General features: G+C 45.3%; 1 protein-coding gene across 1 annotated transcript; it reads right to left on the bottom strand.

Annotated features, from left to right (window-relative positions):
- Positions 1–45,881: 45,881 nt before the first annotated feature.
- On the bottom strand, positions 45,882–70,120 carry LOC144675584 (interferon-inducible GTPase 5-like). Its single transcript, XM_078536244.1, has 2 exons — positions 69,792–70,120; positions 45,882–47,094 (listed from the first exon to the last, which is right to left on the bottom strand). Exons 1-2 carry the CDS (start codon positions 69,899–69,901, stop codon positions 45,882–45,884), a joined length of 1,323 nt encoding a protein of 440 aa, XP_078392370.1. The 5' UTR covers positions 69,902–70,120.
- Positions 70,121–72,089: the final 1,969 nt, after the last annotated feature.

Genomic DNA, 72,089 nt, shown 5'->3' with positions numbered 1-72,089 from the left:
CCTCAGACTGCAGCAGAGTGACGCTATAATGAGGCTCATGCTGCAGCTCGCAACTTGGGGGAGCAGACCATCAGGATGCTGAAGATGGGGTTCCGGTACCTGGACTGGTCTGGTGGAGCCCTGCAATACAGTCCGCAGAGGGTGTCACGCATCGTCGTCGTCTGCTGCGCCCTTTACAACCTGGCGCTGCAACGGGGAGAGGAGCTGGCTGAGGGGGAGATGGAGGAGCTGCACATCTCCTCCGATGAGTAAGATGCCGATGGGGATGAGGCTGAGGAGGTACTTGAGAGGCGACGATGATGGGGATGAGGCTCTTGCACTGGCTAGATAAGGCAGGCATGCTGGGGAGGCCCTCATAGCTGCCAGATTTGTGGAGGATGATGACGACATGCAGTGAGGTGACCCCAAAGTTCCTCACATCGCATTTGTGAACGTTTGACTCCAGTCTGGCTTATCTCAGTGCCAGTCCCCTCTGTGAGAATGCTCCTGTCACGGAGATGCAGTGGAGGCCCTAATAGTCACTAATCGCAAGAGGATGAGGACTACATGCGATGAGGACCAAGGTCTCCATGGCGGCCGGCATCCTACCAATGTTGCCCTTGGTGCGTTGGCATGCTGGCGCTATCACCTCAGCCTGAAGGTGAGCAGACTCCTCCATCGTGCCTTCCAATCTGAGGAGTGCAGCGGACATCCCTTCCTGATGATCCCGAGCTTGCCTTTGCAGCTCCAGCAACTGTGACATGACCGAGTCAAGAGGCTCGTCATCTGACTCGGACTCAGTGAATTTGTGGCCTCCAGCAGTCCTCTGAGTGCCAGACACCTGGGGAGTCCCTGCCTCCGCCTGCTGTGGATCACACAGTGCGATGTGCTCACCAGATTGTGATCCTGACCTACAGCTAGGTCTCATCCTCTTGTAGAACTGCTTTGTGTCCTCTTCTGAAGGGCATTGGCACTGACCGCCTCCCAAGCCAGGTTGGTCACATTGCCGCCCATCCTGCGGCCAGAGTGGGGGTACAGGACAGCCGGATGGGCCTCCACAGCATCTAGCAGTTGCTTGAGGGACCCGTCATTAAACTGCGGGGCTGCAGCCTTCTTGACTTTGAGGGCCATGTCTCCCGGGCAGCAGTGGTGAGCTGGAAGCAATGAGCTCTGTGCTTGCAACTGGCCTTTAAACATGGCGTCCAGCGCGATGCAACAGTGGGGTGATGGTGGACGGGCTAATGAGGAGCCACCCGCCATGGAAATGGTGTGTTTCCCGGGAATGCATAAATAATGAGGCAGGTTTGGGACAATACAACGTGAAACCCACTATCGCCATTGGCGGGCAGCCCTCCATTTTACCCACCTGTTACTGCACTTAGTGCAAATTTGGGAAAGTTCCTCCCTTAGTGTGGAACTTTCCGTTCTGGACTAAGTCTGGTGAAGGGCTGCAAAGTGGGCGTGATTCCTGCTGGGCAGCTGGAGCAGATGGTTCCACCCTTAGATTCCCAACCAGCAGAAAGAATGTGCTTTGGAGTACAAATATCACTCTCGTAAACCTAGGCTGCAGTCCCTCTGAGGATAACATACCCTTTATGAGTTGTGAAAGCCAGAACTGAGCACAGTTCTTCAACTGCTGACTAACTAGGGCTTCCATTGACTTCACCCTTTGTATGTTAGTCCCTGGGATATAAAGGCCAGCGTTCCAAAATAAAGAAATGCCTTCCAATTCAAGAGAACTTTTGGAAGATTATATTTCGGGGATTGGTGATGTTTTCATGTACTTCCTTTCAAACCTTCGGATGAAAACCATCTGATCCTGGGGATTTTTCACATTTTAATGTCATTACTTCCTTTAATGTTCTTAATTTGTGCACAGTAATTATAGTGAGTCCCTGTCCCTGATCCAATATTAGTTTTCTTGAGATGGTTGACATGCTGTCCTTGTCCTCCACTGTAAATCCTGAAGCAAAATAATGATTCAACATGCCCACCATTTCTTTACTTTCATTAACAATATCACCGCTATCAGTTTCTAAGGGGCCCACATTATCTTTTTCTTAACAAGCTTTTCGTAAAAGCTTTTTGTGTTGATTTTGATGTTGCTTTCAAGTTTCTTTTCATGATTCCTTTTTTGTATCTGTTTTGTCATCCTTTGCTGTTCTTCACCAGGACCTGTGCCATTTTTTCTTTGCATTTTTGCATGCGTTTTCCCTTTCCTTCATGTTGTCTCTTATATTGTTACCACCACTTTCTCACAGGCAATAAGCAATAGGCAATAAATGCTGGCCTTACCAGTAACACCCACATCCCATGAATTAATACAATCATTGTAATATAATCTAATATTATATAACCAAGTTGAACTAACTCAAGTCTGTGTGACTAGAATTTTGAGTATCTATTTCTTGCTATGTTTTCAATGATTATTTCGACCGTTAGAATTTGCTTGAATGGGAGAAAGAATGTAATGAAGTATTATTTATCATCACATTGAATTGTGTCCAGTTCATGATGTCTGTCATGCTGCTCAGTGTTAAATGACAGTCTTTCAAGTGTTGTACTGACTCCTGCTGTCCAGGTTGTGCTTGTGCAGGTTAAGATAAATTCAAGGCATAAGTGCCTTGAGAAACACATTAAACTTCATAAGATCACCCACGTGTAAATCCAGATTCCGTTCAAATTCTGTCTTTTCTAATAAATCCTTTTTTTTTCACAATGGTCTCAGTCTCATTGTCAGGGCTGATTTCACAGAATCACAGAATCACACAGTGCAGAAGAGGCCCTTCAGCCCATCGAGTCTGCACCGACACGTGAGAAACACCTGACCTACCTACCTAATCCCATTTACCAGCACTGGGCCCATAGCCTTGAATGTTATGACATGCCAAGTGCTCATCCACTTTTTAATCATCATCACTTTTTAAAGGATGTGAGGCAACCCGCCTCCACCACCCTCCCAGGCAGTGCATTCCAGACCGTCACCACCCTCTGGGTAAAAAGGTTTTTCCTCATATCCCCCCTGAACCTCCTGCCCCTCACCTTGAACTTATGTCCCCTCGTGACTGACCCTTCAACTAAGGGGAACAGCTGCTACCTATCCACAATCTTCATGCCCCTCATAATCTTGTACACCTCGATCAGGTCGTCCCTCAGACTTCTCTGCTCCAACGAAAACAATCCAAGTCTATCCAACCTCTCTTCATAACTTAAATGTTTCATCCCAGGCAACATCCTGGTGAATCTCCTTTGCAACCCCTCCAGTGCAATCACATCCTTCCTATAATGTGGCGACCAGAACTGCACAGAGTACTCCAGCTGTGGCCTCACCAAGGTTCTTTACAACTCCAACATGGCCTCTCTACTTTTGTAATCTATGCCTTGATTGATAAAGGCAAGTGTCCCACATGCCTTTTTCACCAGCACACTAACATGCCCCTTGGCCTTCAGAGTTCTATGGGCACACATGCCAAGGTCCCTTTCTTCCTCAGAACTTCCTAGTGTCATGCCGTTCATTGAATACTTCCTTGTCAAATTACTCCTTCCAAAGTGTATCACCTCTCACTTTTCAGGGTTAAATACCATCTGCCACTTATCTGCCCATTTGACCATCCCGTCTATATCTTCCTGTAGCCCAAGACACTCAACCTCACTGTTAACCAACCGGCCAATCTTTGTGTCATCCGCAAACTTACTAATCCTACCCCCTACATAGCCATCTATGTCGTTTATATAAATGACAAATAATAGGGGACCGAGCACTTGTGTTATGCCACTGGAGACTGGCTTCCAGTCACTAAAGCATCCTTCTGTCATCACCCTCTGTCTCCTACAACTAAGCCAATTTTGAATCCACCTTATCAAATTACCCTGTATCCCATGTGCATTAGCCTTCTTTATAAGTCTCTCATGTCAGATCTTGTCAAAGCCTTTGCTGAAATCCATATGAACTACATCAACTGCCCTACCCTCATCTACACCTCCTCAAAAAATTCAATCAAATTTGTTAGGCATGACCTCCCTCTGACAAAGCCATGTTGACTATCCCTGATCAAACCTTGCCTCTCCAAGTGGAGATAGATTCTCTCCTTCAGAATTTTCTCCAATAGTTTCCCTACCACTGACGTAAGACTCACTGGCCTATAGTTCCCTGGCTTATCTCTACAACCCTTCTTAAATAGCAAAACCACATTAGCTGTTCTCCAGTCCTCTGGCACCACCGCCGTGGCCAGAGAGGAATTAAAAATATGGGTCAGAGCCCCTGCGATCTCCTCCCTTGCCTCTCTCAGTAGTCTGGGACACAATTTCATTCTGTATTAAGTCTCTGTGAGGGGTTGTTAACTCTGGAATAGGATGTGACCAGTTGGAGGAGTTCAGTTCTCACTGGGACCTCTGGAGTTAGTCTCAGTTTATTCAGGATGATGAGGTCCCAGCTAACTAGGGCCGGACACTGGGTGACCACCAGAGGGAGAAATGTCACTTGTCAGAGCCTGCATGACAATGAATGGTGGGAAATTAAAAAGGAATGCAGCAACTTAAAGAGAAGTGGGTTGTGATTGGGAAATAACGTTTCTTACTCTGAAAAAGCAAGGAGCCACAGCATAACATTCCAGGGTCTGAAGAGCACAACAGGCCAGGGTCCAAAGGGCACAACAGGCCAGGGTCACAAGGTCACAACAGGCCGGTGTCACAAGGTCACAACAGGCCGGGGTCACAAGGTCACAACATGCAGGGCTAACAAGGGCACAAAACGCAGGGCTAACAAGGGCACAACAGGCCGGGGTCACAAGGGCACAACAGGCCGGGGTCACAAGGTCACAACATGCAGGGCTAACAAGGGCACAACAGGCCGGGGTCACAAGGGCACAGGAGGACAGGGTCCCCAGGGGAGTGTTTGTACAGATAAGGAGCAGATCAGGGTGTACCAGAGGAAACAGTCCCTTCAGAGTGTTGAAAGGGGAGGGGAGGAGGAGTTGTGATTGGTGATGACATCTGACTGGAGATGGCATAAATGAGGAGGGTGATCCCAGAGTGTGATGGGGTGAAAGAGATGCCATACACTCCAGCCAGAAACACGTCCAGCTCTGCTTGAAGGAAATCAGCAAATCAGTGTCCACCAGGTGTTGGCAGCAGGTTCCAGGGGTCAACCAATCAGAAAATAAACACATACTGACATCGAAGCAGGATATGACCTTACACAACTTAAAATGTGATCACTGATCCTCTGTTACATAGGAACAGAAGTGGGCCATTTATCCCCTTGACTCTATGCACCATCCAGTGAGAACCTGATTGATCTGTGACCAAACTCAATGCACACATTTGCCCCGTAACCCTTAATATATTTGGATAACAGAAATCGATCAATCTCAGATTTAAAATTGCCGATTTATCAACTGCCATTTGCAGAAGAGAATTCCAAACTTTTTCCACCCTTTGTGTGAAGAAGTGTTTTCTAATTTCACCCTGAAAATTCTGGCTCAAGTTTATTCAACTACAACCCCAAGAAACTGTTATCTGCTCCCTTTAATATCTTAAACACATTAGGCAAATTACCCATTCATCTTCTATTTTCCAGGGAATTAACCCTACTTTGTGTAATCTCTCTTTGCCATTTAACCCTTGGTGTCTAAGTTGTCATTGACTGTCCCCCAGTTCAGGGTCATGAGTTTCTGCCATGGGTCTTCGTGTGATTGAACTCTCGACCCGCGGCTCTCTGGGCTCATGGGGCATGAGGTAGTGGGATCCGGGGTGCAAGATTTGCTTCCTTTTCTTCTCTGTCACCACTCTGCTTCACCATTAAGATGTTTGGACTCAAAGCATAATGTAGCTTGATGGTCAAGTTGTCTCCATTTTGAACAATTGGTAACCATCTCCTCCCAGTCATTAAAATCAATGTTGCCACGCTTCAGTCATACGAACATACGAATTAGGAGCAGGAGTAGGCCACTCGGCCCCTCGAGCCTGCTCTGCATGGCTGATCTCATTGTAACCTCAACCCCACATTCTCCCTACCTCCGCTAACCTTTCACCCCCTTTTTTATGAAGAATCTACCTAGCCATGCCTTAAAAATATTCAAAGACTCTGCTTCGACCGCCTTCAGAGGAAGAGAGTCCCAAAGACTCATGACTCTCTGAGAGAAAAAAATCTACTCGTCTCTGCCCTAAATACGTGGACCCTTATTTTTAAACAGTGACCCCTAGTTCTAAATTCTCCCACAAGAGGAAACATCCTCTCTGCATCCAACCTGTCAAGACCCCTCAGGATCTTATATGTTTCAATCAAGTCACCTCTTACTCTTCTAAACTCCAGTTCAGGAGATTCAGGAGAGATTTAAGGAGAGTTTCAGAGTGTCTCTGAAGCATTTCCTTTATCCAGCCCTGGAACATTTGTTCCTTTGAATGTTGGGAAAACTGGGCCTGGCAGGGGAGATGGTTTTCAGCCATCCAGACACAGTGTCCAGTCCATCAAAGTTGATTTTGTCGGAGTTTTGCCTGAATACTTGTGGAGTTGGCTTCAAAAATACACCAGAGTGTTTTGGCACTCTTCCCATGGAATCCAGAGGATGTGGTGGAGGCAATGCTGGTGGGATTCTCTAGTTCTTTTATGTGTCGCTGATACACAGTCAGGTCTCGCTGCAGTACAGGAGTGTGGTGATGACAACTGCTCTGTACACTGGAACTTCTGTTGACCTGCAGAGATCTTTGTTGTCAAACATTCGCTGCTGTAGTTTGGCAAAGGCTGAGCTGGTGCAGCTGATCCGGTGTTGGATTTCTTCATCAATGGTGAGAGAAGTGGCTGCCAAGGTATGGGAAGTGCTCAACATATTCCAGAGTCTCTCCTTCAACATATATGGGAAGTGGGCCAGTGAGTGGGTATCAGTTTTGTTTTGACAACATTCAAGGACAGGCTGAGTTTCTTGTGTGCCAGGTAAATTGGCACAGCCAATTTATCACACATCCTTGGTTGACATCGATCTAGATTTTGAGACCATCTGTTTCAGATCTCCCACTCAAGGCATATCATGAAGCACTCGCAGGATTGAGGTGAATTTTCTTGGACAGCAGGTCTGGCAGCATCTGTGGAGAAACAGAATTAATGGACCAGATCTTCCAATCTTCAGATAGTTCCAAGATATGTGTCAGGATCCCTCGGAAGTCCTAATGCACTGACTATGCGGGAATTATCCAGGAAATTAAAATCTCCAAAGGGCAATTACCTTGCATCCAGAACCCTCCAAAAAAGTTTCCAACTCTGAGTTAGAGTCAGAGACTTTGGAGGGTTCTGACTCAATGGCTTGGATAATTACCCAGGAAATTTTAGACAGATTAAAACCAGCTCTAACTGCTGCGTAACAATACAACTGACATCCCCTTCTCCCCCGACTCCCCACCCAACCCCAGCCAGATGGTGGGCATCTCTGACCTCTCAATTCCCCCTGGACCATATCTGACCTGACCTCACCACCCTACACACCCTGCCATCCTGCCTCCTTACCCAATTGCAACTCTGCCACCTACCACCCTGCCACTCTACCCAACTGCCACCCTTCCCCGCTGCCACCCTACCACTCTGTCACCCACCCATTCACCCACCTTTCAATCCTACCACCCTGCTACCCTACTCAGCGAGCACCATATCCAGCAGGCACTCTAACCCCTTTCATCCTTACCTCACCCACCCTACCCACTTAAACACACAACTACACATTCACTCACACGTTGAGGCTAAAACAACGAGAAATTCTGAGACATTTAAACAATACTTACCAGAATACGGCAACCAGTGCCATAAAAATGTGGGCATGGCTTGGCCTCTCCTGCACTGCATTAAGGCCTGCCCTGGTTTTCCAGAGAGTGCCCAGCATTGGAAGTCTGGCCTGAAAAGTCACTGTCAGGTAAGTGCGTATTTTTTCCTGTGATTAGCATCGGTTGGAACTTTTCCGACACTAATCGGAAGATTTGAGCCATTGTTTCATGAGCTGAAATGTTCATTCTGTTGCTCTCTCCACAGATACTGTTAGACTCGTTATGGTGCCACTGGTGTTGTTTTCAATATTTTTCTCACATTTGTTTGGCAACAAAGACCATGTCGGAGGTTCCTCTGGAAGACCTAAAGCTACATTGTGTCTCTGGGAAGATTTCCTCAGCTTCAGGAGGTAGGTGATTCAGGAGAATGTGTGTCAGGATTTTCTTTGCTGTGAACAATAGGGGAATACCTCGATAGTTTCCTCAGCATGATTTATCTCCCTTCTTAAAAATAGTTACAATTGTCACATTCCTGAAGTGGGGGGGGAAGGGTTCTTCCTCATCCTAATTCTACAGGATGAGTGCATTGAGTTTTCATGTCAGCTAGCTTTGAAAACCTCAGTTAGAATTCCACCAGGGCCATAGGCTTTGTTGTTTTTCATCTGTTTAATTGTTTGTTGCAGCTCTCCCATCGATGGTTGTTCACCCCTAGATTTTACAATGGGGTACTGGGGGATAGACAGTCTGGAGATTAGCAGCTGACACTGTGGATTCACGGCTGAAGAGATTTCCAAAACCTTCTTCCCAGCATTGACGGATGGCGTTGTTGATGTGTGGTGCCCAGAACAGGTCACATTATTCCAGGCGTGGTGTAACGTGGGATTTGTAAAGCTGAAGCACGACTTCTACCCCCTTGTATTCCAGTTTTCTGGATATAAAGACCAGCTTTCCCTTCACCTTTACTGATGAAATTTTGTACCTGTTCATGACATTTTAATCATCTGTTATGATCCCAGCTGATGTTACAACTGGAGAAGCCTGAGCCCAGGTTGGAACCCGGCTTGATAGATCCTGACTTTTATTTTTTGTTTAGATACGTGGAGAGGGACGACTGAATAGAGCCACCAGAGTCAGCTAATGAACTTTTGAACTCTTAACAAAATAAGAAAACATTTTTTAAACACGAAAAGATGAACTATATTACTATACTCCTTCACCCACAATTATAACTTTACAGATATATACAGATTTCTAAGGATAACACAAGTTACAAAAGTTATCTTATCCTCTAATGTTCACAGTAAGTACACAGTCCATGTAAACCAATAGGTACCCTGTGGCCAGACACACCACACTCTGAAACCAGGTGACAGATGCCACCTCAACCAGATGCTCTGGATCTCTCATCAACTCCCCACAGATGCTTGTACAACTGTGAGCCAGCTGGACTCTCTGAACTCTGTCTTCCACACAAGGGTTTCTAATTTCCACCCTCCCAGAATCTTCTCCCAAACCGATGCTTTCTCTCAGGCTCCTTCCACAAGGGTTCACCTCCAGGGTTTCAAACTCTCCTTCTGATGTTCCTCTGCACTGGATCACCACATGCATTCAAGCTTTCTTCCACACACCCTGTCTCTCTGACGCAGCCGTCAACAATACACCACTGCTTCACATGCCCAAAGCAAAGTGTTACAGACCTTCAGTTGTCTCTTTGGATCTTCTGCCTCTCACAAGCCATTTTTTTCTTTATATATTTTCATCCTTTAAGCTTGAAGCTTGGAGCCTTCCTCTGCTCCTCACTCTTAACTTCACTTAACAGGATCTTTTCCAGTTTCTTTTCCATTGACTAGAAAGCCTTTCTCCATTGACTAGAAGGGCTTTCTCTAGTTTCTGTCTCACTCCTTGGCTTTGGGACCTTTCTGTTCTTATGGGAAATCTGCTCTCATTCTGCAGCTCCCTCTCCCAGTGTCCAGTTCTCTCGAGTCCTGGCTTCAACGTCAGTTTGAGACTTGCTATCTGACCCTCTGCTCCAATCTCTCCTTGGCAGCTGTTTTCAACTGAACTCAAACTGCTTTCAACTGCTTTGCCTGTGTGTGTGTTTGGGTGGGGACTGCCTCTCCGGACCCCTGTTGCTAGGCAACAGCACAGTTTTTTTCCACACTTGTCTTTGCTGAAACTTCTGTTAGAGTCATAAAACTCATTAGAAATGCAGGTATACAAAAAGCTTTAGACCTGCTATCTCCCTCAAAAATGAAACTAGACCCAGGTTTCACCCTTTAAAGTGAAACTAATACTCTACTTGACCTTTTCGTACCACATAACTACAGACATACAAATCAAAGTTAAACTTTAAAGCTAAAACTCATTCCTAACACCCACAAACACAAATATAATTTACTTAAACTATCACTATTACCCATCTATGTACTTGGACTTAAGGGGCGGGATTTTCCGTGCCTGTTGGCATTGGGCGTGTTTGGCGGTGTGAGCGGACAATATGGCAAGAAGATTTACAACCTTGTGCAATCAGTTTGCGATCACCTGCTCTGCCTGTCAATGGCGGGCTACGTTTCCCACTGTTGGACTTTGGGAACCTCGTTGTAATATATCTGCATATCATTATAAGCCCAGCCCAACGGAATCATTCCCTCCATGCTGGGTTATCCAAGCACATGTTTCACATCAGCGTATATAAGTCGTGCACTTGGCAGGCTACACTTCGCTCGGGACTGTAAGGTTGTTTGCCTACCTTGCTTCAGGCAGCTCTCGCAGTCATCAGCGCCAGGTTTCACAGGCAGCACCACATCTCTTCTAGGGGGGCTCATGGGCAGGTCTCTACCTCCCAGACCAACCATAAGGTGGGGGTGGCTTTTCAATGGCTGCAGGGCATGGTCTTACTTGGGGAAGGGGGAGAAGTGGCCTCAGGCAAGGGAAGAGGCTGCAGGGTGAGGGCTGTACTGGGAAAGGGGGGTATCCCAGGGTGTCTGTGGGGGCACATGTTGATCTGTGCAAGTGGCCTCAAGATGGTGAGGGCTGAGGAGGCAGTCGCCAGAGGAGATGAGGCCAGATGAAGATGTGAGGGTATGTGTGGGAGAAAGGGTGGTGATGTCCCTTGAGCTGGCAGTGAATGAGATACCAGTGAATATGTGATGGGCTTGTGAGTGTGTGCTTAGAGTGATGAGATGGCTGCCTTACCCTGGCGGCACAGATGAGATCACTCACCCACATCTGCATTGGGTGGCCAGCCTCCTCTGCCCAACATTGGCATTGACCACCACTGCCATCGCCTACCAAGACGGAGTGGTGAGATTGCTGGGCCTCCTGGAGCCAGAGTGTGGGTAGCGGACATCATGGTGGCCTCCATGGCATCCAATAGGCTTTTGAGAGATGGGTCACTAAAGCTGGGGGCTGCAGTCTTTTTGCATTTCAGGGCCACATCTTCTTAGCAGCAGTCCTGGGCCGTAAGCGCGGAGAGGAGTGTGCACAGCTGCACTTCAAATGTCACACCTGGCGTGATGAAGTGGCAAGGTGACAGAGTGGCTGGCAAATAAAAGCCCACCCCCCAACAAAAAGGCATGTTTCCCAGGGATGCATGACTAATGAGGCAGGATTGGGATGATATGGCGTGAAAAGCCACCATTGCAGCCCACAGGTAAAACCTCTTTTTTAGTGCAAATCTGGGACGATTCCGCCCAAAGTCTCTTTGGACCTTCACAGTTTCCAGTTTTTCACCATTTAGAAAGTTCCTTGTTTTACCCTGTTTAGGAGAGTGGGTAGAAAACTGGAGTTGAAGTCAAAGATCATTCATGATCATATTGAATGGTGGCATAGGCTCGATAGACTGTATGGTCGGCTCATCCTTATATTTCTTACCTTCCACTACTCCCATCCTGCCAATTAGAGTTACTCTCTGTCGCTTGCCATTCAATCAATATCATAAACAGGTCAATGATCTGCCTTCAATTCCAAAAAGTTCAACTGTTGTTGGCTGTTCAATAACAGTCTTTTATGAGGGAATTTAATAAATACCTTCTGGAAGTCTATATAAATAACATCCACAGACAACCCCTGTCCACTACTTGAGTCACCTCTTCAAACATTTATTCAGGTTTGACAGGCATGGCATACCCTTTACAAATCCATGCTGGTTCTCTCTTATCAGGTGAACATTTTCAAGGCGTACAGTCACTGTATCCGTCATTATAAACTCTAGTAATTCTCAACAACAGATGTTAGGCTAACTGGTCTCTAATTTCCTGGATCCCCTCTGCCATCTTTCCATTCCCTTCACCTTTTAAATCTCAGGTCACTTCTAAGTCTACCCTTCTTTAAAGTGTAGAGTCCCAATTCTTTGCTTATTGATAACCAGGATGCTTTATCCTGGGAATTGGTGCAGCAGCCCTCCTCTGCACACTTTCCAAACCCTCAAAATCACCTACCATGTGAGGAGACAAAAACTGGGTGCAGTATGTGAGGGCTGAATTAGGTCTTACACAAGGATGAAATAGTGTGCCCTCTCTTATTAATTCTCCTATGAATGCACCCAAATACTATTTGCTCTACTTATCACTTCTTGACAGTACTCATGTACCTTTTGAGATCTATGCACTCATAGGCCAAAATCTTTCTTTCTCTACTTTTCTTTTAATGCTTTTCCCTGAGGGGTATATGGATGTTGAAAAATCATCCTGCACACACATATATAACATTGCATTTGTCAAAATTAAACAGCATTTACCAGCCATGACTCCAAACTCCCAATGCTTTAAAATCCACATGAAGCAGTTGAGCATTATTTGCAGTCTGAACACTTGCAGAGATCTTATCTGAAAATTATTAGATTGAGCCTCAACACCTACATCCAGATCATTTATAATAATAATGTTACAGAAAGGGGAGAGGGGAAAACTGAACTCCTTTATTTTTCTTGACACCTTCCCGTGAGCAGAGGTGTTTTAATGTTTGAAATGGGCTGTCACCTTTGTTTGTAGAGTCAAATTTAAAGTGGTGCACAGCAAACTCTCTTTTGAGTTAAATCAGAAGAATTGTTTATTCATCCATTCAAACCCAGGGGATGGTCACTTACACAACACACACAGAAGCACACACGAAGGAGATAGGAAAGCAAAGAGTTTTAGAACTAGGAATAACACAAAAAACAGAGGCATGGATATTAATCACGTGAATGTCCAGTGAGGGTTCCATCTTGTAAGAGTTAATGTTCAGGTGGGTTCAGCTAGCTGAAAGCAGGTGTTGCCGAATTCCTTCATTTTGGTGATGATCAGAAAGATAAGGTTGGTAAACAGAGATTGGGTCACTCTTCAGGTGGCAGGAATCTTCTGGACAAGCAGGCTTTGAGGAAGTTTAGACTCGAGGCAGGCTTTGTTGTCAGCCTGGAGTCTGGCTTTGGTGTTGACCGGCTGGATGTTTAACAGCAGACTGCCCTGGCAGTCCAGGAATGTAACGTTAAAACTTTCCACAGGCCAAAGGAGCCTAGGTCATGTGATTAAGCCCATTGATGAGTCAGTTTCGGGTTAACAATATGTTTCTATGTCTCTGGTCAAATTCCATTACTCACCTTAGGAGATAGTTGGTGGTTATTAGTGCCTCCACAGGTATGAACTTCATGAGGCTCTCTCTTTGTTGCAAGTTCAGGCTGGGGAGGCACATCCTTTGCTGTTCCCTTGTTTCATTTATTGCAAATGGCCCACACAATTATAGGTATGAGATTCCAAAAGGATGAATGTTGAGCTTTGTACTGTAATTACAGTTGGAGGTTTCAGGACGTGTAGCCAACTCACAAATCATGTGACCTGTAGCAGCAATGTCTTTGGTCCAGCAAAGTCCATTTTCAAATAAGCAGAAAGTAAGGTTTTATTTACGCAGTTTATAATCTCTTTCATATCTTATGGACATGACAGTAGTAAAGATCAATGGTCGCAACACTGATCCCTGTAGGATACCACTGGTGATCAGTCTCCGAATGGATCCAATCCATCTAATTAGTTTTGTCTGCATGCTGTCAGCCAGTTCTCAATCTAGCTCAATATATTCTCACCAGCACCAAAGGTTTTAATTTTATAGAGAAGCCCGCTGGATTTATTCCTTCACTTTTTCTCTATCTTTACAACAGTTGGCACTGATTTTGACTTTTGAACATCACTTGACTCTCTACAGTCTCTTTCTGCAGCTTTTTCACCATTAAATTCGACATAGAATGTCAGTTAAATCTATAGTTAAATCACCTGTTGCTTCTTTACCTGGAAGCATGTCCTGCTCACATCCCAGACTTAAACACTTTAAATTCTACTTCTGAGGAAGCAAATTAGCAATGGCCTCTATCTGTGCTGATATGAGAATATCATTAAGATGTTTTTTATGTTCTAGCAAGGATATTTGATATTCTTGCCTGGTTTGTTCTTTGAACATTTTAAAATCTCTCAATTTTTCCTGATTACACTCAGACCAGTCTTGATTTAATTCTTTTTGAGCAATATTAGCAGCTTCTGTGTTTCGAGTCAACGCTTTTCCTTCTAACACTTTAAGTCAGCCCGCGCATCCTCCCTCACGCCTTCTCCTCCTTCCCAGAAACATGATAGGGTCCCCCTTGTCCTCACTTATCACCCCACCAGCCTCCGCATTCAAAGGATCATCCTCCGCCATTTCCGCCAACTCCAGCATGATGCCACCACCAAACACATCTTCCCTTCACCCCCCCTGACGGCATTCCGTAGGGATCGTTCCCTCCGGGACACCCTGATCCACTCCTCCATCACCCCCTACTCCTCAACCCCCACCTATTGCACCTCCCCATGCCCATGCAGAAGATGCAACACCTGCCCCTTCACTTCTTCTCTCCTCACGTCCAAAGGCCCAAACACTCCTTTCAAGTGAAGCAGCATTTCACTTGCATTTCCCCTAACTTAGTCTACTGCATTCGTTGCTCCCAATGCGGTCTCCTCTACATTGGAGAGACCAAACGCAAACTGGGCCACCGCTTTGCAGAACACCTGCGGTCTGTCCGCAAGAAAGACCCAAACCTCCCTGTCGCTTGCCATTTTAACACTCCACCCTGTTCTCTTGCCCACATGTCTGTCCTTGGCTTGCTGCATTGTTCCAGTGAAGCCCAACGCAAACTGGAGGAACAGCACCTCATCTTCCGACTAGGCACTTTACAGCCTTCCGGGCTGAATATTGAATTCAACAACTTTAGATCTTAAACTCCCCCTCCCCCCATCCCCACCCCGTTTCTCCCCCCTCCCTTTTTTTTCAATAATTTATATAGATTCTTAATTTTCCCACCTATTTCCATTATTTTTAAATCTAAAACTAAAACTTTGTTAGTCTTTCCACCCCACCCCCACTAGAGCTGTACCTTGAGTATCCTGTCTTCCATTCTTAATTAGCACTTTTCTTAGACAATATCACCACCTTCAACACCTCTTTGATCCTTTTGTCTGTGATATCTTTTGATTATCTGCTCCTATCACTGCTTGCTTATCTCCACAATCACCACACCCTCAACTTCTCTCTCCCCCCACCCCCCCCCCCCCAACCTTAGACCAGCTTATATTTCACCTTTCTCCTAACTATACTCAGTTCTGCCAAAGGGTCGTGAAGACTCGAAACGTTAACTGATTTCTTCTCCACCGATGCTGCCAGACCTGCTGAGTTTTTCCAGGTAATTCTGTTTTTGTCTTCAATTCACAAGTTGTTTTATCGGGGTCAAGGTTTGACCTGAGTTCAGTGACTCCTATTTCTGAGGCTGCATTCTGTAATTCCAAACTGATGGGTGTGCTTTACTTCTGTGCTGCTTCAGCTCAGTTAGGGCTTTAGTGTTAGCTGCTATTAACCCTTTAGAATCACTCTGAGATCTCAATCCTTTCTGTGGTGCAATGCATTTTGATTTGGAAATTCTGTAAATCCCGTTTCTGCCTCATTCAACTCATTTGGCCTGGCTTCAGTCTTGTTAATATCCAAATAACTTCCCTCAGACTCTTCGACTAAGTTGGGCATCTCCCTCACTGCTTCTTGAACTGCATGTGGATTTTCTTGGCCCCTGTTTAATTGTGTGCTCTGGCTTAGCCATTTCAGCCTTCATCTGTTGTATCACCCCCTGTAGGGCTTCAGAAACCTTTTCAGCTGTCGACAACTTTACAGATTTCTGCTGCTGAAATTGTTCAGTTTGTTCAGCCTCTCTGGACTGTTTTTGAGTTTTGTGGGGTGACACCTTCCAGCCTGTGAGGTCATTTCCCAGCAGAAGGTCGACCCTCTGCATGGGCAAAGCTTGAGGTTATGCCCACTCTCACTGGCCTGGTAGCGAGTTCACTCTTTAAGTGAATTTTCACTTATGGTATCTCAACACCCTCTCCAGTTAGTCCTTTGACTAACAATATGGATTTTGTCCTGCTTCTACATGGGAAATCCTCAATTCTCCCTGCTAGTCATGTCTGTGAAAGAAACAGTATCCTGGAAAATGTTAATCTCCTTTCCTGATTCTTTGGAACCACTAGGGGCCATTTCCTGTTTACACATGAAATCCTGATAGGTTTCTGTGCCTTTCATTGCATTTGCACAAAGGGTTGGAATTTTAGTGAGTATGGGTATGGGCTGTGCTGGAACACTGCTTGTGGCTGTCTTCACATGCCAGGAGTGTTCCTTTATATGGTCCAGTTTATCCCAATTAAAGCAGCAGCAAGCGGTCCTGCAGCTCTACATTCTACATTATCTTGTTTCAAAGTCAGGGATTGGTTTTCCCATTTTTACCCTTTCTCTTTTCCCTTAGGATCTATTCCCTTTCCCACTGTCTCCCTCATCTATTCCCTGCTGATGCATACTATTTGATCCATGCCTGCTGTAATTCAGAGGTCTGTGAGTCAGTTCTTAATCCCCAGCATTCATGGAAGCTGCCCTTGCAGAGGTAACCTTTTGTTCCTCAAGGCGCATTTTTATATTATAAGGGAGATCATTTTTAAACTCTTCTAACAGCACCAATTATCTTATTCCAGCATAATTATGCTCTATCTTTAAAGCGCATACCCATCAGTCAAAAGCAATCTGTTTGATTTGTTCATGGTTTGCATGGGTTTCGTATGTGAATATTGCTGACAATAAGCTTCTGGCACGAGTTCATAGGCACCCAGAATTCCATCCTCACTGAGTGCAGCAATTGTAAGTTAAACCTTTTCTTACTGTCATGGGGATCATGTGACTGTATAGGTGAATCAGCCCTAAGTGTGGGTAATCTTAGGGGCGAAGTTTTCTAGCCTTGGCCTTGGTACAATCATGTAGCTGCATCTTTTTAAACTGAAGTCCCGCCGCTCTCCGTTCCCTTCTTAAACTGACGTCCACGCCGCTCTCTGTTCCCTTTTTAAACTGAAGTCCCGCCGCTCTCCGTTCCCTTCTTACACTGACGTCCCACCGCTCTCCGTTCCCTTTTTAAACTGAAGTCCCCGCCGCTCTCTGTTCCCTTTTTAAACTGAAGTCGCCACCGCTCTCCGTTCCCTTTTTAAACTGAAGTCCCCGCCGCTCTCCGTTCCCTTTTTAAACTGAAGTCCCCACCGCTCTCCATGCCCTTTATAAACTGACGTCCCCGCCGCTCTTCACGCCCTTTTTAAACTGAAGTGCCATTGCTCTCCATGCCCTTTATAAACTGACGTCCCACCGCTCTCCGTGCCCTTTTTAAACTGAAGTCCCGCCGCTCTCCGTTCCCTTTTTAAACTGAAGTCCCCGCCGCTCTCCGTTCCCTTTTTAAATTGAAGTCCCCGCCGCTCTCCGCGCCCTTTTTAAATTGAAGTCCCCACCGCTCTCCGTTCCCTTTTTAAACTGAAGTCCCCGCCGCTCTCCGTTCCCTTTTTAAACTGAAGTCCCGCCGCTCTCCGTTCCCTTTTTAAACTGAAGTCCCCGCCGCTCTCCGTGCCCTTTTTAAACTGAAGTCCCCGCCGCTCTCCGTGCCCTTTTTAAACTGAAGTCTCTCCTGCTCTCGGCGTCCTTTTCAATTGTGATTTTGGGTATTGTCGTGATTATGTGGACTATTGTGGGTTATTATTGGGTTACTGGGTTATTAGTGGGATTAGTGTGTTAATCTAGTGATTGTGGCTAAATTCTTTCCTATTGTTTTAGGGGTTACATGATTGTACTGACGAATCAGCCCTAACCACGGGTAATCTTAAGGGCAGTGAGAGAGCGAGAGAGCGACAGTGAGAGAGAGCCAGGAGCAGTATGGCCATCAACAGTGTGAGAGCGAGAGAGTAGCAAATGCGTCATTACCAGTGAGAGGATGCACGAAACAGCAGGACTATTAAAATTGAGAGAGAGTGAGAGACCATTAAAGAGCACGGAGAGAGAAATGAGAGACCATCAAAGAGCACAGAGAGCAGCTAATTGGTGAGTAGGATTGGTGAGTATTTCTAGTCCTTAAAGTAAAAGGTCTTTGGCTTGCGTTTAGGTCTCTAGTCTTTTTTTCATTTTTTCTCTTTTTCTTAAAAATCGCTTGTTAATAAGATCGATACTGGTGTGTAAAATAATTATAATAAAGTGTAAAGAGCGGGGGATTCTTCAAGTGTAAAGAGCAGGGATATTTGAGTAATTAGTTAAGTATTTAAATAAAATATGATAGCGATGGCAGGACAGGTGATGTGTTGCTGCTGCAGCATGTGGGTGATGCTGGACACCAAGGTGCTCCAGAGCGATAACATCTGTATTAAATGTTTGTCACTCGAGGAACTTTGGATCCAAGTTAAAGAGCTGGAGTCTCAGCTGCAAACATTGCGCCAGATCAGGGAGGGGGAAAGTTACCTGGACAATTTGCTCCAGGGGGCGGTCACACCCCTCGGCTTTGGTAATTCAAATTTAGTCTGTGATGAGGGACAGGACGGTGTGACTGCAGGTGAAGAAGGATTGGGGAACCAGGGGGTAGCGTTTGAGGAGCCTTGGCCACTGCAACTGTCCAACAGTCCTTGCAAGTTATGAGCGGGGACTACAGGGAGGATGAGGGAACTGACCACAGCACCGTGGTACAGGGAGCCATTCAAGTGCGGGGAGGGAATAGAAACATAATTGTGGTAGGGGACAGTATAATTAGGGAGATAAATACTGTTCTCTGCAGCCATGGACGTGAGTCCAGAAGGCTGTGTTGCCTGCCCGGTGCCAGGGTTAAGGACTCCTCAGGGCTGGAGAGGAACTTGAGGTGGGAGGGGAGTGATCCAGTTGTCGTCATCCATGTTGGTACCAACAACGTTGACAGGACTAGAAAAGAGGTTCTGCAGAAAGAATTTGAACAGTTAGGAGCTAAATTGAAAAGCAGAACCTCCACGGTAATAATCTCGGGATTACTACCTGAGCCACTGGCAAACAGGCATAGGGTAAAAAAAATGGCAAGGAGTTAAATGCGTTGCTCAAGGTTGGTGTGGGAGGAATGCGTTTCAGTTCATGGGGCACTGGCACCAGTACTGGGGTAGAAAGGAGCTGTAGTGGGACTGGCTTCACTTGAACTGTGCTGGGACCAGTGTCCTGGCGAATCAAAGAACTAGGACTGTAGAGAGGGCTTTAATGTAAATGGGGGGATGGGGGGGGGGGCGGCGGTGGGGTGGTTCTGAAGAGGGAATACGTAGGCCAACAAAGCAAACGGATATGGCAGCCTTGCAGAGCAGCTATTTAGAAATTGATACCCAGAGTGTGACAGTGAAGGACAGAGTGTACATACATTAAAAACAGCAGCAAATAGGGTCAAAAGGGGAAAAATTGGTAAAAAGGCAAAATTAATGGCTCTTTACTTAAATGCACATAGTATTCACAACAAAATAAATGAATTAACGGCACAGATAGAGGTTAATGTGTATAATTTTATAGCCATTACAGAGATGTTCTTACAAGGAAATCAAAGTTGGGAACTAAATATTCAGGTGTACGTGACTTTTCAAAAGGACAGGCAGGAAGGAAAGGGTGGTAGGGTAGCTTCATTAATACGAGTTGGAATAAGTAGGATAGCAAGAAATGATCTTGGATCAGAAGATGTAGTATCCATATGGGTGGAGGTAAGAAATAACAAGGGGAAGAAGACATTGGTGGGAGTAGTCTATAGTCCCCCTAACAGTAGCTATATCGTAGGACAGAGGATAAATCATGAAGGAATGATGGCATGTAAAAAAAGCCGTACAATAATCATGGGTGACTTTAATCTTAATGTAGGTTGTGAAAATCAACCTGGCAGAGCTGGCCAGAATTCATGGAGTGCATTCGGGACAGGCTCCCAGAACAATATGTTTTGGATCCAACCAGGGATCAGGCTATTTTGGATCAGGTAATGTGTAATGAGGCAGGTTAATAAGTGATCTCAGAGTAAAAGGTCCCATCGGAAACAGTGACCATAACATGGTAGAATTTAGCACTCAGCCTGAGAGTGAGAAACTTGGATCAGAAACAAAGGTGCTAAACTTAAATATGGGTAATTACAAAGGAATGAGGGCAGAGTTGGCTGGACTGGACTCGGAAAGGAGTTTAGCAGAAAAGACAGTTGATAAACAATGGCAGACGTTTAAGAAGATAGTTCATGACCCTCGAGAAAGATATATCCCAGTGAGAAAGAAGGATTATAGGAAGGGGATAAACCAAACATGGTTAACCAAGGGAGTTTTAAGGTTAGTAGCAAATTGAAAGAAAAAAACATACAATGTGGCAAAGATTAGTGTTAAGCCTGAGGTTTGGAAAAGTTTTTAAAACCAACAAAAGATGACCAAAAAAAATAAAGAGGGAGAAAATAAACCTTGAGGGTAAACTGCAAGTAATATAAAAATGAACAGTAACAGCTTCTTAAAATATATAAAAAGGAAGAGAGCGGCCAAAGTGAACAGAGGCCCCTTAGAGAATGAGGCTGGGGGAATAATAATGGGGAACCAGGAAAAGGCAGAGGAGTTGAATAAATACTTTGCTTCCGTCTTCACAGTAAATGACACTAAAAGCATTCCAATACTAAATAATCAAGCAGCAAATGAGCGGGAGGAAATAAATATAATAACTATCACTAGAGAAAAAGTACTAGTGAAACTGATGGGGCTAAAGGCCGATAAGTCCCCTGGACCTGATGGGTTGCATCCTAGGATATTTAAGGAAGTAGCTACACAAATAGTGGATTCGCTGGTAGTAATCTTCCAAGAATCCTTAGATTCTGCAAAAGTCCCAGAAGATTGGAAAACACCAATGTAATGTCCTTGTTCAAAAAGGGAGGGAGACAAAAATCCCGTAACTATAGGCCAGTTAGCTTGACATCTGTCATTGGAAAAAAGAGTCTATTATAAAGGAAGTAACAGCAGAGCGTTTAGAAATACATAATCAATCAATCAGAGTCAGCATGGCTGTATGAAGGGGAAACCATGCCTGACAAATTTATTAGAATTCTTTGAGAAGGTAAAAAGCAGGATAGATAAAGGGGAACCAGTTGATGTAATATATTTGGATTCCCAAAAGGCATTTGATCAATGCTGCACATGAGGCTACTTAATAACATAAGAGCCCATGATATGGGGGGTAGTATATTAGCATTGATAGAGGATTGGCTAACTGATAGAAGATAAATATTGGTCTTTATTTCAAAGGGAATGGAGTATAAAAATAGGGAATTCTTGCTGATCCTATACACAGCACTAGTTAGGCCACACCTAGAATACTGTGAACTATTTTGGTCCCCTTATCTAAGGAATGACATATTGGCATTGGAAGCAGTACAGATAAGTTTCATTAGATTGGTCCTGGGTATGGAGGGATTTTCTTATGAGGGGAGGTTGAGTAGGTTGGGCTTGTACTCATTGGAGTTTAGAAGAATGAGTGGCGACCTTATTGAGACATATAAGATCCTTCTGGGTCTTGACAGGGTAGATGCTGAGAAGTCGTTTCCCCTTGTGGAAGAGTCTAGGGCCAGAGGGCATAATCTCAGAGTAAGGGGTCACCCTTTTAAGACAGAGGTGAGGAGGAATTTCTTCTCTCAATGGGTAGTGAATCTGTGGAATTCTTTTCTGCAGAGGGCTGTAGAGGTTGGGTCATTAGGTATATTCAAGACTGAGATAGACAGATTTTTAATCATTAAAGGAGTCAAGAATTATGGGGAAAAGGCAGGAAAGTGGAATTCAGGATTATCAGGGCAGCCATGATCTCGTTGAATGGCAGAGCAGACTCAATGGGCCGAATGGCCTACTTCTGCACCTACGTCTTATGGTCTTATGGGCGGAGCTTTTCAGTCATGGACCTGGTTCAAGGCTATATCTTCTTTAAGAGCTGTGTAAATAAAGTTATCTGTTTCAAGTTAGAAACCTGTCCGGCATACCAATTTTATTACAATTGGCGAGGAGGATAAATAGCTCTGACGCTGCACCTCACCTCATTAATGTGAGTACACCAACACTTCAGGAAAGAGAGAAAAGAATGCTCACCAGTCATGCCACTCTTCGGCAGAATTGACCCTCATGATATGTCCATGGAAGATTGGAACAAGTTCATAGAGCATCTAGATTTTTATTTCATGGCAAATGAAATTACAGTGGAGGAGAATCAGAAAGCAATTCTGTTAATTGTCTGCGGGAGCTGGACATATAACCTCATCTGTAATCTGACGGCCCCAAACGTGCCCAATTCTAAATCTTTTAATGAGCTGGTAGACCTCGTGAAGACACATTTTCAGCAGAACCCATAGGTAATAATGCAGAGATTTAAGTTCAACTCCAGACTAAGGGCTCCAAGTTGAGTCAATTGCAATTTATAACGTGAAAGTAAAACAGTTGACGGAGCACTGCGACTTCGGGGATACCCTCAATGACATGTTGCGAGATTGTTTGGTTTGTGGCATACACGATGATGCCATTCAGCGCTGCTAACTTACAGAAGTTAATATTGATTTGAAGCGCACCATGGAGATAGCACTAGCAATGGAGAGTGCTGAGAGGGACTCACAGGCCTTGCGAAGTGTGCAAAATGGCACCATTCTTCAGTTGGGTCGGGAACCTACTGCTGGGTGTGGCACGAAAACCAGAGAGACATCTGCAAAGCGGGAGACAGTCTCTACTGCTCAAAAAATGAAAAGGCATACTGGAAGTATCTCGCCAGCAATTCAGAAATTAATTTTTTACAGATGTGGGGGGTAACTATGTACCAGAAACCTGCAGATTTCAAGAGGCAGAATGCCACAACTGTCAAAATAATGGGCATGTAATAAAGCAATGCAGGAGAAATCATGACAACCAACCAGACAGCAGACCAAGATGTTTGAAGTGCATAATATAACACAACCAGAAGCTGCCGATACTGATATATATTCCCTACACGACGTCCATGCTGTAAAAACTGAACCAATCACCATCAACCTTCAAGTGAATGGGAATCCTCTAGTCATGGAGGTAGACATGGGAGCCTTGACAACAATGGGAGGAGAACACAGATTTAAATACCTAAGTGAAGGTACCCAACTACTGAATCTGGAGCAAACAATGGCTCAACTGAAGACATATATTGCTGACATTGGAGAGGCAATACAGGTGAAGGGCATCACCACAGTACCTGTGTCCTATTAGACATCCCAGCTTCCAGTGATCATAGCAACGGGTGAAGGACCTAGTCTTCTGGGCCAAGATGGGTTACAAAATATTAAGCTCAACTGGTCAGGAATTTTTCAAGTTAGTACAGGAGGAATTCCTTAGCTGTTAAGGAAGTATGACAGCGTATTTTGTGACGAGTTGGGAAAGATAAAAGGCCTACAAACTAAAATATATATAGATTTGGAGGCAACACCCCAGTTCTTTAAGGCCAGACCTGTGCCTTATGCCCTAAAGGAGACGGTGGATGCAGAATTGTGCTGCTTAGAGAAGCTGGGCATCATCCAGCCAGTCCAATTTTCAGAATGGGCAACGCCCATAGTCCCTGTGATGAAACCAGATCAAACTATTTGCATTTGTGGAGATTACAAATTAACTGTGAACAAGGCTGCTGAACTGGATAAATATCCTATCCTGAGGATTAGAGATTAGTACACCAAGCGCAAGTTTTTCCGGCCGGCGAGCGGGGATGGGGCCCGCTTGCTGGCGCGTCCCTACGTCACCCCGCATCATTTAGATTTTCAGAACTGTCAATGGCCTATTAAGGCCATTAAAAAGCTAATTAACTTGATTGATGGACCTTAAGGTTGGCGGGCAGGCCGGGAGCCCAGGCGGGCCTTGGAAAAAGCATGAAAGCTCAATCACGAGCGGGATGGGGTTTCATGAGGGCTTTTAAAAGTTTAGCAAATGTTTAAATAAAAGTTAAGGACATGTCCCAACTCATGTGACAGTGTCATATGACGGGACATGTTTGTGAAATTTTTTTATTACCTTTCGGTCAACTTTTGAGTCAGAGGCGATATCCCTGAGGCAACATGCGTGAAAGAGCGCAATCCCGGCTGAGGGATTCCCCCCTCCTCGTGCCCACACAGTGAGTGCACAGCGATTCCTGGCAGACGTCACCCTGGGCGGGCCTTAATTGGCTCCCCCATGTAAAATAGCGGCACCCCCCTGACCGGAAGGCCAATCAGAAGGCCGGCCACCAGCACACACTCCCGCACTTCTCCCCCAATGGGGGGAAAATGTTCCCCCAAGCCTTCCTCATTTGCTGTCACACCCTCCTGTCCCCGACCAGTAACCAAACTCAGACGACAACTAGTACTGAACCAAAGTGGTGACTGTCTCCTGGATCAAAGTGTTCGGCTAACTCTCCGCCTCCCTGATGTTCCACAATGTTGGCACCTCGGACCCCAGCTGAACAACTCTGAGCTGAATTCCCTTGAGATTCAGACACTTATTGCTGATCAGGTTGTCCAGCATCAGAATGTTCTCCACAAACTCACATTTTCTGCAGCTGTGACACACCACCTGCACTGCCAGCCCCATGTAACCTTGTCTTTTTATTTAATCGGTTATTAAGTATTTAATCAAGTTAGCTTACATTCTTTAGATTTTTAACTAATATGTGAGCTGCTTTTAGATTGAAGCAGATTAAGTATTAACCTCTAATGCAAAGCACTGCAATTACTGGAGACAAAATGCAACACATCCATCCTCCTCTGTACCAAATTCCCATTTGTACCAAATTCCCAACATTTATCCTCTGAGAAATTCCCTGCATCAATCATTCAGCTGCGAAAGAGCAAGTCCAAGAGACTTATTTATTGTTTGCTGCATAAAAGATGATTTATAAAGAGATTCCTCCAATTGTTTGTACACGTGGAGAGATGTCAAAACTACTTTATTATAATAAATAAAACTTTGGAGATGATGAAATGAGACTAGTGTTGTGTATTAGTCTCTACTTTCCCTGGGGTCTGGGCTATCTGAGAAGGAGACTTCAGGAGTGATATGATTTGAGGTGGGGGTTGCAGAGATGGCGTTTTCTGAAGCAAGTTGGGGATTTGTGTGGACGGGGTGGAGTTATCTGAGGAGGGGGCAGTGGTGGGGTTGTCTGGAAAGATTGCTGACAGGGTGAGGTTATCAGAGGAGAGAGCTGCAGGGAACTGAGGAGGGGTTTAGTTTTATTCATTTGTGGGATGTGGGCAACACTGGTAAGGCCAGCTTTTATTACCCATTGCTAATTGCTTTTGAGAAACTGAAAGTGAAGATCCAGAATTTTAACCCTGCAGTGATTAAGGAATGGTGATATATTCCCAGGTCAGGATGGTGTTCCCATGCGTCTGCTGTCGTTGTCCTTCCAGCTGGTAGAGGTCATGGGTTTGGAAGGTGCTGTCAAAGAAACTTTGCCGAGTTGCTCCAGGGCACATTGTGAATGGATGGTCGTTCGAGGCTGATGTGAATGAGACTTGGGCCATGTTGAGAGTGGGGAAAGATGGGGCAGCATTGTCAAGAGTACATCTGTGGTTGGTCATTGCTGTCGTGGGTCATGAAGCAATGTTCAGGTGAGCAGTCTTTCTGCTGCCTGGCGGAATGGGATGCCAGGCTGCTTTGTAGCATACACAACTTTTAGATCATGCACAGAGGCCCAGTCTGACAGCTGTTCTCCCGCAGTGTTGTTGTTGACGTGCCCCCACATGTGATGTTAGCTGTTGAAGTCACTAATGTAGATGATTGGGTGTGCTGCAGGCTATATTGTGATGTTGAGCCACTGTTCATTTGGTGGCTTGTAAACATTTGCAAGAAGGCCTTGTGGTGCAGTGGGTAGTGTTCCTGTCTCTGAGTCAGAAGCTCTGGGTTCAAGTCCCACTTCAAGGCTTAATGGCTGACAATTCCAAATGTGGCAAAAGAGGCTTCATATCAACCTGCAAATCTTTCCAACACACACAGGCGGTAAGAGTGGGAGAGATTCCTGGTCAGCCAAAAATTGGAAAGAAAGTTGGAGTCTCTACCATCCCTATCCATAACTCCAGAGGACAACATGCATGCTAAAGTGCCTGTTGGCACAGCAACTTGGACTCTCTGAGTGAATTGTAACACACGCCATTGGATGCTTGTAATGGTCAGCTCATCGCCTGAGATGGAGAAGGCAGCCTTCTGTGTCTTTGGTGAGGCTGTTTTTGATGCAGGTGCTAGGCTGTATGTCTAAACTCAAAGCCAAAACCACACTGTAATTTGTGGAAGGGCAAGAGAGATAGATGGACCAGGATTTTCCCCTCTCATTTGTGTTGGGCAAAGGTGGGAAATATCACGAGAGGGCCAAAAAATGGTTTTAAGCCATCGTAAGACCAGGTCGTGCATTACAGCCGCCAATGAGAGGCCGTGGTTCCCACGTCAGAAACATTTCAATATATTTGCATCTCATTAAAAGGATTCCTCACTGGAATCAGCCCCGAATGCTGGATCATGCGGGCATATTGGCGTACAATTAGAACGACGTGTTTCATAACATAAGCGACGTGCACCTGGCGACCTGCATTCCACTCCTCACTTCGAGGTTTGTTTGCCTACCTTGCATCTTGCAGCGCTCACAGGAATCAGCACCAGGCTTTGCAGGCAGCACTACATCGCTCTCAGGGGGTTGTCACAGGCAAATCTCTACTTCCTAGACCAGTGGTAAGGTGGGGGTTGCCTGTACTGTGCTGCAGGGCTAGGGCTGCACTGTGGAAGGGGGGGGCACTGCAGCCTATTGATGGGGAAAAGACATTGTGGGGGTTACTGAGGGTGTGGGGTGGAGTCTATTTAGTCTGTGTAAGTGGCCTCAAGATGGGATGGGCGAGGCCCAAACGGGCCATGGGCACATCCACCTCAAAATGCTCAGGGGCCATTAACCAGATATGCACCACAAAGATGATGGGATCCAGGAACACAGGGGGAGGGTTGAGAGAGCTGTGAGGGAGGGAAACCAGAACAGGAAGCTCCCCGTGACAATGGGAGGGGTTTCCATACTCACACAGGGAGGGTCCAAGCTGGTCTGGCAGTGAGAGTTCTGCACCACCATCTTCCAACCTGCAGCGATGGTGCAGCACAAAATTATAATGAGGAGAAGCTCTGCTGGCGAGGGCTGTGTGGGCAGATTGGAGGACAGGTGCATACACTTGTGGGGGGGCAATTAAAGGGGCACCCAACTGAACTATATATGAATTAGGAACATACAAACATACAAATTAGGAGCAGGAGGAGGCCATTCAGCCCCTCGAGCTGGCTCCGCCATTCAGCAAGATCATGGATGTTCTCTTTGTAACGTCAACCCAACATTCCCACCTACCCTGATAACCTTTCATCCCTGTGTTAAGAATCTACCTGGTCCCGCCTTAAAAATACTCTAAGGCCCTGCTTCCACCACCTCTTGAGGAAGAGATTTCCAAAGACTCACAATCCTCAGAGAAAGAATGTCTCCTCATCTCTGTCTTAAATGAGGAACCCCTTATTTTTAAACAGTGGCTCCGAGTTCTAGATTCTCCCACAAGAGGAAACATCCTCTCCACATCCAACCTGTCAAGACCCCTCAGGATCATAAAGGTTTCAATTAAGTCACCTCTTATTCACCTAAACTCCAGTGGCTACAAGCCTAACCTGTCCAACCTTTCCTCATAAGACAATTGTTATGTTCCTTCTTTCAAGTTGCTTTGCTCAGTGAACACAGTTGCACGTCTATCTACTGATGGGTGAGTTGGCAATCAAGATGATGCAGATGAAGAGACCATTGTAAGATGAAACACATGCTGTTTATTAACATAAGTAACGGAACACTAACACAAGTGCCTTCTCAAACCAAACCCCACTCTAAAACAACCAATTAACAATGTAAGCCATGCTACCCAGCAATTGGGTAACATAATCAAATGGTCAATCTGCTCACGTTCTCTTAAAGGTGTGTTGCACCTCAGATTACCACAACAACCCACCCATGTCAGGAATTAGTCTAGTAAACCTTCTCTGAACTGCTTCTAACGCATTTACATCTTTCCTTAAATAAGGAGACCAGTTCTGTAAGCAATATTCTTGATGTCATCTCACCAATGCCCTGCTCAACTGAAGCATAACCTCCTTACTTTTGTAATCAATTCCCCTCACAATAACATTCTATTAGCTTTTCTAATTACTTGCCGTATCTGTATACTAGCCTTTTGCGATTCATGCACTAGGACACCCAGATCCCTCTGAATCTCAGAGCTCTCACCGTTGAGATAATAAGCTTCTTTTTTATTCTTCCTTCCAAAATGAAGAATTTCACATTTGCCCACATTATACTCCATTTTCCAGACCTTTGCCCACTCACTTAACTTATCTATGTCCCTTGGTAGCCTCCTTATGTATTCTTCACAACTTATTTTCCGACCTATCTTTCTGTCATCAAATTTAGCGACCATCCCTTTGGTCCCTTCATCCAAATCATTTATATAACTTGTAAAAAGTTGAGGTCCCAGCACTGATCCCTGTGGCACACCATTCATCATATCCTGCCAACGTTGAAAAATACCCATTTATGCCAACTCTATGTCTACTGTTAGCTTGCCAATCTTCTATCCATGCCAATATGTATCCCCCATGAGCTTTTATTTTCTGCAATAACCTTTGATGTGGCACTTTATCAAATGCCTCCTGGAAATCGAAGTACAGTACATCAACTGATTTCCCTTTATCCACAGCACATGTAACTCCCTCAAATAACTCCAATAAATTGGTTCAACATGATTTCCTTTTTACAAAACCACATTGACTCTGCCTGATTGCCTTGAGTTTTTTCCAAATGCCCTGCTTTAACATTTTTAATTATGACTTGCAACAATTTCCCTACAACAGATGCTAGGCTAACTGGCCTGTAGTTTCCTGCTTTCTGTGTCCCTCCCTTTTTGAATAAAGGAATTACATTTGTATTTTCCAATCTAATGGAACATTCCCCAGATCTAGGGAATTTTGGAAAATTAAAAGCAATGTATCAACTATCTCACTAGCCACTTCTTTCAAGACCTTTGGGTGAGGTCCATCTGGACCCAGGGATTTCTCAGCCCACAGTCCCAACAATTTGCGTAATAACACTTCCCTGGTGATTGTAATTTTCCCAAGTCCCATCCTTCCATTTCCTGATTTACAGTGATTTCTGGGATGTTACTTGTATCCTCTATAGTGAAGACCGAAGCAAAATACCTGCTCAATTCATCTGCCATCTTCCTGCTTTCCATTATCAATTCCCCGGGTGCACTCTCTATAGGATCAATGCTCATTTTGTTAACTCTTTTCTTATTTAATTAATTAGAGAAACTCTTATCATCTGTCTTTATATTACTAGCTAGCTTTCTCTCGGACTCTAATTTTTTCCTCCTTATCAATCTTTTTGTCATTCTTTGCTGTTCTTTATATCCTTTCCAACCTTATGACCTGCCTCCCCTCTTTGTGCAATATTATGCTTTTTCTTCAAGTTTGATACTGTCTTTAACTATTTTGGTTAACCACGGATTGTGGGCCCTCCCCTTGGAATTTTCCTTTCTCAATGGGATGTATCTGTGTATTCTGAAATATCCCTTTAAATGTCTGCCACTCAAATTCTATTGAACTATCCCTTAATCTTGGACAGTAACGACCACCTAGAAGAGTGAGAGGACACAGAGACAGTCACCACCACATAGAAGAGCGAGTGAAAATGTGACCCGGAGCTTCAGCTGGTCTTTTTGTTTAGAACATATAAATTCAGTTCAACCAGCACTGAGTGTGCGACCTCAATGGAGTATGCGAGTTTGGTGAGTCAAGAGAGTTTGATGAGGAGGGGAGGGAGGTGCTCCTTTGCCTTTTCTAAATCTCTCACCCTGTAGAAATTGGTTCTTGCTCTGCTACAGGGGTAGCTAGCTAACTGTTTGGTGAGTATCTGGGGAGTGGTCAAGGTGTATTCTATTCTGAAAGTTTAAAATATACTGGAATTTGTGATGAGATTAATAAATATATAAAAGAAAATAAATAACTGAATAAAATAATTAAGTAATTAATTGAAGCACATAAATATGGCAGGACAGGTGATGTGTCGAGATTGCAGCATGTGGGAGCTCCTGGATAACAGTGTTATCCAGGGCAAGCACGTTTGCAGTAAATGTTTGCAGCTTGAGGAGCTTCAGCTCAGTTATTGAGCTCGAGGCTGAGCTGCAGACACTGTGACACATCTGTGAAGGGGAAAGTTACCTGGATTCTTTGTACTAGAAGGTGGTCACACCCTTTAGGATAGGGCCTTCTGATTTGGAAGGTAGTCAGGGACAGGGAGGGTGTGACTGTAGCTGAGGCAGGTAAGGGCACCCAGAGGGCAGGAGCGCAGGAGTGTGAGCCTCTGTAATTGACCAATAGGTTTGAGACTTTCTCAGCTTGTTTAGATGAGAGGTGGGGGCTGCAGGATGGATGAGCAACTGACCATGGCAACGTGGTACAGGAAGCCATTCAAGTGGGGGAGGCACAAGGGAATGTTGTGGTAAGTAGGGGACATTTTAGTGACAGGAATTGAACTGTTCTCTGCAGCAAAGATCGAGAGTCCAGACGGCTGTGTTGCCTGCCCAATGCCAGGGTTTTTACTCAGGGCTGGAGAGGAACTTGCAGTGGGAGGGAGAGGAACTTGCAGTGGGAGGAGGAGGACCCAGCGGTCATGGTCCATGTAGGTGCCAACGACATAGGCAGGATGAGGAAGGAGGCTCTGCATAGTCAGTATGATGAGCTAGGCACCAGATTAAGCAGCAGAACCTCAAAGCTAATAATATCTGGATTTTTACCTGAGCCATGCAAATTGGCATGTGGCAAATAAGATTAGAGAAATGAATGTGCCGCTTAAAGACTGGTGTGGGTGAAGTAGGTTCTGGTTCGTGGGGCACTGGCACCAGTATTGGGGAAAGTGGGATCTGTACCGTTGGGACAGTCTACACCTGAACCGTGCTGGGACTGGTGTGCTCGTGAGCCACATAACTAGGGATATAGAAAGGGTTTTACACTGAATGGTGGGGGCCAAGGGGATCAGATTTGGGATGATGTGATAAACCAAAGAGTTGAGACAAGGCAAGGGAGAAAGGTATTAATATGGGAAATGATAAATTGACTGTGACAGGGACGGGGAGTACAATTCCACAAGTAAATCAGCAGATAAGGCTGGATAAAACTAAAGGCTCAGTATCTAAACACATGTAGCTCTGTTAATTAATGATGGTTTTAGCACATTAGAGAGGGATGACCTAAGTTCAGGAAACCAAGACGTAGAAGTGGTTTGGGTTGAAATGAGAAATGATAAAGGCAAGACGTCACTTGTGGGAGTGGTGTACAGGCCCCTTAGTTGTAACTACATAATCGGAGAGAGTATAAAAGAAGAGAGAATAGGAGCTTGTCAGAAAGGTTCAACAATAATCATGGGGGATTTTAATCTACACATAGACTGGAAAAATCAGATGGGCAAAGGTAGCATAGATGAGGAATTCATAGAATGCTTTCAGGATAGTTTCTTAGATCAGCATGTCCTGGATCCAACCAGAGAGCAGGCTATACTAGAATTGGTATTGAGCAACGAGATAGGATTAATTGAAAACCTCATAGTGAAGGTACCCCATAGGTAGCAGCGATCATAATATGATTGAATTTTACATTCATTTTGAGGGAGAAATGAGTGCATCCAAGACTAATGTTTTAAATTTAAATTTGGGCAATTATGAGGGCATGAAAGCAGAGCTAGCTAAATGCTCCCCACACTGGCCAGCATTTCAGATGGGGGCACTTTCCGACTCAGAAACAAAGTCTTTAAAGCCTCAATCACTGACGACTCATTGACAGAAAGAGGGCTTTTAGAGACTAATGCTGACGCTTGTCTGTTTACCTTTGATAATGCAGAGAGGAGACCATAAGGAAGATGGAGCCAGGGTTTATCACTGCCTGTATTTATTGTCTACAGGCAGGGGAGAAGAAGGAGAAGATTTTGATGGAGGTACCTTGTTCGCCAAAGGGAAGAGCAGAATCCTCAAGACCAAGTGACAGAGGGGCCTCCTCCGGATGCAGGAGATGGGGCTCACAGAGCCGTCGTAAGTAGGCAGTTTGCAAGATACAGGGTCTACAGAACTCGCTTGTCTTATCTGCAGATGAGTGAGGACCATTGTCACCAAGGGCTTCACAAGCCCATGGATCTGGTGACTCACATTTGCCACATTCTGCAGGATTTGGTGCCAAGGGGACTGGGAGGGCATCCATTGCAGGTGGCTGTGAAAGTAATCACCGCACTCAGCTGGAGTATTGTGTACAGTTCTGGGCTCCACATTATAGGTGTGAACACATTGAAGAGAATGCAGAAGAGGTTTACAAAAATGGTCCCAGGGAAGAAAAACTTCAGCTATGAGGGTAGATTGGAGAGGCTGGGATTTTTCTCCTTGGAGAGAAGAAGGCTAAGAGGAGATTTGATGGAGGTGTTCAAAATCATGAGGGGGCTGGACAGAGTAGATAGGGTAAAGCTGTTCCCACTCATAAAAGGATCAAGAACGAGAGGACACAGATTTAGAGTGATTTGCAAAAGAAGCAAATGTGATGTGAGAAAAAATTTGTTCACACAGCGTGTAGTTAGGCTTTGGAATGCACTGTCTGGAAGTGTGGTGGAGGCAAGTTCAATCAAGGTAGTCAAGAGGGCATTTGATGATTATTTGAATAGAAACAAGGTGCAGGGGTACGGGGAAAAGGCAGCGCAATGGCGCTCAGTCATAATGCTTATTGGAGAGCCGGTGCAGGCATGATGGGCCAAATGGCCTCCTTCTGTGCCGTTAAAATTCTGGGATTGTGTGAGCTTCTTTGCCAGTGGCTCTTTCCAGGGGTCCAATGGGGACCTCTGTGTGACCTATCAAGCATCCAAGAACAAATGCGTTCATGAGGTCACTGACAACCTTTTTTCCAAGGCCCACAATTACGTCGACTTTGACAGAGATCAAGCAAACCAGGCTGCCAGACCACTGGCCTTAGCTGATATTGCCAGATTCTGACAGGTGTAGGGTGCTGTTGACTCCACTCATGTGGTTATAAATGCTCCTTGGCAACAGGCAGTCCAGTACATAAACTGGAAAGGCTACCGCTCCCTCAATGTACAGCTGGTCTGCGACCAAAAGCAGGCTTGCACGAGGCACCCAGGAAGTGTTCATGACTCATACACCTTGAGTAATCGCAGATCCCAGACATCTTCGAGGGACTGCACAGGATCCAGGGCACGCTCCGCGGTGACAACGGATGTAGCTGATGATGCTCGTGCTTCTGCCTCAGACTCCTGCAGAGAGAAGGTACAATGAGGCTCATGGCGCTAGCCGTGCATTGGTGGAGCACACCATAGATATCCTGAAGGTGCGATTCCGATGCCTGGACAGATCTGGCAGAGCACTCCAGTACACTCCCCAGAGGGTCTCATGGATCATCGTGGCTTGCTGCAGACTGAACAACCTGCCACTGCAAAGTGGGAGGGTCTTGCCAGATAATGAGATGGAGGAGCTGCACAGCTCCTTCAATGAAGAGGACCTCGAAGGGGTGGAGGATATTGAGTTGGAAGAAGCTGAAGGTGCAGGAGAACAGGCCATAGCCCGGGCCAGATGAGGCAGGTGTAACAGCAACATCTGTGATAAGTGAGGGGAGGGACCATGGTTCACACCTGATTGACAGCAACACAGCACATCATAGAAAGGAGGCTTTCACAAGAGGAGATGTGAAATGGGTGCGATTGTATTTACATTTGTGAACATTACAGACATGTTGTGAACAAGTGTGCCACTGTTGTGCTCCTAAATGGATGGACCCGGGGGGGGTGCAGCTGCTGGTCCTCCTCCTTATGGGTGACCGAGGGCACTGGCTGATTATTTGAGGAGAAGGGGCAGCTGGAATGGGACCGAGACGCCCTGGCCCCCTCTCACATAGCAACTGCTGGATGCCACCAATGCCTACAGCGATGGAGTGCAACTCCTGCAGCAGCACAGGCACAATGTCCTGGATCAAGGTCTCTGTGGCGGCTGCCATCCTGCCAGTGTTGACCTTGGTGTGTTGGCATGCTGGCGCTATCACGTCGGAATGAAGGTGGACAGATTCCTCCATCATGCGTTGCAATCTGAGGAATATGGCTGACATTCCACAAGTTAGTTGTTATTGTCTTTCTGCCTTGTGGAAACATCGACTGTGGCAACATTGTTACCCTTTCATAATATTACATCAGGTTTCCAGAATGTACCATTGGATGCTCTTTGGTTCTACATATGCTGTATATCCGTATTTTATGACCTTTTGTTTGAGGAGATCAAGAATTTTTTTATGTCTATGTATCTGAGCATTCTTCACCAATGTACAGTTACTGGAAATATTGCTTCATTCAGGACATTGCGCCTTTTCCAACTTTTCATCTGCCCTTACCTGCCAAGAGATTAAAAAACATCTGATCAGATAAATATTACTTCTTAATGATAGAGACTGAATAAATATTGATCATTTGAAAAGATTAAATGAAGCCAGTGATTATACAAAGTCATTATCATTATAAAAGTATGATAGACCAATGCCCTGGTTATTAAAGATCGACCATTTCTTAAACAATGGAGAGTGTCTGTGATGAATTTTCAATAGGGGTACATCTCAGGGCAACTGAGTTACTACTCGATTGATTTTGGTGTTTTCCTGACAAATCAGAAATCTCCTTACGTATATTAAGATCTTCTCTTTGTTCTATTTTCCATTGCACATTGACGTCACAATATAGAAGGGATGCCTTAATTATGTGATCTGTCGATTATGCCAAAGCTTTTACCTTCCTTAATTGGGCTGCCGGTTCCTGTACCTCTAAGTTTGTAAGAACCAAGCCTCCACCTCTTGTTCTCAAATATAAAATTCCATCAGTGATATTGGCAGGGAAATGCAAAATGTTTTTGATGGCCTTTTTAATAATACCATCGAGTTTAATGAATGTATTGTGGGATTCTTAATTGTCTTTTAATTATTCTCACTTATTGTAATCTGGAAGAAGTTATTTTGTCAAATATTTGTCCAACTAAAGTTTTGATTTGTCTTTTGTCCTCTTCATTTTTAGTTTTATCAATCATTGTATCAATGTTCTCTTTATTATGATGAACATTTTCACTTGCTACACTAGATGAAATTAAATTGTCTGCATTATGATCGAACTCGCCCACCATTATTTCTTCAGACCATTTTTCAATTTTGTCCTCAGGTGACATAGAAATAATCTCATTTGATGTTACATTAGATGTTATGCTACATGAGAGAATCATTTCTTTCCAAAGTTTCATCATTCCAGCCAATCTTCGCTTTTGAAGATCTGTTTATTAGTTTGTGATACTAGGGTTTTAGCTATCACAACATTAATATTTCTACACATTGTTGTTCGCGTTGGAGAAGCAATGTTACTTCTTCTTTTGTCCATATTGATTTTTCACTAGTGGTGCCCCGGAATTGACTTAGGGTTGTTATTCTATCAGTATTTCTAACATTGGCATGCCTATGTGCTTTGTGTTGACTAAGACTTCAATTCAATTTGAAACTTTTATTACAAATTGGACAAAAAAAATCCATATTGCTGTTACCATCAATAGTACCACCAGCAATAGAATGGTATTGACCTTCCTTGCCACACTTACCACAAACAACAAAAATCCTAGTGATTTTATGATTATTGTAGAGACATTTCCTAAGTTTTGTTATGGAACTTAAAAGTTCATTACAGGCTGTACAGGAAATTGGTTACAAGGATAATGAATTCTGATGCCACCATTAAAATTGTGGAAAGGCGTCAATTTAGGAGGAATCACAATATCTTGATTATAACTTATCTTTGTGTTATCATTTATAGATACAGAATTATTCAGATTAGGTTTACTTATAGAATTGCAACTGGACTTAATATTTTTAATTAAAATTGAATCATTAGAAAAATCGGCATCACTAACATTATTATTATTATGATGACTTGATCCTGTATGAAGAGTTGTATAATTTGAATTATAAAACATCAGATTAAAATTGTCTAAAGGTAGGTTTAATGATTCCTCCATCTCCGGGGAATTTTTCCAAAATTTATTGCTACCTTGAACAACTTTGTCATTGTCACTAGTTATCAATTGGAGTTTACCTTCATTTGAAGAAACCCCATCAATAATCTTTGTGGATTTAGTCAAAGGTCTTATAAAGTCTACCTCATCAGTTTGCTTATATGAGATGGCACAAAGAGATGTGGCAGTGTTGGCAGGTGCAACTACTACTGCTTTCCGGCATGAACAAATAGATCATTTTCCATTATTGGTTGTCGGAAATAAAAACAAAACAGGGATGTTTGTTAACCAGTTTTCATCCCACCTAGAACAGATCGGACCTAGTGGACTATCCATTTTATATCCATTATATAATTGACCTAGAATCCTCCACTTGCAAGGAGAATGGTTTTTGCAAACCAGCCCAACCAATTAATTTCGCCTGGAGAGACTTTTCCCATTGCATTGGAATCCACTCTGGCCATAGCCAAGTCAGAGGAACTGAGAAAAAACAATCCTCAATAAACCATATCCCACAAGACCGTGTACAGAATCTGACGCTGCGTTACTGGGGGGGACCCGTCATGATTAAGAAATCATAACATTCATGACTTTTCCCTTCACAGATGGGGATGTTCGCTGATGATTGCATAATATTCAACACCATGCGCGACTCCTCAGATACTGAAGCAGTCCATGTCCAAATGCAGCAAGACCTGGACAACGTCCAGGCTTGGGCTGACAAGTGGCACGTAACTTTCGCACCACACAAGTGGCAGGCAATGACCATTTCTAACAAGAAAGAATCTAACCATCATCCCTTCACATTCAATGGCATTACCATCACCAAATACCCTACTATCAACATCCTGGGGTTAACACTGACCAAAAACTGAACTGGACCAGCCATATAAATACTGTGGCTGCAAGAGTAGGTCAGAGGCTTGAAATCTTGAGGGGAATATTTCACCTGACTCCCCAAAGCCTGTCCACCATTTACAAGGCCAAAGTCGGGATTATGATGGAACATTCCCCACCTGCCTGGATGGGTGCAGCTCCAAAAACACTCAAGAAGCTTGACACAATCCAAGACAAAGCAGCCCACTTGATTGTCATCCCATCCACAAACATTCACTCCCTCCAACACCGACGTAGGTGTACCACCTACAAAATGCACTGCAGGAACTCACTAAGGCTCCTTACACAGCAAATTCCAAACCCACAACCACTACCATCTAGAAGGACATTGGCCGTAGACACATGGGAACACCACCACCTGGAAGCTCCCCTCCAAGCCACACACCATCCTGAATTGGAACTCTATCACCGTTCCTTCACTATTGCTAGGTAAAAATCCTGGAATTTCCTCCCTAACAGCACTGAGGACATACCTACACCACATGGAATACAGCGTTTCAAGAAGATAGCTCACCACCACATTCGCAAGGGCCATTAGAGATGAACAATAAATGCTGGCCTAGCCAGTGATGCCCACATCCCCATGAATAAATAAAGAAAGAAAGCAGGGGACCTAGTACTGGGTACTGTGTAACCCCACTGGAAACAAACACAAAAACACCCCTCAACAATTACCCTTTGTTTCCTGCCACTGAGCCAATTTTGTATCCAGCTTGCTACATTCCCCTGAGCCCCATTGGCTTTTAGCTGTTTACCCAGTCTGCCATGTTGCACCTTGTCAAATGCCTTGCTAAAATCCCTGTAGACAATATCAATTCCACTACCCTCAGCAATCCTCCTTGTTACTTCCTCAAACAATTCAATCAAGGTAGCCAGACATGATCTTCCCTTAGCAAATCCATGCTGACTATCCTTGATTAATCTGTACTTTTCTATGTGACAGTTTATTATGTTTCTCAGATTTGATTCCAATAATTTGTCCACTACCAAGGTTAGACTGACTGGCCTGTAATATTCGGTCTATCCCTTGCTCCCTTTTTAAAGGTACAACATTATCAGTCCTCCAATCCTGCAGAGCCTCATCTGTCACCAGTGGGGGTTGGAAAATGATGGTCAGACCTTCTGCTATTTCCTCCCTGGCTTCTTTTTATAGCCTGGGTTAAATTTCATCCAGCCCTAGCGATTTATCCACTGTCAAGGATGCTAAACCCCTTAATACTTCTCTCTCGATGTTTATCACGTCCAATACTGCACACCCCTCCTCCTTAACTACAATGTCTGCATTGTCACCCTGTTTTATGAAGACAGACGCAAAGTATTCATTAAGTACCATATCCGCATCCTCCGCCTCCACACATCGGTTTGTCAGTAGCATGTCCTTTAAGACTGAATTTGTCTCTGACAAAATGGAAGAACATGAGCTGAGCTGGACAGGTGGATGCTGGCCTGGGATCTAGTTTCACTTTTGAAATGGAGACAGCAAGTCTAAGGCTCTATTGTCTACTTGTTTTTTTAACGAGTTTTATGACTAAAGGATTCGTTAGTGTTAATTAATGGAAAGCTTTTACGATCAGGCAGTCACTTGGGAGAGAGGGAACAAACCTGGGCTGTTGCTTGGTTACCAGAGGTCACAGGGAGAGAACAGCAGTTTGTTTTGGAAGCTGTTTGAGGGCAGTTTGGTTGGACAGAACCTCCAAACGCACGACTGCTCCCATCTAGAAGGACAAGGGCAGCAGACACATGGGAACACCACCACATGGAAATTCCCCTCCAGGCCACTCACCATCCAGACTTGGAAATATATCCCTTCACTGTCACTAGGTCAAAATCCTGGAACTCCCTCTCTAACAGCACTGCGTGTGAACCTACTTCACAGGGGATGCAGCGATTCAAGAAATTAGCTCACCACCACCGTCTCAAGTGCAAGTAGGGATGGACACTAAATGCTGACCAAGCCAGGAACTGCCAGGTGGTGGTGTTCCCATGTTTCTGCTGTCCTTGTCCTTCTAGATGGTAGTGGTCATGGGTTTGGAAGGTGCTGTCTAAGGAGCCTTGGTGAGTTCCTGCAGTGCATCTTTTAGATGGTACACACTGCTGTCACTGTGCACCGGTGCTGGAGACAGTGAATGTTTGTGGAATGGGTACCAATCAAGCGACCTGCTTTTTCCTGAATGGTGTCAAGCTTCTTGAGTGTTGTTGGAGCTGCACACATCCAGGTGAGTGGAGCGTATTCGATCACACTCCTGACTTGTACCTTGTAGATGGTGGACAGGCTTTGGGGAGACAAGAGGTGAGTTACGCACTGCAGGATTCCAAGCCTCTGATCTGCTGATATAGTTGGGGTGTTGTCAACACTCATTGCCCTTTCTGTGTCCAGTTCACTCAGAAGTGTCTTCATGGAGTGAATCAAATTGGCTTAAGACTGATATTTGTGATGCTGGGGACCTCAGCAGGAGACTGAGATGGATCATCTATTCGCACTTCTGGTTGAAGATGGTTAAAAATGCTTCAGCTTTATCTTTTGCACTGATGTGCCGGGCTCCTCCATCATTGAGGATGTGGTTATTTGTGGAGCCTCCTCCTGTATTGAGTTGTTTAATTGTCCACCACCACCATTCACGACTGGATGTGGCAGGACTGCAGAGTATAGATCTGGTCCATTGGTTGTGGTTTCTCTTAGCTCTGTCTATCAAATTCTGCTTCCACTGTTCAGCATGCAAGTAGTCCTGCGATGTAGCTTCACCAGGTTGGCACCTCATTTTTAGACACACCTGGTGTGGCTCTCATCCATTCCAGGGTTGGTCACCCGACTTGACCGTAATGGTAGAGTGGGGGTTGTACCGGCTTTGAGGTTACAGATTGTAGTGGAATACAATTCTGCTGTTGCTGATGGCCCACAGTGCCTCATGTATGCCTAGTTTTGAGCTGTTAGACCTGTTCTGTACCTATGCTCAGTGTGAAGATACTGTGTCGTGCTGACTCCTAACAATACTGTCATGGACAGATGTATCTGTGACAGGTAGACTGGTGAGGATGTGGTCAAGGCCACTTTTTTTTCTTGTTGGTTCCCTCACCACCTGCTGCAGTCCCAGTCTAATGATTTGTTCCTCAAAACACAGCCAGCTCAGTCAATAGCGGCGCTGTTGGAGATGAACATTGAAGTCCGCCACACAGAGATCATTCTGTGCCATTGCTACCTTCAGTGCCTCTCCCGAGTGGTGTCCAACATTGAGGAATACTGATTCATCCACTGCGGGGGGTGCAGTTTTTTGATAATCAGGCAGGAGGTTTCCTTCCTTACCTTTGACCTTGATGTCATGAGACTTCATAGGGTCGGGAGTCAATGTGGAGGACTTCCACTTCCTCCTGACTGTTGCCACCAGGTCTGGTGGACCTGTCCTAGTGGGACAGGATTGACCCAGGGATGGTGATAGAGGAGTCAGGGACATTGGCTGTAAGTTATGATAGGTATGTTGAAGGGTGATTATTTCCTTATTAGCACCACTGATGGCAGGTATGGTGGGGGTTGGGGGTGGATTTAGTCAGACGAAGCTGACTTGATTGTACAAACTACCTCTTGGCTGGGAACATAAATTAAAAGTGTTCAGAGAAACCTGAACTCTAATATTCGACCCTTGAGATAAAAATTGTTGCACACAATGGGGAAGGCATTCTGTGCTCTTTAAGGGCCAACAATAACAAGGATAGGCTGCTCATGTTGTCAAATGGCACACAAGGTGTCAATTCTATTGCTGCACTACACAGTACCATGTTGCTAATGACAAATAAATATCCAGCATATTCTTCAAGATGAAAGGTTCAGCGTTTATTGCATCCATTACATGGTGTGTGGACATTACATGCCTGAGGCAATGACATACTGGTATTGTCACTGGACTAGTAATCCAGCGACCCAGGGTAATGCTCTGGGGACCCGGGTTTGAATCCCGCCACGGCAGATGGTGGAATTTGAATTCAATAAAAATTTGGAATTAAAAGTCTAATGATGACCATGAAACCATTGGAAAAACTCTTCTGGTTTTCATTAATGTCCTTTAGGGAAGGAACTCTGCCATCCTGAGCTGGTCTGGTCTACATGTGACTCCAGACCCACAGCAATATGGTTGACTCTGAACTAGGGCAACTAGGGGTGGGTAATAAATGCTGGCCTGGCCAGCGACACCCACATCCCATGAACAAACAAAAAAAACTTTGTTAGATTACAATCTGATATTAACAGGTAAATGTTAATTCATGCAGCAATAATTTTCATTTATTAGAGTGTATGTTACGATGCAGTTAGGGAAATTCAAAGAGAAATCCGAACACCCAATAATTAATCAGCAGGTCAATTTCAACAAAAAAAAACACAGAAACTTTATTGTACTTAAAGAATGAAGCAAAACCAGCACTCTTAACACCACGGCCGGGATTTCTCAGTCCTACCAATGGCAGGCATCGTCGGTGGGATGGGAAAATTTGGAGAGCTTTCCTGCCCTTACTGTGATGATACCCACTGCTGATGGGACAGTAAAATCCCACTGGATAGGTTATAATTATGTATGGATGTACGTTATACATTAGTTTTACTCCTTACCCCCACTGTCCCCTCCCCAGGCCTTTTCATTATAAGAGACATCAGTCTTAAAGTTATTATTTCTGTAGGGCCACCCATAAGCAAGCCATGGTTCTACGGTAATTACTTTAATTCTCCTCAGTTCCAGCTATTCTCAGAGGTAAAACTTTCATTCACCATCTCTTAACTGTGGATGCCTCAGTCCCTTGTCATGTTTACTTTCTCAATATCTCCAAGCTAATCTGCTGCATGCTTTCTTTTACCACCAGATTCAATGAGGACCACTATAGATTGTTTCACTAACTGCAAGCTAGAAAAAGCCTGCATGTTTCTGTTCCTTCACAAAATCAAAACTGTGATTAAGCCTCAGCCGCATTCCACATGGTGAATGATGAAATTAGCATTTTTACTATATTTACTTTGGCTACCTTCTCTCATTCAGCAAACACCCAGATAAATTGAAACCAGGGAATTTTCCTAAGTTCCACCCATCTCCATGATGATCTGGTAAGCTCTGAGATGACCTCAAAACCAACCTTTTTATTAAGTATCCCTCATGTAAAATTCCTTCTTTGATCTGAAGAAAGGAATGGATTTTACAACACTTTAGGGTTTACCAAATGCTTTTAAACCAATTTTAGCCCTAATTCCCAAAACCAAAACATCTCTCTAAACTACCCACACTACAAGGATTGCAGACATCATGTCTCCAATGGTAGGCCCACGGCTAGGTCATTGTTTGTTTAATTTCTCCACCTGCTGTTTTATGAATCTTCCCAGTTTACTCTGACCTTTTAAGTCAAAATGACCCAACGTTTTGATAAACCCATCCTAGTAGGGGGTATCACGCATTCACAGGCATTTTGTACCTTTCAATAAACATGACCCATTCTTTGAACTGTAATAAAGTCAGGCTTGTCAGTTGCATTTACATCAGATCTTTACCAGTTTTAAATTAGGTTTTTCCCCAGTTCCGTGCAGTTAAACTTTCTTTCTTAAAATTAAGTTATATTCTAAAACATAAAATTATTAGCTAAGTATTCTTGACATGTAGATAAAATGACCCACAGTACAATTATTAATTAGTAAGAATTGATACATATAGATAATGCTAATTAATTTAACAGAATCACAGTAAAGCAGAGTATAGAGTAAAATTACAATATTTCACATTAATAATCACAAACAGTTCTTCATATCACTGCTCACCTTCTCCTGCTGCTTCTGAAATAATGGGTGGGATTTAATGCCCCCCCTGCAGGCAGTGGAGAGGCTGGGAAGTGAAGGTGGGTGCGGTTGATGGGGCAGGACTTGTGGGGTGAAGATCCTGCCACCTTCTCTCCTCTCCCTGATCAAGTTGTGGGTGGGAAGGTTTCAGGCCGGTCTTTCTGTCCAGAGGCCAGTTGAGGCCCCTGTCGGGTTTGCCTGCGGCCTAGTAGGGGGTATCACCCATTCACAGGCATTCTGTACCTCATCAAGGGACTCAACGTTGGGAAGGAGGGTGAGGCTGAAAGTTACCTCCCTGCTCTCACTGCTGCCTCACTCCTTTGCAGGTGCCTCCCTTCCAGCCACCTCCCCATCTCACCCACATTCACATCTATCTGGGGATGCAGCGCCATCTTCAATTGCAGGCCCAAGTGTGGTACTGGCGATGGCCACTGCTCCCAGTGCTGCTACCAGTACTGGAGAGTTGCCTGGCTCTAATTTGGTCAGCAGTTCTTGGGGGAAGGATTTCCACCCAATTGGGGGCTTGATTGTGTGGGAGACCTGGAGCTATCTTGGTAAATGCCTGATTTCTTGGTAATTATATTGGGTCTCCCAGAGAAAAGCAACTTCGGGTTCCCACAGATCTCCAACAAGTAGGTGTTGGAGATCCATGTTGCCAGCATTAAATTCTGCCCATCATTTTCCCGCCCCTCTTCACCTCCCCAGGAACCTCACATCACAGTTCTGTGTTGATGGTTTATGATGTCTAACATACAGCACATTCATCTTTACTGAACACCAAGGCAATGCTCCTGCTGGGCAGTCAATTGATTGCTTTGTGTCTGCAATTGATGACACCCTTGGGAAAGCTGGAATCTGGTAATTCTATAGGACTCCTGTTGACTTTATTGATGCTGTTCCTGTTCACCACTGCTACTGATGTAGTTATTGATGGACATGATGTAAAACAGACAACATCCTCATCTTCACGGGAGACTGGGGCAATGCCCCTGCTGGATTCCCTATAGATAATGAAATAGTTATTAATGGATCTGACATGAAACAACATCTTCCTTAGAGACTGGGACAATTGTCCCGATGATTGATCCCAAGATCAGAAACTTTGAGAACCTGAAAAGCTTTCTCTATTTAGAGCCTGACACTTGCATTGTTCTGGTGCCATGCTGACCGGTCTCTATGGGTTTGGGCACAGGGATGAGTACCCAGAGCTGTGGTGAATATCCTCGGCCAGATTCAATTCTTGTGAACACGATTCACTGCTGTACAATCAAAGAATCTTGGATCTGGAAACAGAACATGAATTGAACAGCAACAATTTCAATGTACACATTGATGAAATATCAGACTCGTGTGGTTAATGTGTATTTCTGGGTTGTGGAGTGGCATCTGTTTTACACCATGTGCATGTTTGATGATGTCCCAAACCTCAGAGAACAGGCAGTTCAACCAAATTCCAGCTCTTTTTGCTGTGGCTGCTCTTGGCGGAGTTAGAACTGATGGATTGGCCGTCATCTGACACTGAGTTTCTCCCACTTCCCCAAATCAATGTGTTGACCACATAATCGGTGATATCGCCATTGGGTGTCTGGAAGGTGCTGGTTGCTTTTGTTAGTCTCCTTTCTGATGGTAATATCTTGCCTTGATGACTGCCCATGTGGTATACAGTAGAATGTCACAGTGTCTATGGCCAGTCAGATCCTCACGAGGCACCGGTCCTCTTTAAAGCTTTACTTTACATCTTGTGGCTGAATGTCAACACATTTCCCCTGTTCTCATTCCCAGAATGATTCCTTTTCATGCTACTCTTGCTATGAATCAAACATCACAGATAAGGGAATGGACACATGGGAACTGAATCTGTCACGATGATTGAAGTACACAGACATTTCTGGCTACAAGCACAATGGGCTGAATGTCCACATACTGTGCTGTATGATTCTATAATTCTAGGAACAGGACGTTTAATGAATGAAATGGTCTGGGTAACATCTAAGTGTGTGAAATTGTGTGGGATCTTTTATAATTCTCATCCTTTGATTTCTCTTCTCTTGTCACACCCTTCCAAATCCAGGACCACTAGCAACTAGAAGAACAAGGGCTGCATATAGATGGGGAAACCACCACCTGGAAGTTCCCCTCCAAGCCACCCACCATCCTGATTTGAAAATATATTGCTGTTTCTTCACTGTCGCTGGGTCACAATCATGGAACTCCCTCTCTAACAGCACTGTGGTTACATCTACACCACATAGACTGCAGCGGTTCAAGAAGGCAGCTCACCACCACCTTCTCAAGGGCATTTAGGGATGGGCAATAAATGCTGGTCCAGCCAGTGAAGCCCACATCCTGTGAATTAAAAAAAACACACACGTCGTTTAACCAAATAAGAAACAGGGACAACACCAGCAGCTACCTATATTTATATAGCGCCTCAATGCAATTAAACATCCCAAGGTACTTCACTGGAGCATTATAAAACAAAATGTGACACTGTGTCATCTAAGGAGATATTAGGCTAGATGATCAAAAGCTTCAGCCAAGAGGCAGGTTTTAAGGAGTCTCTCAGGGAGGAAACGAGATAGAGAGGTGCAGAGTTATAGGGAGGGTATTGCAGAGCTTGGGGCCCAGGCAACTGAAGGCACAGCCACCAATAGTGATTAAAATTGGGGTGCCAAGAGTGTAGATATCTTGGAGGTTGTGTTGCTGGAGAGGATTATAGGAATAAAGAGGGGTGAGGCCTTGGGGGATTCGAAAACAAGGATGAGAATTTTAAAATCAATAAATGGCTTGATTGGGAGCCAATGTAGGTCAGCGACCATAGAGGTGACAGGGGAACGGGACTTACTACAAGTTAAGACAGGGGCAGCAGAGAGGGCACCATCAAAACCCTTCCCTAAAATGGATGAAGAATATTGCCAGGAATGAAATCAGCAAAAAGAGAATGCTGTAGAATAAAATTCCTGTCGGGTCAGGTCCCTTTAATACATCAGCTGCAGCCCTGACTGTCTAGATTGATGTTTGTTGTAGATCAAATGCAGCCTTCACCACTCTCTGTGCATTCTCCGTAAGATCATTCAGTACATCAATCAGCAGTTTGTAGGTCATAAGAAATGATGATCCTGCTCCAAAGATGGATCCAATGACTGGGATGCCGTCAAGAGCGAGCTCAAGAGCTGATATGGCAAGAGCAGCGACACCCCAACTTAATCTGTTTATTATATCAGGAGTAATTTCACCCATTAGGGGAGTTTTCACCACTGCTTTCAGATCTTCCACAGGTTTCCCTGCCCTTTTGGCCAGTCTTTGAAGAGAGGCATCATCTAGACCCAGACATTTACGGAATTGTATTATTCCACCAATCAGTATCCCAATGTCACAACCAAGGGAGAATCCAGGAATTGGCACTGCTCCCAGTGCCCCGGAAAGCGTTGCCAACATCCAGACTCGTTTCTTTAGCTCTTCTTTTTTCTTCTGTACAGTTTCCAAATTTAGGTTTGGAAGGGCCAGTATGTACACATTTTTCTTAATATTCGGGAGACCATTTACAAGAGCTTTATTTAGCAGATTAAAATCATACTGGCTTGGAAAAAAGCTTGATATCAGGAAAACACTGGGTGATGAGATTCTCGCCTCTTCCAGGCTCCTGACACAATAACTCCTGATCTTTTCCAGTTCTTCTTCGTCATCAAATTTCCCACTTTGCTTTCCATTTGAATGGAAGGCATTATCAATTTTAGATCGAATGAAGTAGAAATTCTTCCCCAGTCGTTTCATCTCTTTAGCGAGTCTTACATCATTTTCTGTGACTCGATCGGCTAGGATAATGATAAAGAAATCATATATTTTAAATTTCATTTTCTTCAGGTATTTATCCGCTGGGAATTTTATTGTTCCAATTCCTGGCAGGTCCCAGAAACAAACATTAGGCAGGTTGGGATGTTTGTATCCAGTTGACTCCATTGTACCTTCCGTGGAACTACTTACAGCTGCTCCTTCATCACCGCTCTGGAGTCCTGTCATCGCATTGATGAAGGTGGATTTCCCTGTGCCTGCTTCTCCCGTCACTGCAATGTTAAGCTCTGTATTGTCCAGCTCTTTTAACTTCTTCTGTATCAATTGTGTAACTGCCTCCAGCCCACCCTTTTTAAAATCAGACTTCAGTTTGTTGAGCTCTTCCTGACTGAAGAATGAGGGGTTTGAAGACTGAGCCATCTGATCTCTGAAATAAAACATTTAATTGATGTTTTACACCAGACTAAAACAATACGTATTTATGCAGCATATTGTCAAATACTCAGAGTATTCCCACACACTTCACATTGAATTAATTACTGGTGAGGAGCAATCACTGTTGTTATGTAGCTGACCGTAACAGCTAATTTATGCACAGCAAGACCCCACAACAAGAGCAATTAGGTAAATAACCATTTAATCTATTTTAATTACGGCTGGTTGAGGTAGGAACATTGGGTGGGACACCTGGAGAACTCCCCTGCTCTTCTTCCAATAGTGACATGGGATTGTTTCTGTCATGGGCTGTGGCCTGAGAAAGCAAATGGGGCCAGAGTCGAAAGCCTCATTTGAAAGAGGCACTTCCTCAAGTCCTGTTCCCCTGATCACCCGACTAGCCGCCACCCCCCGATCCACGACCACCCCACTACCAAACCATTCCCTCATGACCCGTCCTACCCACTTATATTACACACTTAACTTCTCTCCTGTCAAAGTGACTGCGGCCTTTAAATTTAGCAGGATACAGCAGCCAGTGCCGTCTAGAAGGGGGCGAGGCTCCATTTGTTTTGACACTTCTGCCCTGCACTGAAAGCCTTCGGGAGCAGGTACAGTGCACGTTTCTCAGGAGGCCCGTGTTGGAAGTCTGGGCGAGAAATGTGCTGCTCCAGACTAGAGCAGCAAAAAAGGAACGGAGTGATAATCTGACAGTGACTGCCATTGTATGGAAGATTCAGCCCTTGTTGTTTCCATCTGCATCATTTGCAATGTTGACTATATTTACACCATCATCAAACTTGGACATGTGGCTCCCAAGCAATCAGATAAGTCATTTTGGCCGGGTGGTTAATAGTGAAGTTGAGTGCCTTGGGCTACAGGAAGATATAGCCGGGATGGTCAAATGGGCAGATAAGTGGCAGATGGAATTTAACCCTGTAAAGTGTGAGGTGATACACTTTGGGAGGAGTAATTTGACAAGGAAGTATTCAATGAACGGCATGACACGAGGAAGTTCAGAGGAACAAAGGGACCTTGGCGTGTGTGTCCATAGATCCCTGAAGGCGGAGGGCCATGTTAGTGGGGTGGTGAAAAAGGCATATGGGACACTTGCCTTTATCAATCGAGGCATAGATTATAAAAGTAGGGAAGTCATGTTGGACTTGCATAGAACCTTGGTGAGGCCACAGCTGGAGTACTGTGTGCAGTTCTGGTCGCCACATTATAGGAAGGATGTGATTGCGCTGGAGGGGGTGCAGAGGAGATTCACCAGGATATTGCCTGGGATTAAACATTTAAGATATGAAGAGAGGTTGGATAGACTTGGGTTGTTTTCGTTGAAGCAGAGAAGACTGAGGGGCGACCTAATCGAGGTGTACAAAGTTATGAGGGGCATGGACAGGATGGATAGGGAGATAAAAACAAAAAACTACTGCGGATGCTGGAAATCCAAAACAAAAACAGAATTACCTGGAAAAACTCAGCAGGTCAGGCAGCATCGGTGGAGAAGAAAAGAGTCGACGTTTCGGGTCCACATGACCATTCAACAGAACTGAAGTATAATTAGGAGAGGGTTGAAATAGGGAGATAGGGAGACGCTGTTCCCCTTAGTTGAAGGGTCAGTCACGAGGGGACATAAGTTCAAGGTGAGGGGCAGGAGGTTTAGGGGGAATATGAGGAGAACCTTTTTACCCAGAGGGTGGTGACGGTCTGGAATGCACTGCCTGGGAGAGTGGTGGAGGCGGGTTGCCTCACATCCTTTAAAAAGTACCTGTATGAGCACTTGGCATGTCATAACATTCAAGGCTACGGGCCAAGTGCTGGTAAATGGGATTAGGGAGGTAGGTCAGGTGTTTCTCACATGTCGGTGCAGACTCGATGGGCCGAAGGGCCTCTACTGCACTTTGTGATTCTGTGATTCTGTGATTAATAAATGTGATGAATAATCCACCCAAAACACAGATCCTTGTGAGACACCACTAGTTACCTCCTGCTAATTAGGGCGCCGTTATCATTACTTTCAGTTTGAGAAAGCATTGCACTTTTGGAGGTGCTGTCTTTTGGATGAGATGTTAAACCAAGGTCCCATCTCCCTGTTTGGGTGGATGTAAAATATCCAGGGCATTGTTTCGAAGAAGAGAAGCTGGAGTGGGGGTGGGTCGTGGTTGTACCCAGTGTCCTGGCCAATATTTAACCTTCCATTAACATGGCGAAAAACAGATTAACTGGTCATTATCACATTGCTATTTGTGGGTGTTTGCTGAGAGCCATTTAACTGCGATTTTTCCTTCATTACAACATTGTCTTTACAGCCATTGTCATTGGCTGTAAAGAATTATGAGATGTCTGGTGATGGTGAAAAATACACAGCTTTTGTTCTCCTTCCTTCTGTCTCCTGACATACAGTCTCCAACCAGGTCAATAATTTGCCTTCAATTCCATAGGCTTCAACTTCAGCCGACAGTCTCTTCTGAGGAATTTTATGAAAAAACCTCCTGGACGTCCAGATAAGTTACATGCTAGACATTTAACTGTCGGGCATTTTAATCACCTCTTCAAAAATTACCATCATGTTTGTCAGGCATGGCGTGCCTTTCACATGTCTGTGTTGGCTCCCTTTGATCTGTTGGAAATTTTCAAGGGGCCGGATTTTATGCTCCCCCGGGTTTGAAGGCAGGCATAGAAGACAACTCTCGGCCTGCTCACCACCCACCAGCCTGTCCCTGACCTGTCTCAAACTTTATGTGTGGGTGGGGTGGCGGTGCTGGAGGTGTCGGACAGCCTTTGAACCTATTGAGACTGACCAATTAATGGCCACTTAAGAGCTTCATCCTGCCCTGTCACTATTTTACCCATAGCCAGGGAGGCCCATGCCAAGCGTTTGGCCTAACAGTTTTAGCTGCACGGGCTGCTGTCGGACAAGGGCGTCTAGACCCCCTTCAGGGGTCCTCTGTGCCCTTCAGAGGCACTCCCCCCAAGATCATGTCTGGCCTTCAACACACCCCCCAGACCTCCCAAAGCCATCACCCCACCCCCATCCCCTTCACCCCATCACCAGGACCTGGACCCCAGGCTTACTTGGTGTCCAGGCTTCATAGGCTCCCCTTCTTCGGACCACCTGTTCCAGTAATGGCCATTGCTCAAACATGGCGTTTCTGAGACTACAGAGTTGCCAGCTATCCAATTTGCCAGCAGCTCTCTAAAGCTGGATTTCCTCCCAACATAGTGGCAGATGTTTTGCCTTAAACTGCTCCCAGGGTTGTAAAGCTGCAGGCTGCCAGCAGCATCAGTGTGGACTCCCCCCTCAACCTTTTAGCTGGGAGTGGGGGGGTGAAGGTCTGGGGTGGGGACGGGGACTTTGGCATCTCATTAAATCCAGCTCAAGGTGTTCAGTCACTCTATTCTTCATTACAGACTGTAATAATCTCCTGAACACAGGTGTTAGACTAATGGGTCTACCATTCACTGGTTTCCTTCCCTCACCCTGTTTAAATATCATAGTAAGATGCCCAATCTTCCATTTAAAGGAAGTTTCTGAATTAAGACAACTTTGGAAGGTTATAGGTTGAGCATCTTCAATGTTCTCACCTACTCCCTCCAAAACATCACTCCCTTACTATCTTGTTACCCTTTGCTGCTCTGTATCTTTCTTAATTGTCAGGATTTGTTCTTTTTTTCTATGCTCTTTCTTGTCATTTAAATTGTCTCTTTACCTTTTTATGTGCCTTTTGGCAAATAGAGCATTTTCCCCTAAGGGGTATAATCTGGTTTTGCATCAGGTTAAATTCTATTTTGAACATCTCCCATTGATCTTCTATTGTTTTATCCATTAACAGATCTGCCCACTTCACTGTGTCTCATCCTCTTGAAGTCAGTCTTATCTAAATCTACAATCATAGTCGCTGTTTCACATTTCTCCCTCCTAAACATCACATTGAACTTGATGCTATCATGATAGTTTTTCGATAAATATACAAGCAGATTAGACTGTTAATTAAATTTGACTTATTACTAACTTTAAAATATCATGCCCCTTATTGTTTCCTGGACATAATGCTGCAGAAAACCAAATACATACACGAGAAATTCACTACATATCTGTCTATATTCATCCATGGGATCTGGGCATCACTGGCTAGGCCAGCATTTATTGCCCATCCATAATTGTCCTTGTTCAGATGGCGTTAAAAGTCAAGCACATTGCTGTGGGTCTGCAGTCACATGTAGGCCGGATCAGGTAAGGATGGCAGATTTCCTTCTCTACAGGACATTGGTCATTAGTGAACCAGGTGGGTTTTTACAGCAATCGACAATGGTTTCATGGTCATCGTCAGGCTTTTAATTCGAGATTTCTATTGAATTCAAATTCCACCATCTGCTGTGGTTTCAAACTTGGGTCCCCAAAGCTTTACCCTGGTTCTCTGGATTACCAGTCCAGTGGCAATGCCACTACACCACCACCTCCCTCCGTCATGAGCTACTTTGCTTATCTTAATCCATATGAAGGTTAAATCCCCCTATTAAATCCAAACTACCTTTACTGCTGTATGCCTGTCTAATCCTTGAATTTATAGAAACACCACTTCACAAAGGTAGCGAAGGCCTGTGCACATCTCCCACTTCAGCTGTAAATATTTTTCTCTTTCTCTATGTCATCTGGGCTCTTTGTATTCTGTACATTATGGTCACAACAACTCAGTTCTGAACCTGCCCTTCATTATGAGGTGTGACCAAAATCTTGAGCAAACTTTCCAGATCCTTCTCTTCCCCTTTTATTGGTTGAAGTGTCACGAGCTTACATTCCAGCTCAGTAAACTGGAGGTGTTGTCCTTTAGGGAAGGAAATCTGCCATCCTTAGTTGGTCCGGTCTACATGTGACTCCAAACCCACGTAATGTGAATACATGGCTCAAATGATGTGTGGAAGAATGGGGCACTGGCCAATACAGGGGGAAGGGGGAACTATTCCATACAAATAGATTTAAACCGACTGAGACTGGTGTGCTAATGGATTGTTTAATTAGGATTGTAAATGGGGCTTTAAAATAAAAAGTCAAATAAGGAAAAATGGTACTAAGTTTAAAGTTAAAGCATTTTATCTGGATACATAATCATTCATAACAAGGTAGACGAATTAATGGCACAAAAAGAGATAAATGGGTTTGATCTAAAAGCCATTAGAGAGACGTGGTCACATGGTGACCAAGGTTGGGAGCTAAATATTCCAACATTTCAAAAAGGGAGACAAAATAGAAAAGGAGAGAGAGGGTGGGTAGCCCTGATAATGAGGATGACATGAGGACAATAGTGAGGAGGGATCTTGGCTCAGAGGATCAGAAAGTAGAATCATTATGGGTCATGGAGATAAAAAAATAACAAGGGTCAGAAAACAACGTGCTTTATATCGTCCACCTGACAGTAACCATACTGTTGGACAGAGTTTTCATAGAGAATTAAATGGGCTTGTAACAAAGGCAATGTAATAATCGTGAAGGATTCTAAACATTATGTAAATTGGATAAATTCAAATCAACAAAACAAATTGGAAGATGAGTTCATGGAATTCACTCAAACCAGTTACCGAGAATAGTATCTTATGGAATAAACCAGGGATAAGGCTATTGCAGATCTTGTATTGTGCAATGAATTATGGAATCATACAATGGTTCCCAAACACAAGGGGGCCATTCTGCCTGTCATGTATATGCTGGCTCTCTGCAAGAGTTGCTCAGCTAATCATTTTCTTGTGTTTTTTCCTGTTAGCACTATATTTTTTTGTTTCTTCAGATAATTATCCAAGACCTGAGGGGGTGGGTGGTGTGGAGGTAATGTTACTGGACTTAATCCAAAGGCCAAAGTTATTGCTCCGGGGATAGGAGTTCAGATCCCACCATGGAAACTACTGGAATTTAAATTCAATTGATTAATAAATCTGGAATTAAAAGCTGGTCTCAGTAATGACGACCATATAACTACAGGATTATTGAAAAAACTCTTCTGGTTCATTATGTCCTTTAGAGAATGAAATCTGCCATCCTTAGCTGGTCTGGCCTACATGTGACTCCAAACCCACATAATGAGGTTGATTCCCAATTGTCCTCTGAAATGGCCTAGCAACCCATTCATTTCTCCAAGCTGCTACAGAAGAGTTGAAAAGGAATAAAAGTATAAGCCCACTCGGCATCGACCTAGATGCCGGAAATGACAACAGCAAACCCAGCCCTGTCGATCCTGCAAAGTCTTCCTTACAAACATCTGGGAGCATGTGCCAAAATTAGATCTGTCTCACAACAAGCAACTGCCTGACATAGCCATATTCACCAAATCACATCTTACAGATAATGTCCCCGACACCATCATCATCATCCTTGGGTATGTCCTGTCCCAATGACAGGACAGACCTACCAGAGGTGGTAGCACAGGGTTCACAGCCAGAAGCGGAATGGCCCTGGAATTCCTCAATATTGACTCTGGATCACATGATGTCTGATGGTATTAGGTCAAACATGTGCAAGGAAACCTCCTGCTGATTACCATATGCTGTCCTCCCTCAGCTGATGAATCATTACTCCCCAACGTTGAACTCCACTCAGGAGAAGCAGTGAGGGAAGCAAGGGCACAAATTGTTCTCCAGGTGGAGAACTTCAAGGCCCATCACCAAAACCAGCTGGTAGCACCAGTACTGACCGAGCTGGTTGAGTCCTGAGGGACATAGTTGCTAGATTGGATCTATGGCAGCTAGTGAGAGAGCCAACAAGAAGGAAAAACCTACTTGACCTCATCTTCACTAATCTACCTGTCACAGATGCATCAGTCCAAGGCAGTATTGGTAAGAGTAATTATTCACAGTCCATTTTCCTATTCTTTCACAGGACGTGGCCATTGTTGGCTAGGCCAGCATTTGTTGCCCATCCCTAATTACCCTTGAGAAAGTGGTGGTGAGCTGCCTTCTTGAACCGCTACAATCCATGTGGTGTAGGTACACCCACAGTGCTGTTAGGGAGGGAGTTCCAGAATTTTCACCCAATGACTGTGAAGGAATGGCAATATATTTCCAAATCAGGATGGTGAGTGACTTAGAGAGGAACTTCCAGGTGGCAGTGTTTGCAAATATCTGCTGCCCTTGTCCTTCTAGATGGTAGAGGTTGCAGGTTTGGAAGGTGCTGTCGAAGGAGAGTTGCTGCAGTGCATATGGTACACACTGCTGCCACTGTGCGTCGGTCATAGAGGGAGTGGATGTTGGAAATGGTGGATGGGGTGCCAATCAAATGGGCTGCTTTGCCCTGGATGGTGTCAAACTTCTTGAGTGTTGTGGGAGCTGCACTCATCCAGGCAAGTGGGGAGTATTACATCACACTCCTGACCTGTCCTTTGTAGAGACAAAGGCCTAACTTTACATAGAGAGTGCCCTCCATCATGTTGTACAGCACTGATATCATGCTAATGGGGCACACAAGATCATTGACAACTGATAATAGATTCTTGAGCTTTGTACCCTGAATGAACTCTGCATCAACAACACTTTATCTCAGGGCAAACATCACTACAATCTATCATGGCATCATCCAAGATCTGGCTCTGGACACCAACTTGATCTGATTATCACCTGAAGACATGGTCTGGCCAGCATTCTCCTTACCCACACCTACCACAGTGCTGATTGTGGCACTGACTCTGGGCATTAGCAGAGTGAAGGTACAACCGCAATAATTTCACAGCTCCAAACACATCCACCCTAGTACAAGTAATGATGCCAAATTCCAGCACTGTGCATTGGTGCTCCAGTGATTGCTGCCCATACACTGGTCTTGATGAAGCTTGGAAGTTGCTGAGTTCAATCATTTGTGACACAGCAGCAACAATGTTTGGTAAAGTTGAAACCTGCAGCAAAGGCTGGTTTGAGACCTAATCAGCTGAGGTGTCATCTGTCATTGAAGGAAAAAGCAAAGCCTATCTGATGCACAACATAAAACAGAGAGCGGGAGGGAGGAGGACCCAGAGACAGACAGCAGCACCTAAAAGAGCGGGAGAGAGGAGGACCCGGAGACAGACAGCAGCACCTAAAAGAGCAGGAGAGAGGAGGACCCGAAGACAGACAGCAGCACCTAAAAGAGCGGGAGAGAGGAGGACCCGGAGACAGACAGCAGCACCTAAAAGAGCTATCCAGTCCAGCCCAATCTGTGGCTTAGATTGGCTGGAGAGTATTTCATATTTATCCTGTGCTCTACGGGCTGTTCCCAGGGACACACACCTAGACAAACATCAACTGCAGCTGGAGGATCATCAACTCGGTGAAAGACGCTCTTTGGTCTGCCCGAAACTTGTTGGTCTTCCAGCGTAAAGAGTTGTCCCCAACTGAGTGTTGCAGACTGGCACATTCCAAGGTCTAGGACTACGTGCTGAGGGACACACTAAAGCTTGGGGCAGCTACCGCAAAGGCGCAATGGTAAATGGGGAAGGGTCGCTGCCTAAGACCTTTCTGCCACAGAGCCCCTCGGGCTGTACAGTTCAAAATGAATGTCTGCAAATGATTGTAATATTCATTGTTTGTACTGATGCACCTTGTGATACATGTTGTAAAAGTTGAACCTGATTGTACTTTTGTGATGGTGTTTTTGAAATGGTTTGGAATGTTGTTGAAGATATTTTATGAATAAAGTATATTTTTGCAAAAAAAAAGGCTGGTGAGTATTGCCTATTTATCTTAACAAGGGGGCTTCAATCTGGCTAAGTGGAACATTTATTGAAATAATAAGAATATAAGCATAGGTAGGACTAGAGACATTGATTGACATTTAATCAGTAAAATAATTAATTAAGCATTATAAAGATGGCAGGTTAAGCGATGTGTGGCAGTGGCAGAATCTGGGAGCTTGTAGATACCAGTGTGATCCAACATGAATGGATCTGTGGTGAGTATCTACGGCTGGAAGAGCTTTGGCTCCGGGTCATTGAGCTGGAAGCCGAGCTGCAGGCACTGCGATGCATCAGGGAGGGGAAGAGTTACCTGGACACTTTATTCCAGGAGGCAGTCTGACCCATTAGGAAATGATTTGGTCCATGGTCAGGAACAGGAGGGTGTGACAGTGAGTGAGGCAGGTTTGAGGATTGAGAAGTTGAAATTGGAGGAGCCTCAGCCTTTGCAACAGATTCGAGGTTAGTGCAGCCTGTATGGATGAGAGTGGGGTCTGCAGAGAGGATGAGCAAACTGACCATGCCACTCTGGTACAGGAAGCCATTTAAGTGGGGTGGGGGGGGGTTAATTGCAATGTAGTGGTAGTGGGGGGCAGTATAGTCAGGGGGATTGACACAGTTCTTTGCACCAGAGAGTGAGAGTCAAGGTGGCTGTGTTGCCTGCCAGCTGTCAGGTTTTGGGGCATCATCTCTGGGCTGGAGAGGAAATTGCAGTGGCAGGGGCAGGATCCAGTTGTCATGGTCCACATTGGTTACCAATGACAGAGCTAGGATTAGGAAAGAGGTTCTATTTAGAGAGTATTAGAAGCTAGAGCTAAATTAAAAAGCAGAATCTCAAAGGTAATAATTTCTGGATGGGCCACAGTGCCTCATGGATGCGCAGTCTTGAGTTGCTAGATCTGTTCGAAATCTATCCCATTTAGCACAGTGGTCATGCCACACAACACGATGGAGGGCATCCTCAATGTGGACGGGACTTCGTCTCCACAATGACTGTGCGGTGGCCACTCCTGCTGATACTGTCATGGACAGATGCATCTGCGGCAGGCAGGGTGGTGGGGATGAGGTCAAGTATGTTTCTCCGTCTTGTTTGTTCCCTCACCACCTGCCGCAGACCCAGTCTAGCAGCGATGTCCTTTAGGACTCAGCCAGCAGTGGTGCTACTGAGATAAAAACAAAAAACTACTGCGGAAGCTGGAAATCCAAAACAAAAGCTGAAGGGTCGTGAGGACTCGAAACGTCAACTCTTTTCTTCTCCGCCGATGCTGCCAGACCTGCTGAGTTTTTCCAGGTAATTCTGTTTTTGTTGTGGTGCTACTGAGCCACTCTTGGTGATGGACATTGAAGTTGCCCAACCAGAATACATTCTGCACCCTTGCACCCTCAGTGCTTCCTCCAAGTGGTGTTCAACATGGAGGAGCACTGATTCATCAGCTGAGGGAGGGTGATACATGGTAATCAGCAGGAGATTTCCTTGCCCATGTTTGACCTGATGCTTCATGGGGACCAGAGTCAATGTTGAGGACTCCCAGGGCAACTACCTCCTGACTGTATAGCACTGGGACAGGACTTACCCAGGATTGGTGATGGTGCTGTCTGGGATATTGTCTGTAAGGTATGTTTCCATGAGTATGAATATGTCAGGCTGTTGCTTGACTAGCCTGTGAGAAACCTCTCCCAATTTTGGCACTAGCCCTCAGACATTTGTAAGAAGGACCTTGCTGGGACAACAGGGCTGAGTTTGTCATTGTTGTTCCTGGTGCCTAGGTTGATGCTGGGTCCAGTTCTGTTCCGTTCAGGCTTATTAGTGGATTGATACAACTAAGTTCTTGCTAGGCCATTTCAGAGGGCAGTCAAGAGTCAAGCACGTTGCTGTGGTTCTGGAGTCATATGTAGGCCAGCAGGTTTCCTTCCCTAAGGGAGCATTAGTGAACCAGATGGGTTTATAACAACATTGGTCATCATTAGGCTTTTTATCCCAGATTTTTATTGAATTCAAATTTCACCTTCTGCCGTGGCGGGATTTGAACCTGGGTCCCCAGAGCATTACCCTGGGTCTCTGGATTACAATCCAGTGACAATACCACTATGTCAATACCGCCCCCTAAAATTGGTGAACATGCCTCTGTCTCTCAGGTAATGATGTATTACACAGTTGTTAATGGCAGCCAATGATGTGCCAGGATTTTTAGCAAATCCAGGCCTTCTGTCTCATTTGTGTCCAAATGAATCTGACCCCAGTTAATTGCTGAGTTTTTCCAGCACTTTCTGCTTTTAAACATAACTAAGCCTGACAGTCTGTCCTCAGCCTCCTCCACTGTTCCAGTGACGCTCAATGGAAGCTCGAGGAACATCACTTCATCATCAATTAGACACTGTAGAACCTTCTGGACACTATACTGAGTTCAATAATTTCAGAGTGTAATCTCTACCCTTGTTTTTTGTTTTATTTTCTTTACTTTTGGTCTTAAGCTTGTCTTGTGTTTGCTTTTGTTCGGTATTCTGCCATTCACACCTTGTCTGGTCTCACTTTCTGGTTCTTTACTTGTCCCATTGACACTCTCTTTAGCTATTCCCACCAACTGTTTGGCTATTTAATATCTCCTGTCCTGCACCCTCTCACAGACATTCTCTTTGTTTATTTTTCACCTTCCACCAGTTCATCTCCTTAAAAGCTATTGTATTTCTAACTTTTCCCAGTGCTGATGAAAGTCATGACCAGAAAAGTTAATTCTGTATTAACTTCTTATTACGAACAGGTTTCAGGTAGAAATGATAAACTTAATTTACAGAGAACTCTTTAGATGCTACATGCTGGGACCATGACTAGAGAGCTCAGGAGGCCCACCTGCCGAACAGCCTGCACTTAGGATTCATTGGTCAGTGGTTTCACTATGTCACGTGATACTTGAGTGACAGCAGGAGAGGCTGTACCTAACAATAAGTACATCCCTCTCCCTTTAGTACTACACAGCAGGACCCTGAAAGCAGGTCCTCCAGGTCTCAGCCCTCCAGAGGATACCCGTCAAGGTCATCACAGACACAGTCAGCAGGCTGCCTCCACCCCTGCTGTGGATTTCAGGGGAGCACAAAGACGCAGCCGCAGGGTTAGAAAGGTCAAAAAGACGTAACTCTTTTGAGTCCAACCAAGTAAACTAAATTAACAAAATCAGGGACAAAGTAAAAGGCAGCCCCTTAAAGGGAAAAATGCAAAACCAAAGATCAAATTGAAAGGAAACTTACAAACATTAAACCAAAATGTGATGAAAGGGGGTCAATAAAACACCCCAGTTCCTGCGGTGCCACCAAGCACGGAAGGTCTCAAGGGTGCTGGCAGACGCCGCGTGCTCCCTCTCCAGGGACACCTGGCCGTGAACATAGCCATGGGAGAGGGACAGACAATCGGGTCAGACGGCCCCATCGATCACCCGCTGTCTGGACCTGTTAATGGCCAACTTGGCCTGGCCCAGGAGTAGGTTCATAAGGAGCTCCTCCTCCCTCCCCCCACTCCGCACCGGGTGCCCATAGATCAGGAGCGTGGGGCAGAAGTGCAAAAAACACAATGATTTTTTAAAATATTTTTTGAATAACTGAAAAGGGGGTGCAGCCTGCAATAATTAACATAGACAGGGTCCACGGGCTCCACAAGGCCGCAAAAGACGCAGGTATCTTGGGAGTCAGTGAACCAACACAACTTATGGTTGCATGGGGCTGCTGCATGCAACACCCTCCACCCCAAATGGGAGGACACCCAGGCCTCGTTGCACATTCCCCTCTCTCAATTTATAGCCATTCAGGTAATAATGCCTTCCTGTTTTTGCTAACAAAGTGGATACCCTCACATTTATCCACATTATACTGCATCTGCCATGCATTTGCCCAATCACTCAGCTTGTCCAAATCACACTGAAGCATCTCTGCACCCTCCTCACAGCTCACCCTCCCACCCAGTTTTGTGTCATCTGCAAATTTGGAGATATTACATTTAGTTCCCTCATCTAATTCATTAATAAAAATTGTGAATAGCTGGGGACCCAGCACCGATCCCTGCGTTACCCCACTAGTCACTGCCTGCAACTTGTAAAAAGACCCGTTTATTCCTACTCTTTGTTTCCTGTCTGCCAACCAGTTTTCTATCCATCTCAATACACTACCCCCAATCCCATGCACTTTAATTTTACGCGCCAATCTCTTATATGGGACTTTAGTCAAAAGCCTTCTGAAAGTCCAAATAAACCACATCTACTGGCTCCCCTCATCAACTCTACTGGTTACTTCCTCGAAAAATTCCAGTAGATTTGTCAAGCATGATTTCTCTTTCGTAAATCCATGCTGACTCTGTCCGATTCTGCCACTGTTTTCCAAGTGCTCAGCTATTAAATTTTTTATAATGGACTCTAGAATTTTCTCCATGACCGACATCAGGCTGACTGGTCTATAATTCCCTTTTTTCGCTCTACCGCCCTTTTTAAATAATGGGTTTACGTAGCTACCCTCCAATCTGTAGGAATTGTTCCAGAGTCTATAGAATCTTGGAAGATGACCAACAATGTATCCACTATTTCTCGGGCCACTTCCTTAAGTACTCTGGGATGTAGGTTATCAGGCCCTGGGGATTTATCGGCCTTCAATCCCATCAATTTCCCCAGTGCCATTTCCCTACTAATGCTGATTTCTTTCCGTTCCTCCCTCTCACTAAACCCTGTGTTCCCCAACATTTCTGGCATGTTATTTGTGTCCTCCTTTGTGAAGTCACAACCAAAGTATGTATTTAGTTGGTCAGCCATTTCTTTGCTCCCCATTATAAATTCCCCTGTTTCAGACTGCAAGGGACCTACATTTCTCTTCACCAATCTTTTTCTCTTCACATACCTATAGAAACTTTTACAGTCAGTTTTTATGTTCCCCGTAAGCTTACTCTCGTACTCTATTTCCTCCTTTGCAAACTTCTAACCTGCTCCCATTCCACATGTCTGTTGTTTTTTCTGGCCAATTTGTATGCCTCTTCCTTGTATCTAATACTATCTCTAATTTCCCTTGTAAGCCATGGTTTGGTCACCTTTCTTGTTTTACTCTTGCGCCAGACAGCAGTAAGCAATTGTTGCAGTTCACCCATGCACTCTTTGAACGTTTGCCATTGCCTATCTGCCGTCATCCCTTTAAGTAACGTTTCCCAATCCATCATAGCCAACTTGCACCCCATACCATCGTAATTTCCTTTAATACGATTCAGGACCTAAGTCTCAGGGTCAATTATGTCACTCTCCATCTTGGTGAAGAATTCTATCACATTATGGTCGCTCATCCCCAAGGGGCCTTGTACAACTAGATTGTCAACTATTCCTTTCTCGTTACACAATACCCAGTCTAGGATGGCCTGTTCCCTAGTTGGCTCCTCAATGTATTAGTCCAGAAAACCATCCCGTATACACTTCAGGAATTCCTCCTCTACGCATTGTTACTAATTTGATTTGCCCAATTTATATGCAGATTAAAGTCACCCATTATTTCAAATGTTCCTTTATTGCATGTATCTCTTATATGCCTAGCCCAGTTCAGTTTCTGGTCATTGGTAAAGCTCCAGGATGTTGATAGTGGGGGATTCAGTGATGGTAATGCCATTGAACATCAAGGGGTGGTGTTTGGATTCTCTCTTGTTGGAGATGGTCATTGCCTGACACTTGTTTGGCATGAATGTGACTTGCCACTTGTCAGCCCAAGCCTGGATATTGTTCAGGTCTTGCTGCATTTGGACATGGACTGTTTCAGTATCTGAGGAGTCGCGAATGGTGTTGAACATTGTACAATCATCAGTGAACATCCCTTCTTCTGACTTTATGATGGAAGGAAGGTCATTGATGAAGCAGCTGAAGATGGTTGGGCCGAGGACACTACCCTGAGGAACTCCTGCAGTGATGTCCTGGAGCTGAGATGATTGACCTCCAATAACCACAACCACCTTCCTTTGTGCTAGGTATGACTTCAACCAGCTCAGAGATTGCCCCCTGATTCCAATTGACTCCAGTTTTGCCAGGGCTCCTTGATGCCAAATCAGTCAAATGCTGCCTTGATGTCAAGGGCAGTCACTCTCACCTCACTTCGGGAGTTCAGCTCTTTTGTCCATATTTGAACCAAGGCTGTCATGAGGTCAGGAGCTGTGTGGCCCTGGCAGAACCCAAACTGGGCACCAGTCAGCAGATTATTGCTAAGCAAGTGCCGCTTGATAGCACTGTTGATGACCCCTTCAATTACTTTACTGATGATGGAGAGGTAATTGGTCGGGTTGGATTTGTCCTGCTTTTTGTGTACAGAACATACCTGGGGAATTTTCCACATAGCCGGGTAGATGCCAGTGTTGTAGCTGTACTGGAACAGCTTGGCTAGGGGTGCGGCAAATTCTGCAGCACAAGCCTTCAGTACTGTTGCCAGAATGTTGTCAGCGCCCATATCATTTCCAGTACCTTCAGCCATTTCTTGATGTCACAAGGAGTGAATCGAATTGGCTGAAGACTGGCATCTGTGATGCTGGGGGCATCCGGAGGAGGCCGAGATGGATCAGCCACTTGGCGCTTCCGGCTGAAGATTGTTGCGAATGCTTCAACCTTATCTTTTGCATTGATGTGCTGGGCTCCACCATCATTGAGGATGGGGATATTTGTGGAACCACCTCCTCCACTGAGTTTAATTGTCCACTTCCATTCACAACTGGATGTGGCAGGGCTGCAGAGCTTAGATCTGGTCCATTGGTTGTGGGATCGCTTAGCTCTGTCTGTCACTTGCTGCTTATACTGTTTAGCACGCAAGTAGTCCTGTTTTATAGGTTCACCAGGTTGACAACTCATTTTTAGATATGCCTGGTGCTGCCTCTGGCATATCCTCCTGCACCCTTCGTTGAACCAGGGTTGGTCCCCTGGCTTGGCGGTAATGGTCGAGTGATGGATATGACAGGCCACGAGGTTGCAGATTGTGTTCGAGTACAATTCTGTTGCTGCTGATGGCCCACACTGCCTCGTGGATGCCCAGTCTTGAGTTGCTAGATCTGTTCAAAATCTATCCCATTTAACATAGTGGTATTGCCACACAACACAATGGAGGGTATCCTCAATGTGAAGACAGGACTTCGTCTCCACAATGGCTGTGCGGTGGTCACTCCCACCGATACTGTCATGGACAGATACATCTGCAGCAGGCAGGTTGGTGAGGATGAGATCAGGTATGTTTTTCCTTCCTGTTGGTTCCCTCACCACCTGCCACAGACCCAGTCTAGCCGCTATGTCATTGAGGACTCGGCCAGCAGTGGTGCTACCGAGCCACTCTTGGTGATGGACATTGAAGTCCCCCACCCAGAGTAAGTGGTGTTCAACATGGAGGAGCACTGATTCATCAGCTGAGGGAGAGCAGTACATAGTAATCAGCAGGAGGTTTCCTTGCCCATGTTTGACCTGATGCCACAAGGCTTCATGCGGTCCAGAGTCAATGCTGAGGACTCCCAGGGCAACTCGCTCCCCACTGTGCCTCCACCTCTGGTGGGTATGTCCTGTCTCACTGGCACAGATGGTAATGATGGAGTCTGGGACGTTATCTGTAAGGCATGATTCTGTGAGGATGTCACGCTGTTACTTGACTAGTCTGTGAGACAGCTCTCCCATTTTTGGCACTACCCCCCAGGTGTTAGTGAGGAGGACTTTGCAGTGTCGACAGGGCTGCAATTGCTGTTGTAATTTCCGGTGCCTAGGTTGATCCATCCAGTTTCATTCCTTTTTTTTGTGCTTTTATAGCATTTTGTTACAACTGAGTGGCTTGCTCGGCCACTTCAGAGGGCATTTAAGAGTCCACAACATTGCCGTGGGAGTCACATGTAGGCTAGGTAAGGAGAACAAATTTCCTTCCGTAAAGGGCATTCATGAATCAAATGGGTGTTTACAACAATGGTTTCATGGTCATCACTGGACTTTCAATTCCAGGTTTTTATTGAATTCACCTGCTGTGGTGGGATTTGAACCTGGGTCCCCAGAGCATTAGCCTGGGTCTCTGAATTACTAGTCCAGCGACAATACCACTACACCATCGCCTCCCGTGTCTCCTAGGAACCTCTCTTGGTTAAGTCTGAAGGCCTCTTCACACACGCTGGAGAGTGCTGACCACCACTTGGATGGTCAGTGTGTAGTGGGCTTCATGGCTGTCCAAAACCCCACCTACGTCCGCCCCACTCCACCTGACCGATTGGCAGCAGCTTTGCCCACTGGACTGCATGCTGTGCTCTCAGCTCAGGCACAGGCATTCTCTAACCCGCACTGCATGGCTGCCCACAGAGGGATACTGTGGTCTTAATAAAGATATTGCAAGGGGCTGTGAGCACCTCCACCAGTGACCGCACCATGGCCACCTTTCGGGAGGGATTGTACAACTTGCCCAGTTGGCCTATTGCTGTGCTGCCCCCTAAAACGCACATTAATTTGCAGCCTGCGCCCAAGGGGTGAATAGTCCTGGAATATTTGGTGGCACTTATATGCTTTTGCATTGCTTGAGTGGACAGAAAAGCTTCAGAGGCCCGGCTCCAAGCGTGTCAATGGAGCTGCAGCTGAACGGTCTCAGCTGTGCAAGGATGCTCACTTTTGACAAGCATTTCCAAATGTGCGGCCGCTTCCCTCACCCTCCACCCCACTCCATCGCCCACCCACCACTCCCCAGCATGCGCTTGTGTACTTCCTCCAGTCTGTGCTAACTTGCAACCACCACCACCCCACCCCCATCACTGGCCCCACCTGCACTGGAGCCCTTGCCCCAGCATCACACTGAAAACCAGCCAGGAAAATGCAACTTGCCTGTCCCTGTCCACCTCCCCCCCTCCCCAATCCCCCACACGGATGATTCCGCTGAGCAGGTTTTATAATGAGATACTAACGTATTGAAATTAGGTTCCCAAAGCGCAGCGGAGGGAAAAATGGCCCGCCACTGATGGATGGAGCAGACATTCGCAAACTAGTTTCATGACGGTGTATAACCGATTTTTGGCTTTCTCGCCGTATTGTCTCAGCTCCGCTCACCATGATGCCCGATGTCAATGGGTCTGGACGATTCCATCCATACTGTTCAACATTAGATGTGATTCTGCAATGGACAGCACTTGCTAAACAATCCTGATTACGCTTTGAATTACACTGCCAACAAATTTAAGATTATCAGCTGAGGTCGATGTGTGTCTCACTTATGCGTGCTAGAAGCTACATATATTCAAACACAGGGTTCTGCACTTTGTAGATAAAGGGAAGATGTCCACACATTGTACCTTTTTCAACTAAACAAAAGCTTGGGGAACAGCCATTCCCTGATTCATTCCCCATGACAACGCCTTGGCCAATCAAATTGGACCTGCCTGGTTTGAATTTTTTTTTAAAGTTTGGCAGTTGTTAGGGGGAAAACAGTAAGAATTTATTGTAAGGGAGTTACTTAGAATCTCTAGGCAGCTGGTGCCAACAAGTACATTAACAGTTAAAAGATTACCAGATGAACCTTGTACACCCTCAAGGCCTGCAATCACCAGCAAGGTCCTGGGAGCCAGACTGGACATAAGGGAATGAAAATAAGATAGATTAGGTGTCCTGGGGGTCAGACTGGAGACTTAGGTTGGAAAACAAATAAGATTGAGCGTGCTTTTCGACAGATAAGGAAAGGACAGATGGTCCCAGCTTTGGTAGGAGGGAAGGTCCCTGCCTGTGTGAAAAGAGGGGTGTACAATGTGCATACCTGATACCAGAGATATCTATTTAATGTAAACCTATATGGTGACAAGATTGGAATTTGAGCAATGTTTATGTACGTGACCAGTAATGTATAAAAATGCTGAACACTTGTCATTTAGCAGAGTGCTATCTCAAGCTGCCTTGAGATTTTTTTTTTTTTTTTGTAAAAATATACTTTATTCATAAAATATCTTCAATCACATTCCAAACCATTTCAAAAACAACATTACAAGGGTACAATCCAGGTTAAACTTTTACAAAATGTATCACCAGGTGCATCAGTACAAACAATATTACAATCATTTACAGCCTTTCATTTTGATCTGTACAGCCCGAGGGGCTCTAAACAGTTCCCAGTCTCTCGGTGCGCTGTGGTAGAAAGGTCTTAGACAGCGACCCTTCCCCATTGCGCCTTTGCGGCAGCTGCCCCAAGCTTTAGTGCGTCCCTCAGCACGTAGTCCTGGACTTTGGATCGTGCCAGTCCGCAACAATCGGTCGGGGACAACTCTTTGTGCTGGAAGACCAACAAGTTTCGGGCAGACCAAAGCGCGTCTTTCACCGAGTTGATGATCCTCCAGCTGCAGTTGATGTTTGTCTCGGTGTGTGTCCCTGGGAACAGCCCGTAGAGCACAGAGTCCTGTGTCACAGAACTGCTCGGGATGAACCTCGACAGCAACCACTGCATCTCTCTCCAGACTTTCTTTGCAAAGGCACAATCCACAAGGAGGTGAACAACGGTCTCTTCCCCACCACAGCCACCTCGAGGGCAACGTGCAGAGGGGGTGAGCCTCCTGGCGTGTAGGAAGGATCTGACGGGGAGGGCCTTTCTCACCACCAGCCAAGCTACGTCTTGGTGCTTGTTGGAAAGTTCTGGCGATGAGGCATTCTGCCAAATGACTTTGACAGTCTGCTCGGGGAACCATCCCACAGGGTCCACCCTCTCCTTTTCCCTCAGGGCCTCTAGGACGTTACATGCTGACCACTGATGGACTTGTGGTCAAAGGTGTTTTTCTGTATAAATTTTTCCACCAGGGACAGGTGGTACGGCACGGTCCAACTACTTGGAGCGTTCCGCGGCAGCGTGGCCAGACCCATCCTTCGCAACACCGGGGACAGGTAGAACCTCAGCACGTAGTGACACTTGGTGTTTGCGTACTGAGGGTCTACGCACCGCTTGATGCAGCCACACACAAAGGTGGCCATCAGTATGAGGGCGATGTTGGGCACGTTTTTTCCCCCTTTATCTAGAGGCTTGTACATCGTGTCCCTGCGGACACGATCCATTTTCGACCTCCAGATAAAGCGGAAGATGGCTCGAGTGATCGCCATCGCGCAGGAGTCTGGAATGGGCCAGACCTGCGCCACGTACAGCAACAGCGAGAGTACCTCACACCTGATGACCAGGTTCTTTCCCGCAATGGAGAGGGAGCGTCGCTCCCACATGCCCAGTTTCCTTTTCACCATAGCCACTCGCTCCTTCCAGTTTCTAACGCATGCCCCGGTCCCTCCGAACCATATCCCCAGCACCTTCAGGCCGTCAGCCCTGACAGTGAAGGGGACAAAGGATCGGTCAGCCCAGTTCCCAAAGAACATGGCCTCGCTCTTCCCACGATTTACCTTGGCTCCCGAGGCCAGTTCGAACTGGTCGCAGATGTGCATCAGTCTGCGCACCGACAGCGGATCCGAGCAGAAGACGGCGACGTCGTCCATGTACAGGGAGGCTTTTACCTGAGTGCCTCCACTGCCTGGGATCGTCACTCCTCTTATGCCTGGATCCTTCCTGATGGACTCGGCAAAGGGTTCTATGCAACACACGAAAAGGACAGGCGAGAGAGGACAGCCCTGCCTGACTCCAGATTTAATCGGAAAGCTATCTGTTTCCCACCCATTGATTGAGACTGCGCTACTGATGTTAGTGTAGAGCAGTTGGATCCAATTTCGAATTCCCTCCCCAAACCCCATTTTGGAGAGCACATCCCCCATGTAGGTGTGCGATATTCTGTCAAAGGCCTTCTCCTGATCCAAGCTGATGAGGCAGGTATCCACACCCCTGTCCTGTACATAGGCAATCGTATCCCTGAGCAGCGCCAGGCTGTCAGAGATCTTCCTGCCTGGCACAGAGCAGGTCTGGTCAGGGTGAATCACCAATTCCAGAGCGGATTTGACCCGGTTGGCGATGACCTTGGACAGAATCTTATAGTCCACATTCAACAGTGAAATGGGTCGCCAATTTCTAATTTCCTCCCTTTCCCCCTTGTGCTTGTAGATGAGGGTGATGATGCCTTTCCTCATGGATTCTGACATACTACCGGCCAGGAGCATACTCTCGTACACTCCTAGCAGGTCTGGGCCGATCAAGTCCCACAGAGCCGAATACAACTCCGCCGGCAAGCCGTCGCTTCCGGGGGTTTTACTTTTCTCGAAGGACTCGAGGGCCTTAGTCAGTTCATCAGGAGTTAGCGGTTTGTCCAGGCTCTCCCGCGTACTGTGGTCTAAGACCTCCGTGATAGAGGACAGGAAGGACTGGGAGGCCGTGCTGTCCGTGGGCTTCACGTCATACAATCCGGCATAAAAGGATTTGCTGATCCTCAGAATGTCGGACCGTGATGACTTTACTGAGCCGTCTTCTTCCTTCAGGCTGCTGATCACAGAGCGCTCTCTGTGTACCTTTTGGAAGAAGAAACGTGAGCACGTCTCATCCTGCTCCACGGAGCGGACTCTGGAACGGAAGATGATCTTGGAGGCCTCCGAGGCAAAGTGCGAGGCTTGCTGGCCCTTCACCTCTTGGAGCTCCTCCTTGACATCGACCCCCATCGACTGCAGCCGGAGCAGGTTCTGCATCTTTTTCTGGAGTCGGGACATTTCCCTCTGTTCCTTTCTAGCTTTCTGGGTGCCTTTGAGGATGAAAAACCTCTTGATGCTTCCCTTGATCGCTTCCCACCAGTGTGTCAGGGACTCAAAGAGGGGTTTCACGGTTCTCCAACCTTTGTAATCCCTCTTGAGCTCCTCAATGTTCTCTGGGGTCAGCAGTTGCACATTTAGCTTCCATGCCCCCCTGCCCACCCTCAGGTCCGTCTCCAAGTGGCAGTCCGCCAGTAGGAGGCAGTGGTCAGAGAAGAACACCGGCTTGACCTCGGTGGATCTGACTGTGAATGCACGGGACACAAACAGGAAGTCTATCCTGGAACGAATGGACCCGTCTGGCCGCGACCAGGTGTATCTACGCTGCGCTCCGTCTGCAGGGTTGCTGAAGACGTCGTGCAGCTTGGCATCCTTAACTGTTTCCATCAGGGATCTGGACGTAGCGTCCAATCTGCTGCCGGCCCTGCCGGATCGTCCAGCCGCATCGATGATGCAGTTGAAGTCACCGCCCAGAATGACCGGCCTGGAGGTCGCCAGCAGCAGTGGGAGCTGCTGAAAAACCTCCAGCCGCTCAGCCCCTTGTGCCGGGCCATACACGTTAATTAACCGGAGTGGAGCGTTCTTGTACATTACGTCTGCTACGAGGAGTCGAGATGGTTCTCTCCTTGCAATTGCTCAAATAAATGATCGTGACCTGTACCTGAGCCTCCTGTAGTTCATTCGTCAAAGATACCACAACACAGTTAACTGTTCCCTGGTGCATTCTTCCTGGCAACGCCTCTACCTATCAGCATCCACTTGCCAACCACTCAATACCCTCTTCTAATGCACTATAAATTGTTGCTCCCTTTACAATTCCCCCGATTCTGTCCTGATGAGTTCAAATATTTAGATGAGCACTTGAAACGCCAAAGCATACAGGGCTACGGGCCCAGTGCTGGAAACGGGATTAGAACAGATAGGTGCTTGATGGCCGGTACAGACACGATAGGCCGAAGGGCCTGTTTCAGTGCTGTATAAATCTATGACTCTAAGACAAAAAGTTGCGACAGCATGTCTCTGTTTTCAACACAGGGTATTGTGAAAATGCTAAATCTTTATTCAGAAAGATCAAACAGGAATTGTTCAATTAAAAGGGATTAATTGCTCATAATAATTAGACTGACAAGGAAGGAGAGAGAAAACAAAATGAGATTCACTTTTTTTGTTGCTGATTTTTTTTTTGGTATTTTCTCTCACTGTATTACCGTAATGCCACATTTACTGAGTGACATCTGTACACGTTGCTTCTTGTTCAGCGCCACAGCCCGCTCCGATAATAGACAAACCACAGCATTTTATCCAGAGTCAATTCCTACAGTTTCTTTTGAAAAAGTTTAATTTTCACTCACCTGCTTGTGAAACTCCGAATAAAACTCTTCACTTTTTGAAATGAGTGTTTTGAACACATCCAAAACTTGAAGAGGAAAAGGGAATTGAGACAATGAGAGAACTCACTCATAACAATCTTTAAAGTTGAGCTGTAATTTGTTTATATTGTGGAATATGATTCTCCATCATGATTTTAATAACTCCGCTCAGTTTGTTGTTTGATTCCTTGCTCCTTACCTGCACAGCTTCTTGAAGGAGGAGAGTTTATCAGTGAAGTTCTCACACTGTCAGCACCTTAATGCAGAGTGACTGGTCCTGCTGCTTCTCTCTCACTCACACCAGCGACTGTGATGAACTGTTCCAAGAACAGAACCTTTCATACTCAGTGGGGAAATTCCTGTACACTATCCAATAAGAATCAAGCACCATGCAAACTCACTTGTTGCGAGGGAGATTAGATTTTTATAGGTTCTGATTCTCAGCGGTGTGTTTAGGGTTTATTTTCACCAGATACAGAACCGGTGAACCTCAAACATTCTGTACAGCCGTATAAAGGACTAGACTGAGAAACTGTACCCCAAGTATGTTCACCTGAGAAACACACCTCAATGTTGTGTGGTGTATTTTATTTCTATTAGAATCAAAGAATGATACAGCACAGAAAGAGGTCATTCAGCCCAGTGTGCCTGTGCTGGTTCTACCACTCAGGCATCCTTCACTCAGCTCCTTATCTCTCATTTTCCTTCTTTCTCAGCAGCTGGGTTCCCAGGGAATTCACCTTTGTAAATAATACCCTCTGCAAACACACACACACACACACCATCTTCACTCAAAACCACAGTGGTAACTCCCTTTGTGAAAGAACAAGGGATAATCATTCAAGATACTTCATTTAAAGGGACAGACAGATTCCATTGCGCTGACATATTTCAATACCACTTTCTACATACATTCACACAGAGGAAATTATCTATGTCAATCACATACCCTTAATGTTCCCCCTCCGTCCAAAGTGAAAGCTGCCCTTCAACTAGTGACAGTGAAATATAACCTGGGAGGAACAGCAGTGCTGAAAACCTGAAGTGTAGATAAAGAGGAGACAGAGAGGAGAATCTGTGAGAGGAGGAGGTAGGTGGTAAAGTGACAGAATTCAAAAATACTGTTCCTTTGGGAATAAGGCTCCACCTGCAAGAACATAAAGGAAACAGCAGTTGTGGCAGTTGATTATCAATGACTCACAAATATCTTAGTAATTGGCCCCAGTTTGGAAACTGAAAGAGAAATTTGAGAGATAAAAGGCTTGATATTGGGAAAAAATCTGGTCCCAGTGAGAAAGATTGCCAAAGTGAAGACATAAGTGCTTCTCATAGCAGTAAAAGAGAAATTCCAGAGGATAAGTTGGGTTTGAGGAAACCAATGTCTTATTTTTGTCATTAAAAAAAGACGTGGAGGCTGAACATTGGAAGTAGAAAAACACGACTGAAGCATTTGCACAGTTGTACAGTGTCCCTCCAGGAACTACTGCCCTACTGGATAAAAATTATCACAAGCAGATAGCTGCACCCATGTTTACTGATAAAGCAAATCAGGATGCAAGAAATTATAGGCATTTTCTGTTTTGAAGGAAAAGGCCCAGATTTGTGCCATGATAGGGAGCCTCTCCTTCATAGTGAAAATGGTGAACAACCCCCAAAATTTCTAAGCCCCAGTCCAGAATATAGCATGTCCTATTTTCACAGGAAGGGACTGAAGTCGGGCCAGGGTTCATGCATGCGCAGTTTACAGAGGCAGCTGGCCATTTAAATTATCAGCTTCCTTCACTGAAGTGGGTTGATGATAGTCGAGGAGTGTGAAATCCAACTTGTGCAGATTAGATCAGGTAAGAACTGGTCTGAACTTGGTGGATTAGCTTGGATAGGCGGTATCCTCCCATTCCCACCTCATTGGTTATGTATTCCCGGGACACACACTGGGTTGCTGGCGGAGAGGCCACTGGTTCACCCACCCTGCCGTCACCTCAGGCCTTCAGTAAAGCGGGCACCATATTAAAATGCTGCCCCTGCACAGAGTGAACACTTTTCAAAGGGCAGGAAGCTGCTGGGAACTGATGGCTGCCAAAGGGAGGAAACATGCTGCCACCAGATTTAGCGATGCATCCCTCGAGCGCCCACTGAATGCAGTGCAGGCCACCGTGATGCCCTCTATCCCCGTAGTGGGTGAAGACAGGCAAGCAAGGTCACCAATCCAGTGTAGGAGGCGGTGGCAGCATTGGCCAGCGCCAACACCCTGCAAAAGAGGACCGCCACCCAGTGTCGAAA

The sequence above is a fragment of the Cetorhinus maximus genome, unplaced genomic scaffold (genome assembly GCF_964194155.1).
Source record: "Cetorhinus maximus unplaced genomic scaffold, sCetMax3.hap1.1 HAP1_SCAFFOLD_1028, whole genome shotgun sequence".
Lineage (NCBI taxonomy): Eukaryota > Metazoa > Chordata > Chondrichthyes > Lamniformes > Cetorhinidae > Cetorhinus > Cetorhinus maximus.
This window is presented reverse-complemented; position numbering and strand designations above follow the sequence as displayed.

Excerpts from the sequence above, each read along its gene's own strand:
- LOC144675584 (XM_078536244.1), bottom strand. The coding sequence starts at position 69,901 with ATGAGTGAGTTCTCTCATTGTCTCAATTCCCTTTTCCTCTTCAAGTTT. Across the intron at positions 47,095-69,791 it reads ATTCGGAGTTTCACAAGCAG|AGATCAGATGGCTCAGTCTT; the intron begins GTGAGTGAAAAT and ends GTTTTATTTCAG.